Source organism: Eucalyptus grandis, chromosome 8 (genome assembly GCF_016545825.1).
Source record: "Eucalyptus grandis isolate ANBG69807.140 chromosome 8, ASM1654582v1, whole genome shotgun sequence".
Lineage (NCBI taxonomy): Eukaryota > Viridiplantae > Streptophyta > Magnoliopsida > Myrtales > Myrtaceae > Eucalyptus > Eucalyptus grandis.
In genome coordinates, this window is record NC_052619.1 from 22,865,386 (window position 1) to 22,937,474 (window position 72,089).

The 72,089-nt window shown below is 39.7% G+C and overlaps 4 protein-coding genes and 1 pseudogene across 5 annotated transcripts; 3 read left to right on the forward strand and 2 right to left on the reverse strand.

Annotated features, from left to right (window-relative positions):
* The first annotated feature begins 6,265 nt into the window (after nucleotides 1-6,265).
* LOC120287535 lies at nucleotides 6,266-7,833 on the forward strand (annotated as a pseudogene).
* A 21,685-nt stretch (nucleotides 7,834-29,518) lies between these two features.
* LOC104416743 (UPF0496 protein At2g18630) lies at nucleotides 29,519-30,418 on the forward strand. The gene has a single exon (XM_039299742.1). The coding sequence runs from the start codon at nucleotides 29,519-29,521 to the stop codon at nucleotides 30,416-30,418; it is 900 nt and encodes a 299-aa protein (XP_039155676.1).
* Nucleotides 30,419-31,656: 1,238 nt separating this feature from the next.
* LOC104457213 (30S ribosomal protein S6) lies at nucleotides 31,657-34,845 on the reverse strand. Of its 2 annotated transcripts, XM_039298751.1 has the most exons (4): nucleotides 34,574-34,845; nucleotides 34,405-34,479; nucleotides 33,662-33,895; nucleotides 31,657-32,272 (listed from the first exon to the last, which is right to left on the reverse strand). In XM_039298751.1, the coding sequence occupies exons 3-4, from the start codon at nucleotides 33,842-33,844 to the stop codon at nucleotides 31,994-31,996; spliced, it is 462 nt and encodes a 153-aa protein (XP_039154685.1). In that variant the 5' UTR covers nucleotides 33,845-33,895; nucleotides 34,405-34,479; nucleotides 34,574-34,845; the 3' UTR covers nucleotides 31,657-31,993. The 2 variants fall into 2 exon arrangements, with proteins under 2 accessions (XP_039154685.1, XP_010070450.2); XM_010072148.3 differs by lacking the exon at nucleotides 34,405-34,479.
* Nucleotides 34,846-44,497: 9,652 nt separating this feature from the next.
* On the reverse strand, nucleotides 44,498-46,138 carry LOC104457215 (elongation of fatty acids protein 3-like). The gene has a single exon (XM_010072151.3). It carries the CDS (start codon nucleotides 45,917-45,919, stop codon nucleotides 44,909-44,911), a length of 1,011 nt encoding a protein of 336 aa, XP_010070453.2. The 5' UTR covers nucleotides 45,920-46,138; the 3' UTR covers nucleotides 44,498-44,908.
* A 10,858-nt stretch (nucleotides 46,139-56,996) lies between these two features.
* LOC104457216 (probable galacturonosyltransferase-like 1) lies at nucleotides 56,997-58,597 on the forward strand. Its single transcript, XM_010072152.3, has one exon. The coding sequence runs from the start codon at nucleotides 57,115-57,117 to the stop codon at nucleotides 58,174-58,176; it is 1,062 nt and encodes a 353-aa protein (XP_010070454.1). The 5' UTR covers nucleotides 56,997-57,114; the 3' UTR covers nucleotides 58,177-58,597.
* The last annotated feature ends 13,492 nt before the right edge of the window (nucleotides 58,598-72,089 follow it).

A 72,089-nucleotide genomic window follows, 5' to 3' on the forward strand; every position in this document is an offset into this window, starting at 1 on the left:
CATTTGATGAATTTGTGTTTTCATCATTAATGCCTATGAATCTATGTTTGATTTTTATACATCTTAATGCTCAGTGCATTACTTTAAGTTGAGAAAGTATGTCGAACAGATATAAAATTAGTCCACTCACACGGGTAATCGCCTCTATTTACTGTGTGATAAATAGAGATGAGACTGTTTTTAAGCTTATTATCTAGGTGATAATCGAGAGCTCAAGCTTAAAATACGTATGTCGCCTTAACTGAGTGTTAAAATGAGGACATAATACTTACTATGTTTGAAAGTAAAATAACCCACATATTTTACTTTATCTGTCTATGATGCCAGATGTGACTTCTAATGAATTTTGTGAATGAGTAGATACGTAAACTCAAGTTAGACATTGGGTATGTATGAACTATCATATGTACGGTATTAAAGGTGTAGACATACGCTCCATGGGAAATGAGTTAATACCGTAATATGTATTTCATACTACGTATGCATGAAACGATCAATAAGAGTGGCAAAAGTTTTGATATCAACTTTTATGTCGTGTGAGACTCTTGAGGAAAAGAGTTCCTCAATTTTAGTACCCTAATAACTTTTACTTATTCTCAAGATTTCTATTTAGTGTTTGCTATCTTAGGATTTGCCAATAGTCATGAGTTGATTCGATCTAATGGGACATTTATAGAAAAACAAACTGAACTGAAATTGAGAGTTTGAAGGAAAGAGGAAGATCGAATTTAGAGAATCACATTATAGTTTTGTATTCATTGGTTAATCAATTATGACTGTCTTTGGGATAATCATAATTGTGAATACAATATATATATATATGATATATATATAAAAATATATAATTGTTTAAAAGAGATCAATAGAGATATAAATATGATCATACTAAATCTACTAAATCTAAAGTGTGATGCCCATTATGAACTGTTATATATTCCTAACGGATGTATGGCAACGAGCTCTCAAAGTATGCTGGTCGCACGGATTATTCACCGATATAAATGTTGAAGAGAGGTAAAGAGGATCCTGTTCGGCTCACCATGTGCGAGTGGGAGATGATGATTTTATTAATTAATGTGATGAGCCTAAGTTGGCCCGTCCGCCCATGTTGGGCCTAAAAGCCTGGCCCGCAAGATTAGAGCCCATGGATGAAAGAGTGCGTTAAGGGGTTGCGTCTTTTGGATGAGATGTTACGTTGAAGGGTTGCGTCTATTGGAGGAGACGCTTTGAGGGAAAGGAATAAAAGGCACGTACCTTTTGGATGAACGTATGTGAAAGACTCTCTCCCCTTCAGGCAACGTGCGTAAGTCTCTCTCTCCCTCAAAAAGAAAGAAACATAAAAGAAGAATACGCTCTTTTCTCCCCCTAATAGCAATGGCATGCTCCTTGATTGAATGGGATCGGAATTTCTTCCTCGATCTTCAGCATTTGTGTTTAATCTGTGGCTAACAAGGTACGCTCGATTCCGTGGTGTGCTTTAGGATCGGTGATACATGTGAATTTCTCGGGCTCATCTTCCGCATTCGTTTTAGGGGTTCGATTTAGTGTCGAATCCAGTTTTCGAGAATTCGATAAACCCATTAATCTCGAATCAAATGATAGCAAAGCTCGAATCCTCAAAGTCTTCGGTGCCCGACAGGTTGATTTGGTGGAAACCAAATGAACGACAACGGAAGACGATGGAGTTTCAAAGTAAAGCTATTCACTTGTTCAGGAGTGCTAATATGTCCAATCATTGTTTGGCGATTGTCACTCGACCGCTTTCATTACGCGCATGAGAGTGGACCAAAACATTGTAGCATAAGCTGACTTAATGGAGTTTTAGGGGTTAGCGGTACCATCTGAAATTTAAAATCTACTAGTTGGAATCGGTTCCCAAATTTTTAGAATCTAGAGTCTATCTCACATAATTTGAAACCTGAAACCTATATTGTCATAGATTATAGGGCAAAAGAACACTTCAAGTGCCTTAACTTGCGCGAAAGGACACTTAAGTGCCATAACTTACGAAAGGTACACTTAAGGGCCAAAATCGGAGTAAAATGGATCACTTGAGTGCCAATCCGTCCCAAAATCCGGCCAAAATGCGACGTGTCAATTTTCGGCGAAGCAAGTGCGAAACGGCGTCGTTTTAATGATGTGGCCAAAAATTTAATAAAAATTAATTTAAAACTAAATTTATTTAAATATTTATAAAATATTTAAAATATTTAAATTTTAAAATTTTAAAAATTTCAAAAATTTCAAAAAACTAAAAATATTAAAAAATTTAAAAAATTTAAAAAAATTTAGAAAATTTTGTAAAAATTCTATAAAAATTTATAAAATTCTATAAAAATTTATAAAATATTTAAAAATTAAAAAGAAATTAAAAAGAAATTAAAAGTTAAAAAATAAAAAAATTCAAAAAATTTTAGAAAATTTTAGAAAATTTTGAAAATTTTAGAAAAGTAATTAATTTTAATTTAAAAATAAATTTATTTAAAAATTTAAAAATTAAAATTTAAAAATTAAAAACATTTGCAAAATTAAAAAAGTTACAAAAAAATAATTTAAAAAAAAGAAAGAAAAGGGTGCCGGTTGAGGGCTGAAATTTTTGTAAATTTTTAAATTTTTGTTAATTTCGTAAGTTTTTTAAATTTTTGTAACTTTCTAAAATTGTTTGTAAATTTTTTGAATTTTTGTAAATTTTTGAATTTTTTGTAAATTTTTAAATTTTATGTAAATTTTGTAAATTTTATGTAAATTTTGTAAATTTTTGCAAATTTTTAAAATTTTTTAAATTTTATGTAAATTTTGTAAATTTTTGTAATTTTTGTAATTTTTTTGTAACTTTCTAAATTTTTTTGTAAATTTTTTTAAATTTTTAGTAATTTTTAATTTTTTTTTGTAAATTTGTAATTTTTTTTTTAATTTTGTAATTCTTTTTTTTTAATGTTTAAAGTTTCTAAATTTTTAAAAATGTTTTAAATAAATTTATTTTTAAATAAATTTATTTTAAATTTAATTTAAATGATTTTTATATTATTATAAAATTTGAATGATGTCAAAACGACGTCGTTTTGGAAATTTCGACTGACTCAGCTCCGGGCGAGACACATCGAGAAATATTAATATTTTAATGCCACGTATGATTTCCGGCCAACTTCGCCGGAGATGGCACTTATGTGTCCCACTTTTCTTAAAATGTTGCACTTAAGTGTACCTTTCGTAAGTTATGGTATTTAAGTGTCCCTTTGGCCAAAGTTATGGCACTCAGGGGTCCGCACGTCTAGATTATAGGGTCTATCTAGATTTCACTTGTATTCTTAATTAAACGATTATAGTAAATCATCACCTTTAATGACCATTATTTGCTGCTACAATCCATTGATCACAACTAATACTTAGACACACATAGAATATGAAATATTAACAAAATAAAAGTCTCAATTATGAATATCATCAAAAATGAAAAGTTAGACTAGTAATTTTAAATTATATACCCATTATTGGATATCATGGAATACCACGGGATTGCATGGAAACATAGGAAAAAAAGCAAAGATTTGTTTTAAATTTCAAGTCCCAAGTTTCACTGCTCATCATCAAACGCCATAGAGTAGAAGATAGAGGGAAAAAAAAAACACAAAAACTTATCTCAAGTTTTAGTTGGAACATGCCCATCGAAACTAATTTCCCAATTTTGGAATCCAAAACTTACCTTGCACACTTTGAACCAAACCAATCGTCACCAGTCAACTTCTCCATACTGGTTTGGTTCTAAATCCTTGATTCTACCTTGAAAGCATGTTAACCCCTAGTATATTTCTCTCTATCTCATCATATAAAAAACTACAAGCCAAATTTTTCCAAGAGTGAATTTGTCAAATGTTACTTCTTCATGAATTATTTGGATGAAAATGTTTTCAATGCGTATTATCTTATGTTATCAAATGAACATATAAAATGTATGATTTACATTGCTTCTGCGGGCCAATACTAATTTGATCCACTACTTTCATTGATAACACTAAAAATTCTCTTATTATGTGGCAAATTTAATGGTAGAAAACGTGTTTCTCATTTGCTAGCATTTAGATCTTTTAAAAAATGAATTAATGGAAAATATATACTTAAGTTTAGAATAATGATTTCCTTTTTAAACAATGAGAAGTCATTTTTCAAGATACAACAAAATCCTGATGCTCAGAACCGACGCCCCAACATTTAGGCGGGCTCCCTCCAGAGAGACCTCCATGGGCCCGAACGCGGTTCCCATGCTCTCCATGACCTCACGGCTGCATTCAAGAGCCCAGAGCTCAAGCCTGGGCCCTCGGCGTCGGAATTCGAGACTTGGATTGTTGTTGAGATTTTTTTCTTTCAAATGAGTGTCTCATTTTTCCTTTTTCATGTTACGAATGTCGGCAAATGACTTTCACATATTTGTATGAATACTACAAAATATAGAGAAAATGAAATCATCTGTACCGTTTTTTAATAATGAAAATGTATCTCGTGCCCCCCCGCCACCCGTCGTCTTCCTTCAAGTTGAAGCCTATCGAGGTCACATCAATTTGCGAAGAAGAGAGAGGGAAGCCCCATCTCGTCTTCCGCGACAGCCATCACCACGTGACACCATCGGTGCACGAGATGAAAGATGCGTATCATGGACACTTACAGACCAACCCTACTCAAAGCCGCATAGGAAAGCTTCCCAGAAATTACACTACGAGAACGCGGTGGTGATGCACGCTTGCTGTGTGGGGTTACGATACATGTTCTTCAGCCGTGTAGTTTTGTAACTAATACAACAGCGAATTGCGGATGCACAGGCTTTAGTTTCAGACACTTTAAATTAGACTTTTTCGCTGACCTCGCTCATCGCTCGCTGAGTAAATCAGAAGGAAAAAGAAGCCCTAATTAGAAACCCTAACTGCTTTCCAAACGCAACTTGGCTGCTGCGTTCTTCTTCAACCTCGTGTATCCTTGATTTGTTTTGGATTTTTATTTAGTCTGCGCGACACCCCCTTCTGGACGCTCGATCGACGGGGGCGATTGCATCCGATGTGTTTTTCTGGGCTTTTTTCTTTCCCATTTTGGAGATGTGTTTTAGCTTTGATCGGAATCTGGGTGCCAGTAGAACCGAATCGTGCTCATCGACCGTCGCGATTTTTAACTGAAGTGTAGCTTTCGAACTTTCTTGATGTCACGTTTTTTCAATCTGGGGAATGAGTGTCGTGGCACGTTAGAACTGCGAAAGCTCGATGAAGACATCCTTCCAAAAGCTTGCAGTTTATGTTCTCCCTTTGCCATTGTAGTCCTTTTATTATTCACACATAACACTTGCACACACACGCTTCCGCAAAAACACCAACAAGCTGAAACTAGGTGAAAAATGCCAAAATATTTGCTAGGCAAAGAAAGGGAATTTCGGTGATACCCCGCAATTTCAGTTGCTAGCGCATTGAATATGTCCTCTTTTAATTTAAAAATGCAGACTCAAAAACGCAAGAACAGAAGGAGACCGCGGAATTTTTTTACATACCTTTGAGTTGCTTGAAGAAGCATAGTGCAGCTATGGAAGATCCTGATAGTATTTTCCAAACAAAAGAAAAGAAGTGATATGGGGCATTATAATCAATACGCTTCTCTGAGTTGGCCAGGAAGGAGTTCCTTGCCCAATGAGAGAGAAGAAGCTTTTTTATAACACGGAGTAAAAATTCTTCTGGATAGTTATCACGTGTAATGTACAAAAAAGCAAGCACATTAGCGGTCATAATGACATATGAAGGACTTCTTGCAGATTTTTTTGCTGTTCCTTCAAATTTTCCTGTGGATTTTCTGAGAAACTGGCTTCTTTATTGGCTGCAGGCTCCATCACTGTAGTGCTTACGACCTTCCTAGAGAATTGACTTAATTTGGCACAGGAATCAGGCCAAATTCCGTTGACTTGGGAGTTGTATGACAAGGTAAAAAGCACTTGATCATAGATACGCACCGGCAAACTCTCTAAACTTTGTGAACTTGTCATTACTGAGTAACTGTGAATGCTGCATAGCTATAGTTTAATCTGACTAATAATTAAATTTCAGAACAAAGTGCCCACTTCCTCCTTCCTGGCTTTGTGTAACTTTTCCCTTTTGACCTCGATTCACGAATTTGTTGATTACTTCAACTCCTCTTGCTATGTTTAGGCCTTGATAAAAATTATCGGTTGGTCCCGGATTGACCCTGGAACCAGACCGAACCAATAGGTTCGGTCCAGTCCTCGGTGCCACCAACCCGGACCATGCTTACCCCTAGTTCTAAGCCCCCCTTTGCTTGTTTGTCTGCAGTTGACTCTTGGTGTCTGCACCGTGATTGAGCTTTGGTTTGGTCCTTTTGAAGGAGTTGCAGTGGAAACAAGATCATCTGTTCTTTGTGGTATCAGCTGAAACTGAGGTAAAATCACAGAAAGAAGAGCAAAAAAGAGAAGGGGGTTTAGCTGATCTGTAATGAGTCTGTGAGTCCTGCCTTTTTTTCTGGTGAATCTGAGCTCAGGTATTTTGGGCAGTTTTCCACTGTACCCACCTTTCATATATATAATTCAAGCACTGTGCTTGCTTAGCAAAACTTGAAGAAGGGTTTGGCTTTGGAGTTTTTTTGGCAATCCCCATTTTTCACATTTTTGGACCCAAAGAATGGGTGGGAAATTTAGTAAAAACAAGCTAGTAGACTCTTCATCAATGGAAGACAGCTACCTTAGATACCGGTCTGACCTGACCTCTTATGAAGCTGCCGATGGAGTTGACACGAGCTTGCAAGATTTTGAGAAGACCTTACATGACCAAGCTGATAGAGTAATTGGGACACTAGCAGCTGGTGCTAAGGCTCAATCCCTGACAATCAACAATCTAACAGAGGTGATTACTGACCTTCCAGAGATGCACCTTATATCAGCTAAGATCATTCTTACATTGGACAAAGACATAAGGAATGACAAAGAGCTGTCAAATTTAGTGGGTTGTTAGTTTGAGCAAGGCAAACAGATATTAGAATTCTACACTTCCCTCAAGCAATGTGTGAGTGGGGCCCATGAAAACTATTTGAGTATTGAGCATGCACTTAGGCACTTTGAGGAAGAGGGAGGAGAGAATGTGGGAGGGGAGAAGTATGTCAAGACAAGGCAGGAGCTCCAGAAATTCAAAAACGCAAGCGACCTATTCATGAACGAGTTGTCCAAGCCTTTTAACTTGGTGTATAACCAGCAGAAAAAGTTGTGCAAGGAGTTGCAGGCTTTTGCGAAGAAGCTTGACAAAAAACTCAAATCTACGAAAGTTTGGAAAAGGGTGACCAAGGCCATATTTCTGACAGCCTTCGTGGCCACTTTGATCTTCTCAGTCGTTGCGGTCGCGATCAATGTGCCGCCTTTTGTGACTGCTCTAGCTGCTGGTCTGGCAGCTCCAATAGGGACAGTCGGCAAGTCGTGTGATACTCGGTGGAAAAATTGCCATGCGAAACTTGAAAAGAAAAAGGAGTTGATAGACATGATGAATATGAGAACCTTGATCTCGATTGTGGAATTGAAGAGGATTTGGTCGCTTTTGAATCAGCTGAAAACTAATGCCAACTTCACTCTTGGAGAAGAACAGGAAGAAGCGGTGAAGCCTGTAATGTTGGAGATTCAGAAAAAGTTGGAAGAATTCATGGCAACTATTGAGAATCTCAGTACGGAAGCTAATGAGAGTAGGCGCCATATAGAGCTCGCGATGAACATGATATCTCAGAGAGTAGGTGATGTGATACACAGATCGTGAGGAAAGTGATATTTTATATGATAATAATATAATCCAGTCGTTAGTTTTTTTCTAATGCTTAGAGAATTAAGGGTTAATGCAGTTCACTGTCTTACATGATCTTTATGTTGCGAAGATCATCTCGTTTTTTTTTCCTTTTGGTTGAAGTTGATCTGGCTAACGTGGCTTTAACCAATTCATGCAAATATAGAGATTATAGAGACAATGAAGGAGTTCTACATTGGTGTGCTTCAAAATGCAGATGCCTGTCTCCGGGAGAACTTTTACCTGTTTGGCTTCGGCCTGTTAATCTAGCTAATGCGATTGCTCATTTGTTTGCGTGATTCACTGAAAAAGAAAAAATTGATTCAAGCATTACACTAATGAGCTTTTCCAATTCCTTTTAAATATGACATATTAACAAAATTCTGTCATTCGCCAGTAATAATATATGGAGGGAAACCATAAACTTCGGGGTCTCATGCCCCATTCTGCTCATGAAGTGTCAAGTAATTGGGGTCGCTGAGATGCATATCTTGGCAGTTAATTCATTGTGGAAAACCATCTATGTAGCAAAACTAGCATATTCTACAATGGCAGGAGAAGTTGTACGGCCATTATAAAATCTCTTGGCTCTTTTCGGTTTAGTTCTTCAAGTTTAACTATGAAGTCGCACAACCGCTGCACAAAATACGTCATCCTTATTTTGCTCTCACTGGTCATGTCAGTTGCCAGTGTAATTTGATGAAGGAAAATAAAGTGATCTGAGAGTCTGTGAATAGCCTGAAAGCTACTTGTGTGTCATCTCTCAATGAAGAAACGCTACTGTAATCGTTTAGATTCTTCAGTGAAAGTATTAACCACAAAAAGATTTCAGAAATGCATGGACTGATTGTTCCTCTCGTCATCTGCTAAACCATGCATTCCATGAACTACAAAGTTGCGGGGACTGAATAAAATCAGTTGCATCTGCTATATTCATTCAGAATTTCCTACAATTTCATGGATTAAAATGGAAAGAATTCCAGATGCACCATAAAGTTCGGTAACAAAATACTAATGTCATTCTAAGCTCAGCAGCATCACTCACGAAACACTGCTGAAGTGCGATACATTAGTAACACTCGAAAGACCTAGAATTTCTTCCTCTGGGCGTCACATTGAACAAGATCCACACCAGCTGTTAACAATCTATAGCTATCGATACTAGAACCGGAAAAAAATGGAGTAAGTAATCAGACACGCTAGAGAGCAGGTACCAAGAGAGGTCGGAGCTGGGTTGCCGCGCGAGCGAGAGGAGAGAACAGAGACCAAGCATACTAGATAAAACCATGTTCACGATATCTCAGCTCAGACAAACGATGGTGGTTTAATCATCCAACCGAGAACCCAATCACTGCAGCAAGAATGACAAGCACGACGGAAAAATCCAAGAGAAAAGGCAAACGGAGAAGCGCCCCGCTGCCCGTGTGATGGGCAAGGGGGGTAAAGGGTGAAGTGGGCTCGAGGGTGTCAGCGGGGGGCCATCGGCGGAGGCTTAGGCGCGGCCGAGATGCCGGGGAGGCTGGCTGGCTGGCTGGCTCGCACGCTCGCTCGCTCCCTGATTTCACTCTCCGTCCCTCTCTCACTCTCTCGGCCTCCTTTCAGTGGCCTCCGGCAGCCGCGCATGGCCTATGCCACCGCCAGCCTGCCGCGGTCGGCCTGATCTCGACCACCGAACCCCGGTGGATGATCTGCTCTGCTCTGCTCTGCATCCTGCCCTCTGTCTCGGACAAGAGTCGCTGCTCTTGCAGCGAGCGTGGAGGAGAGGGAGGAAGTGGGGAGAGAAAGGAAAAGGGCCGGGCCGGGCCCAAGCGAAAAGAAAGGAGGGGAATAAAGAAAGGCGAGAAGGGGCTGGATTGGCCCGGTCCCGCAATTTTTTTTAAATAATAATAATAATAATAATAATAATAATAATAATAATTTTATTATTAATTAATACATATATTGTTGCACGATATAACTCGTCTATCTTGTCAAACTCATTTATAGCACATAAAGGAAAGGTTACCTCTCGCTGAAGGCGAGCACCTCTCTGCCCGACGGCAGTCTCCCCTCTCGCTGAAGGTGAGCTTCCTTCAATCCCTTTCTGGTGATTTCTCCTCTCTCCTGCATCTCTCCTCGTGAGAAATGGCTGTGCCCAAAGCATCCCCTCCCGATTAGTTCCTCCTTTCCCTTGTTCTGATCCCAAAAATCGCACATCAGCTGAAACCCTAACCTGTCTTTACAGTTTTTTGCTAGTAAATCAATAACCTGCAGAGCTCCCTTCATTTCCAAATCAGTCACAAAAGCCATCCGAACCTACCTTTCTCGCCCATATCCCCTACACTGCATCCTTGTAACTTTAGGGTTACACTTCATTTAGCCATGGAGGGTAACCAGGAAAATCATCTCCAAATGCTGGCTCTTTGCAAACGGATGGGTGATTTATGGGCTGCTGATGATATCACAGAATTGAATGGATGCATCCCCGAGGTTCATAAATAGAATGGTGAGTATCTTTTATATGGAAAATTGTTCTCGAAACCCAATGTCAATTTCCCGCATTCTGGGAGACAACAAAAAGGGCTTGGAAAGTAGAAGAGGTTAGGTGTGAGGTAATTGAACCAGGTTTCTTTGTCTTTATCTTTAACTCGAAGGAAGAACATAAAAGAATTCTGCAGACAAGCCCTTGGTCTTTCTCAAGCCATCTGTTAGTCCTACAGGAAGGTGACTCGACTATTCCCGAGCACTGCTATGAGTTTAAACATTGTTCCTTTTGGGTGCATCTGATTGGGCTTCCAAGAGCTGCTATGACGGAGGATTGTATACGAATGATTGCTGGAAAAATGGGAGAAGTAGAGGAAGTTAGAATTGATGCTCGGAATAACAACTCTAGAAGAATTGGAAAAGCAAGAGTAAGGCTGAATCTGTTTAATCCACTGAAAACTGGAACAATAATTCATGTGGGTGATAGAAAGTGGTGGATTGACTTTAAATATGAAAGACTACCACACTATTGTTACTCCTGTGATTACATTGGCCATTATGCAAACTATTGCCCGACATTTCCCTATGAAGAATCTGGTCTTCCTCAAGACAAACCGGGACGTTATGGATCTTGGATGAAAGCAGAGGTGAAGACATGCAGCCCTTGTTGGACTACCTTTTATGGGGAGATAGATCCTACCTTATCTAAAGAGGAAGTGATTCCTGAGACACCGGTTATTCCCTCCACTAATGACTTGAACAGCAAATCATCAACAGATGGCAGCCAAGCCATTGTTCTTTATCATCCCGCAATACAAAAAACACTGAATTATCACTCTCTGAGTAACTTGCAGCACAGAAAAAGGCAAACGCATCCAGCGGGATGTGGAACAACCGATGGAGCATCTAATGCACGATGCAGAGATGAGGATTACAAGAGCAGCCAAATCGGGAAAAAAAAACAGATATCAAAAAAGTTAAAATGATTCACCCCATATGAGAGAAAGAGCAGCATGACAACCCTTGTGGACATGGACAAATTTCTAGAAACACCAATTCAACTATGGGAAGGCGAAACAGCACGGGCTTTGGTGGCTAGCCCTAATAAGCCACCAAGAAAGCCATGAAGGTGCTAAGCTGGAACTGTCAAGGTTTAGGTTCTCCCTTGACAGTCCAGCACCTACGAGCCCTTGTGGCTCGCGAGAGACCTAACCTGGTTTTCCTTATGGAAACCAAAAATCAATACCATAGGGTGGAACATATCAAAAGAAGTCTAAAATTCTCTTATATGTTTGTTGTTAATCCTATCGGCACAGCGGGAGGCTTGGTGTTACTTTGGGATGACTTGGTACAACTTACTATTGAGCATAGCAGCCAAGAGTTCATTGATCTTTCATGTAAAGTGACTGGAAATGGATATAAAATGCAGATCTCCTTCTTACATGCATCTACTGACTTCCATGAGAGAGTATCTCTTTGGAACCTACTTTATACTAGACATGGAGCGACAACAGCACCTTGGCTTTGTATTGGTGACTTTAATGAGGTGCTATATCATTGGGAGAAGATAGGCCGACGATTAACAGAAAGATTTCGAATGACGGCATTTAGGCACTTTGTTGACTCATGTTCTCTAATAGATATTGAAAGCAAGGGGTGCGCATTCACGTGGACTAACAAGAGAGATGGGGATGATTTAGTCAAAAAAAGGCTTTATCAAGTATTTTGCAACCTCGAATGGAGGCTCCTATTTCCCAGTGCCGAAGCCTTTGCATTTCCAGCAATCAGGTCTGACCATAGTCCCCTCTTATTATGTTTAAATGCAGGGGAACAGAAAAGACATAAATTATTCAGGTTCGAGGCTTTCTGGTTAGATCATCCAGAATGTGTAACTATAGTAAACAATGCTTGGAAGTCAGAGAATTGGCAGCAAGGAGATCTGGTACAGAAAACAAAAAGGGTAACCGAAGATTTGCAAAAATGGAGCAGGGCATCTTTCAAAAATGCTTCTAAACAAATTGACCAGCTAAGCCATCATCTCATTCAGATCACAAACAGGGCAAACCAGATAGTCGGGGCAGAGGAATATAATACTATCACAGAGAAAATCAGCTCTTTGTGGCGCCAAGAAGAAATGTATTGGGGCATTCGATCTAGAATTAACTAGTTAAAGTGGGGCGATCGGAACTCAAAATTTTTTCATGCTACCACAATTCAAAGGAGACAAAGAAATCAAATCAAGATGTTGAAGATTGAAGAGAATAGGTGGAGTTGAGAGCCTCATGTCATTAAACACCACATAACCACCTATTACCAAGAGTTGTATAGAACTGTGGGTCCTCGGCATTATCAACCAATTCTAGAGCATTGTCCAATTGCGGTTTCTGAGGAAATGAATGAGCAGTTAACAGCTCGGTTACTATGGAGGAGGTGGAGCAAGTGGTTTCCAAATGGGGCTGCCAAAGCCCCTAGACAGACGCAGTTAAGTGGTCTATTCTATCGAGTCAGTGGGCTACTATTCAAGAAGATATATTTCATCTAGTGGATTCCTTTTTCAAAGAAGGCAGATTTGATAAAGCCCTTAATGAGACCTTTATCACGCTTATCCCCAAGGTTGCTAATCCTGAAAGCATAACATAATTCAGACCTATAAGCTTGTGCAACTTTAGTTACAAAGTTATTACAAAGGTCATGGCAAATAGACTCAAACCTTGGCTCCCATCTATTATATCCCCGGAACAAAGCGCATTTGTAGGGGGTAGGCAAATACAGGACAACATCTTTATTGTTCAAGAAGTCCTACATCAATTACGGGTTAGAAAGCGACGTCGAAAATTCCAAGCCGTGCTGAAGCTAGACATGCAGAAGGCTTATGATAGAGTTGAGTGGGACTTTTTATGTGACTGTATGAAGAGGATGGGATTTAATGTGCACTGGGTGAATATGGTCAAATTTTGTATATCTTCAGCTCACTTCCGGGTGTTAATTAATGGCCAACTAGGGGATTCTTTCACTCCAACTCAAGGTATTCGACAAGGGGACCCTCTCTCACCTTATTTATTCATTATTATGGCAAATGCTCTCTCCCATATGGTGACTAAGGCTATTACGGATGGGACCTTAAAGGGTATCAAATTAAACCCACACTGCCCTATCTTATCCCACCTATTCTTTGCAGACGATGCTATTTTCTTCTTGGATGGTACTCTTAAGGAAGCTCAGAATCGGCTAATATTATAAATTGTTTGCTTTGCATCCGGGTCGGGATCGATCAACTTTGAACAAATCTGGTGTTTTTCTTGGGGCTAGCTGTCCACAGGTTTTAAAACACAATATTGCAGCTGAACTTAGGGTTCCTATCCTAGAAAAAACTGGGAAATATTTAGGGATACCATCTGATTAGGGCCAAACTAAAAAACAGATGCTAGATTGGATCATTGCACGGGTGGACATAAAATTGGAGGGATGGAAAGAACAATTAATATCGAAGGCGGGGAAAGAGGTGTTAATTAAAATGGTTGTTCAGGCATTACCCCAGTATGCCATGAATATCTTTAAAATTCCTCTATCTATTTGTCGAGCAATCAAAAGGAAAATCTCAGCCTTCTAGTGGAGACAGAATGCACAACAAAAAGGTATTCACTGGAAGAGTTGGGAAGTGTTGAAGAAGAGGAAGGCACAAGGAGGAATGGGGTTTAAAGATTTAGTGGAATTCAACAAAGCCATGTTGGGAAAACAAGCCTGGAGATTAGAGAAAGCCCCTGAAGCCTTGTGGAGCAGAATATTTAAAGGCCTCTATTTCCCTAATGGTAATCTATGGACTACTACAAGAGGAGCCAGACCATTTTGGGGTTGGCAAAGCCTTTTAATACGCCGCGATGCCCTAAAACCTGATCTGAAATGGGAGGTCGGAGATGGAAAATCCATCAACTTGAGAGATGACCGTTGGTTAATGTCAGGAAGTATTGGGGGATCGGCGAACCGTGATGATCCTAAGTTAGTGGCAGAGATCATTGACCCAACTACGCGCACATGGAAACATCAGATGATCACAGAGCTTTTTGACAGCCAAATCTCATAGGAAATTCAAGCAACCACACTCAGCATATTTGCCAGACCTGACCGTCTAATTTGGACAGGGCATAATTCATGGGAGTACAAAACCAAAAGCGGGTATCATAAATTACAAGCAGCCAACACAAGCAAATCAGAATGCCATGCATCCTCTTCATATCAGGTGCCGCAACAACTATGGACAGAAATCTGGCATTTACATACGACACCCAGAATCAGACACTTCATGTGGAGTTTATGCAATGAAGGCCTTCCTACTAGAGCCAATCTATACCGGAGAAAGATTATACCTGAGCCGACATGCCCACTATGTTCCCAATTTCCGGAGTCCTTCGAACACCTTTTTGGACTTTGCCCGTGGACAAGAAAGATTTGGCAGCATCATTATACTGACATGAATGTTTCTCCAACCTCTATAACAAGAACAGACTGATGGGTGAGTGAATACCTCAGATCTGGCATCACAAAGCCAAGTCAAAAAGCGATTTTCGCGACCACCCTTTGGCTCATCCGGAAAGCCCAACGCGCGTTGATCTTCAACGGGAAGCAAAAAACACAAGAACAGATCATTAATGAAGCCCTACTCTCTCACCAGCTCTACGAGAAATGGAACCCACGGACAAAAATAAAGAGATCAGATCCGCGCACCTAGCAGCCTCTAGCTACGAGCTCCTTGAAGATCAACGTCGATTGCTCTTGGCTGGCCGAGAAATTAGAGGGATCCATTGCTGGTATATGCAGAGGAGAAGCGGGTGTGTGTATCGGAGGTTTTGCGTAGAAATTTCGAGCTCAATCGGCTCAAGAGGGAGAAACCCTAGCTGTCCAACAAGCTTTACTTTGGTTAAGAAGACAATGAACAGCTCGATGTGTCTCCCATCGCCGCACGAACTCATCTCATCTTCTCTTCCCCGTGTGTATCTCCAAAGGACTGCACTTACACCGTGGAAGCCATCTTGGGCCAAACAGAAGTGGCATGGGCCTCTCGTCCGACTGTCCTGGACTGCAAAGAATTGCTGGCCCAAATGCCGAATGTTACATTGCGATATGAAGCTCGGGAATCCAACCGCGCGGCAGACTGGCTTGCGAAGTCTCACAATACCGACTCTTTACCAAGTAACTGGGTCTCCCATCCCCCGCTGGAACTTTATTTTATTTTATGTTTGGATTTTCAGTTAAGTTGTACTTCAAGATCCCCGGATTAATCAATGAAATATCTTTCCGACCAAATAAAAAATAAAATTTTATAGCACATAAATAAATCTATGTCTCGCTAGTATCTGGATGAGTTTTTTTATTTTTTATTTTTATTTTAATCATCAAGTTTAAAATTTCCCAATTGTTATAAGCATTTGAGCTCAAAATTTGAGCAAGATCCTTCTACTAGGCTGCTTCAGCACAAAACTATTAATAGAGTTCCTTTGTAAGATCGTAAGCAACATCTCCATTCACCAAATTCACCTAGGAACAATATGGGTGCCGTTTAATTATACATCATTTTGCATGAGAGAGGGTCCTCCTTCCAAAACAGTCTCATTTGTCAGTGGATCCGTCAAGACTGCAGTAGTGAGACCTACTCCACTACTTCCTTTGCTTGTGGTGTATACCCCTCTGGGTGCAACAATTATTATATGGTTCATAAGTTGACTTTTTGCAGCCCCAGGATCACCATCTGACAAATACGTAGATCTCCCGGTATTTATAATGCATGTATATACCCTGAAGTTTTAGAAAAACATAGATGAAAAGTACAAGAACGCTTCTAAAAGTACAAACTGCCCTCGAATGTTCGGTACAAACGTAAGGAATGATAAAAGGAATATGATGTGAATACTAGTCAAAGCAGCAATAAGCAAATCATATAGGTCTAGAGAAATATGCACAAAAAGGAAGAAAAGGCATAGTTAGAAATGACAATTCTCTCCTCATTACAAATTTTGTATAAGCAAAACTCATGTTGCTACACATTAGCACATCTATTGGTTAACTACATCACCTATACTGTCCTAGTATATAAAAGGAGAAACTGGTCGGTCAAGAAGTTGAAAGTCCATCATACAACTATACTACTATTTTTACCTTCATCCATCCTCCGGCGTTTGGTGAGGGGCTCCAACAAGAAGGAGAAGCAAAGCCTTTTTAATGTCCCCATGTCCAAATATTTTAGGTGCTGATGAGCATGCCAACTTGTTATACAAATTATCATCCTCTGCTACACGTGTAATATGTGCTTCATCTCCTCTTTAAGTTTGTAATTGTAGTAAAAATTATATAAATTCTTCTTCAGGCCTAAGATAGATGCAAGTGCAGGAATTTCAATTTAAAAGAAACTATATAAGTTATCTATCCTCAAGCTAGTCTAGACAAGGAATGACTTGACAACCATTTTTTACCAACAATGAATTAGAATGGTTAGTGATTTTAAGCTCCTTAATAATCGCACAAGTTTCCCCTGTGAGCTAGTGGGGGCTTGCAATTGCGTTGGTCAAGACCGAGCAGTCAATCTCTATTTCTATAATGCCGTGCCCATAAGAGAGAAGGTAATTTAAGGCTCTGTCTTCTTCATTCGGAGGAGAGAGGATGCAATCAGGGGCTTTGACCACAAGATTTGATGACGCAGCCATCGATTTCGTGCCTCCATTGAACAATCGACTCGCGGAATTGTGATGTACCCACGCCATTGTCACGGCCCGAAAGTTAGCATGTCCAAGAGGTTTCCATGGCACGGGCGTGACACGTTGATGACCCTCAGCTTATGTCCTCGAGACGTAGAATATTCTCCTAGGGACGGGCGATACTGTATTTGTACGCATACGTTATAAATACGAGTAGCTGGTAGTTGGCAATGAATGCTGGTAGTTGGTAGATAGGGAGGTGCAATCTCTACCGTCAGATTTAAGGGAGATCTACGGTTACGGTTTGCCTTATACTTGTATATAAAAGGGTCTCCTCCCTCATTGTAATTCATTCACAAGTTATATGAAAAAGCAGAGCTTCTCTCTCAAGAAGTTTCTCTCTCTACAAAGTCCCTTGTGAGTCGAGTGTTGAAAGGCTACTTAGGGGTAAAACCTTAAGGCTGCACGGGTAAGCCGAGGAGTGATCGAGAGCGAATCGATCGGCCCGTGACAAGTGGTATTAGAGCTGATTTGTGATCCAAGCGCAAGTGCAATGGTTGATCCACGATCTGATGAGGCGCTCGTTATGGGTGGTGACTGCGTTGATCGTGGACGGAACGCCGAGAAGGGTGGTGCCAAGGGGAAGAAGACTTGTGGTGGTTCGAAGGATCCAACGGGAGATCTTGCACAACGGATGGCGAAGCTAAAGTTGTTCGTCTCCGATGTCCAAGGATCGGTTGATGACCTAACCCAGACCGTGGACGGAGTTGACGCCGGAAGGGAGGAGCTGGTTGTGGAAGTGCAAGAGCTCAAGACCAGCATGAGAGAACTCTGCCACAAGTTGCTAGGGACCCTATAGGAGGAACTCACACAACGGTACGAACCCTTGGAGGCCATGATGGCGGCCATGCGCGAGGAGATAGCGAAGCTTACGGGCAAGTTCGTTGAAGCACAAGCTGCACGCGTGAACAGAGTGATCACGGTGCAAAGTCCACAAGTGGACACGCCGAAGCCGAAGGAATTCCAGAGCTCGCAAGTGGCCAAGGATGTGGACAACTTTCTGTGGTACATGGAGCGGTACTTCCAGGCCATGGGAATCAACGACGACCAAACACGGGTAAACATTGCATCTATGTACTTAGCGGATAGTGCTTTGTTGTGGTGGTGTCGTCGCTCGGATGATAAGTGCGGGAATCCTATCATGACCTGGGTTGGTTTCGTCGAAGAGTTCCGACGGAACTACTTTCCCGCTTATGCAGAGGAGGAAGCTTGTGACGAGCTGAAGCGTCTCGAGCAGAAAAGGGGTGTGCATGACTACATCAAGCGGTTCTCGGAGTTGCTACTCTAAATCCCCTCGATGAATGAAGTTGAAGCGTTTCACCAGTTCATGGGCGATCTCAAGCCATGGACAAAGCAAGAGTTAAAGCGGTACAACGTGGGAGATCTCACTATGGCCATGACTGTAGTCAAGTCGCTCGTGGAGTACTAGGCGTCGCCTTCCACATCCCGACCGGACACTCGTCCAAGGGATAAAGGCACTGGTGGGGGAGATCAGGGGAGAAACAACCGCTCGATCGGAGGTAGACCACCGCCAAATGAACCTCATCCTCACCGGGCTCATGCGGGGCCAAATGGAGGTGGGCAAAGAAAGGTACGCTCGTATAGCTGTTTCTTTTGCGATGGTCCGCACATGGCGCGGGATTGCTTGAATAACGCCAAGCTGGCCGCTCTTTGCAAAGAGGATGAGCCTAGGGAGGAGGCATGGTTGGGATCACTGTGACTCCTTAGCACGATCAAGGCCAAGAAGGCGAAGGAGCCTAAAGGCTTGATGTTCGCGGACGTGAAGATCGGAGTGACCACGATGAGTGCGCTCGTGGACACGAGAGCATTCGACATCTTCATCTCGGAAGAAGCCGCGAAGAAACTTAACCTACAGGTTGAGAAGGGAGTCGGTTGGCTCAAGACCGTAAACTCAAAGGAAGTCCCTGCGATCGGGGTTGCAAGGGATGTAGAGCTACAACTCGGTTCATGGAAAGGCAAGGAAACTCTAAAGGTAATTCCACTTGACGACTACGATATTGTCATTGGAATTAAATTCCTAGATAGGATCCATGTTGTTGTAGTTCCCTTTGCGGAATGTATATGCGTGTTGGACAAGAATAGTTAATGCGTGATTCCGGTCCATCGTGAGTCGGATCGTAATCGAAATATGATCTTGGCCATACGACTCACCAAAGGAGCAAGGAATGGTGAAGTGACCTTCCTAGCAGCCTTGAAGATCGAGGACGACAAAGGTGAAGGAAAGGAAGTCCCGACAGAAGCAACCCAAGTTCTCGACTCGTTAAAGGATGTCATGCCTTCGAAGCTGCCAAAGAAGCTGCCACCCAAGAGAGAGGTGAATCACCGGATCGAGCTAGTGCCTAACGCTCGACCGCCTGCCATGGCGCCTTACCGAATGGCGTCACCCAAATTGGAAGAGTTGAGGAGGCAACTCAAGGAGCTGCTCGATGCAAGCTATATATGGCCATCAAAAGTCCTGTTTGGTGCGTTGGTCCTGTTCCAAAAGAAGCACGATGAGTCACTCCGAATGTGCATCGACTACCAGGCGCTGAATAAGCTGACTATGAAGAACAAGTACCCGATTCCGCTCTTCGCGGATCTCTTTGATCAACTTGGTGGAGCTCAGTGGTTTACCAAGCTGGATCTCCAATCGGGCTACTACCAAGTTCGGATCGCTGAAGGGGACGAGCCGAAGACAGCCTGCGTGACGTGGTACGGATCCTACGAGTTCCTCGTAATGCCGTTCGGCCTGACCAATGCTCCGATTACTTTCTGCATAATGATGAACAAGATACTCCACCCTTTCCTAGATAGGTTTGTAATGGTTTACCTAGATGATATTGTGATTTATAGCCGAACGTTGGAAGAGTATGTCAAATATATAAGGCAGGTCTTCCAAACCTTGCACGAGAACGAGCTGTACATTAAGCGCAAGAAATATGCCTTCGCCCAAGAAGAAGTTCCATTCTTGGGGCACATTGTCTGGGGTGGATGTGTGTGGATGGACAAGGCGAAGATTCAATCGATCGTCGAACGGGAGCCGCCAACGAAGGTACCTGCATTGAGGTCATTCTTGGGCCTCACCAACTACTATCGACGGTTTGTGTGGAGTTACTCGAGCATCACCGTGCCACTCACGGATCTACTAAAGAAGGAGAAAGCATGGGAGTGGACGGATCGATGCCAAAGAGCCTTCGATCAATTGAAGACCGCCATGACTAAGGAGCCGGTGTTGGTGTTGCCCAACCACACCAAACCTTACAAGGTAGAGATAGACGTATTGGATTATGCTATCGGTGGCGTTCTCATGTAGGATGGACATCCGGTGGCGTTCGAGTCCCGAAAGCTGAACGACACCAAGCGTTGATACACCGTCCAGGAGAAGGAGATGACTGCAGTGGTGCACTGCCTTCGGACGTGAAGACATTACATCCTGGGATCGAAGTTCGTCATGAAGACAGACAACGTGGCCACAAGTTACTTCCAGACCCAAAAGAAGTTGAGTCCGAAGCAAGCTCGATGGCAGGATTTCCTGGCGGAGTTCGACTACGCGTTGGAGTACAAGCCGGGGAAGACCAACTCCGTGGCAAACGCGTTGAGTCGAAAGATGGAGCTGATGAGCCACACTGTGAGTCGACCGTGCTGTCCTTGGGTCGACCGCATCAAGGAGGGGTTGACACATGATCCAAAAGCTCAAGCCCTCGTTGGATATGCCAAGGAGGGCAAGACCCAACAATTTTGGTGTGAGGACAAGCTTCTCTACACCGAGGGAAGGCGGCTGTACATGCCTTTCTATGAGAAGCTAAGGAAGGAGATCTTGCGCGAGTGCCACGACTTGAAGTGGGCGGGTCATTCAAGGATCCACCGCACGTTGGCCCTCGTCGAAGATCGGTACTATTGGCCACAAATGCGTGACGACGTGGAGGCATATGTAAAGACTTGTCTGGTATGCCAACAAGACAAGTTGGAGCAACGGTCGTCCTTTGGGTTTCTTTGGAGCCACTTCCTGTTCCAACTCGTCCATGGGAAAGCATTTCCATGGACTTCATCGTCAACTTGCCGAAGTTCAAAGGGTACCGGACTCTAATGGTGGTGGTTGACTGGTTCTCAAAGTATGCAACATTTGTGCCTGCGACAAAGGATTACCCGACCGAGGAGGCGGCCAAGCTGTTCATGAAGCATGTGGTGAAGTATTTGGGAGTACCACAAATGATCGTGAGCGATCGGGATCCCTGCTTCATGAGACACTTCTGGTCCGAAGTGTTCAGACTGCTGGGGTCGGAGCTAAATATGTCGACAAGTTTGTATCCCCAAATCGACAGTCAGACGGAGCGGGTCAATGCTCTCTTGGAGATCTACCTCTGGCACTATGTGAGCGCGACGCAAGTGAATTGGGCGAAGTTGATCGACGTAGCCCAGTTCTCTTACAACTTCCAACGGAGTGAGTCGACCGGCCAGAGTCTGTTCGAGATTGCAACTGGGCAGCAACCGAACACCCCGAGCACAATTGCTTCGGGTTACCGGGGGAGTAGTTTGCCCACGTACAAGTTCGCCAAGAACATGCAAGAAGAGGTGGACTTGGCACGAGCGTGTCTACACAAAGCCTCCAAGCGCACATGGAGTTCCAAGTTGGAGACCAAGTGTTGGCCAAGTTGCACGTGGTTCTTCGGTACAAGGACGTGCACAAGGGGTTGATCCGTTGCTACGAGGGGCCATTTTGAGTGCTACAACGGGTTGGGAATGTCGCATACAAACTGGAGCTACCACCAAAGCGCAAGGTGCATTCGGTGTTCCACGTAAGTATGCTCAAACTTTTTCAAGTTGATGAGGAAGACCCGGATCGAGGGGAGTCACAACGAGCGCCGCTCGGGGCAAAGACCTCGTATGATCGAGAAGTCGAGAGCATCTTGGCGGACCGAGTCATACGGAAGAGGTATTGCACGGCCAAGCGTGAGTATTTGATCCGATGGAAGGGTCTTCTGGAGAGCGAAGCCAGTTGGGAGCCTGAGGAGAGTCTTTGGCGGTTCAAGAAAGAGATCGAAGATTTTCATGCTAAAGACACGACGAGGGCGTTGCCTAGTTAGGTGGGGGGGAATGTCACGGCCCGAAAGTTAGCATGTCCAAGAGGTTTCCATGGCACAGGCGTGACACGTTGATGACCCTCGGCTTATGTCCCCGAGACATAAAGTATTCTCCTAGAGGCGGGCGATACTGTATTTGTATGCATACGTTATAAATGCGAGTAGCTGGTAGTTGGCAATGAATGCCGATAGTTGGTAGATGGGGAGGTGCAATCTCTACCATTAGATCTAAGGGAGATCTACGAATACGGTTTGCCTTATACTTGTATATAAAGGGGTCTCATTCCTCATTGTAATTCATTCACAAGTTATATGAAAAAGCAGAGCTTCTCTCTCAAGAAGTTTCTCTCTCTACAAAGTCCCTTGTGAGTCGAGTGTTGAAAAGCTGCTTAGGGGTAAAACCTTAAGGCTGCACGGGTAAACCGAGGAGTGATCGAGAGCGAATCGATCGGCCCGTGACACCATCAACCACTACGTCGCATAAGATAGGAAAGCCCCATTAATATTCACCTTAAAGTCGTCATCTTTGGTGGCTAATTATACCAGATTCACAAATATTAATACAGGACCTCCCCTTTAAATTTATAAGTATTCCCCCCTTCTGAGAATGATTAGAATCCTTCTTGAATAACGGCATTCTATATAGATGAATAAAGCAAACTCTCGTCCTTTCAACTCAATCAATATCAATAACATGTGATGATGCTTCGGTTAGGCCTACTACTATAGGCTACTTTTAGCTTTTATGGTGGCCCCTCCCCTTCCACTTTGGTGTGGTTTTTGTTTGTATTGTAATAAATTAAGCATAAGCTTTCACTTCAACGATGCTACTTGAAGACGAAAGGCGAACTCGGCGAATAGCCCAATAACAAAGCATATTATTTTCTAGTCACAACCACTTACCCTTATGAATCTATTCAAATTATTATTGAATTCCTAAAATTTTAGGCAAGATGGGAATTGTAATTCCAACAGTTTGATGTTTTACCATTTCCGACTTTAGCTTTGTTTGTCGAAAAATTCCATTTTTTAAGCTATTCAAAGTGATGAGAGCTCTTTCCACAACATCTCGAGGTTTGGTGGCTTTTGCTTGAAGATGGCTACGTTTCTTGCTTTCCAAATATCCCCAAAGCACTAATGCAACCATGGCTAGATTTGGTAAGTTGCTTTTGTACTTTAATATATCACTGATCCATTCCTCAATTCACGAAAATTCCTAGCTTGAAATTTGTTGGTTCAGCGTTGGATTCGATCAAATTTCTTTGGTTCATGTGCTAGATTCGCCCATATTTGCTGGTCCAATGCTAAATTCGCCCAGATTTCTTTGGAGGAACAAGAATCAAGGAATTTGGGGAAATGCAATGAACAATAAATGCGGAAAATTTGGGGAAATTGGGTTATTACGAACAATAAATGCGAAAAGCTAGGGGAAATGTGATTCATTTGGAGGAAGAAGAATCAAACAATTTGGGGAAATGTGACAAACACGAAATGCGGGAAATTTGGGGAGAAATTTCTTGTAAGGGGCAATAACATAAGAAATCTTTTCCTCCTTTAAAACCTTCCACATGCAACAATAAAAATCAAGATGCGATAAATTCATTAGAAAATTATACTTGAACTTACTTTAACTAGACAGTGTATGACTAGGGAGTATTTTTCATACTTTGATTAGCTCATTTCCTATCTAATGCGTGATGTCAACGGCTATTTTATAGTATTGATTAGCTTTGTCAAATACTCTTCGTAAGCACGATCAACGTGTTTCTTCTTGGCACCATGTAAGCAAGGTAGTCATTGTACGATCAACTCTTTATTATTTAGGATTTGCTCAAAACCAATAAGATAAATAGACAAGTGAACACACTAAATTTTTGAAAAAAACAATTGAACATTGTGGGTTTTAGCACAAAGGTAAGTTCTTTATGTTTAACTATCAAGTTGCACAACTGTGGCACAAAATACTTTATTTCTTGGGTCTAGTGACATGCAGGCTATGGATTTATACCATATATACTTTGTTAATGTGATAAATGTTCGTGATAAACTCTCAGGCTAACTCTTAAACAGGATCGGGAACTTATGAATTGTTGTAACAAAAGTACTGTTCGGTTGTATCAGGACAATAGTTCTTCACAAAATTGTCTCTGTAACTTCGCAAGGCGAACCAATAATAAAATATCTATAGTGTCATCATGGTTTGCAGGGAGATTTAATAATGTTAATCAACTAAATCGAAATGAGCCTACAAATGACTGATTTGTCTTTGGTTCGGTTGCAAGTAAATGTGTATGTGGATCCTCCATGTGTACTGAACAGGGAGAATCTTATGTAATTGAGCTTAACAATGATCCTCTGAACAAGATCTATCAATTGGTACAGATGTTCTTGGAGGTGTAGGGGACTTCACTTGGCATTTCAATTTTGTAAATCCATCTTAGCACACATAACATTATTTCAATGCTTTAGGTTTATTTCAGGATCTTTTCTTATAATTTATGTTTTATCAGCATAGATAGTTATTTTCTGCTTAATCTATGCTATGCACAACATGCAACTTTTGTGACAGCATGATCCCTATTTATGCAAACATTTCTCCAGCAAGAATAATGACCAGAGGTGTCCGATCGATGAACAACATCGAATTTATCACAAAGATTTTGAAGCCTTGTTCAAACTCTGCTCAATAACCTTGAGTTTAAGTAACATGAGCACTCAATGTAAGTATTGCTGGTGGGCCCAAAAAGAAGAAAAATAAGAGAAAATTGAAGAGTCGAGAGAAAGAAAGAGAGAATAGTGGAGCTTCGGCCACTTTTGTCACACCCGGTCGATGAACAACATCGAATTTATCACAAAGATTTTGAAGCCTTGTTCAAACTCTACTCAATAACCTTTGAGTTTAAGTAACATGAGCACTCAATGTAAGGTCTGTTGCTGGTGGGCCCAAAAAGAAGAAAAAATAAGAGAAAATTGAAGAGTCAAGAGAAAGAAAGAGAGAACAGTGGAGCTTCGGCCACTTTTGTCTTTTAAGGGGGGAGAGAGAGAGAGAGAGAGAGAGAGAGGAGACTGAGAGCCCACTCAGGGAAAAGAAAGAAAAAAGAGAGAAGAGAAAGGGAAAAATGGGAAAATTTCAGCACGCTCACAACTTGGACGACTCATCAAGCCGACTCAACTTTGTTTTGTAAAATTGGTAAGTGATTGAAGCCTCTAATCGTCTATTGGAACGAATTGTTGCAATTAGGGCCTGAAATTTGGAATTCTTGGAGATTGGTATGGTGAAGTTCGATTTGTGTGTCATTGAGTCGCGTATTTTTGTAGAAATGTTAACTTAGGATGTTGTAAAGCTATAATATTTTACAGATCTTGATTTGAGCTTACGGTTTGCCCGAAATGGAATTTTAAAGTTTGACACGCGTTCTTGAAACAATACCTTAAAATAAATTTGAGCCTGAATTTTAGCCAATTTCTGTGAGGTTTGGGGTGGCTAAGTTGGGTTGTTGTGGTGCATCAAGAGAGCTTTCTAAGGACTGCAAGATGACTCAAAACGGAATTTTGTGAAGGAAGTTATGGTGTGATGAAGTTTAGCCCGTTGGTCATGTCTAGGGACAACAATGGGTTGGTGTTAGAGGCAAGCTTTTTGTTAGTGTGTAGATATCTTTTTATCAACAAATAGGTATAGTATAATCAAGTCATTCATTAGAATATTTTTTTAAGCGGTCTTTTGATGTTGTTTTTCGATTAGTTGTGAAAAATTCGGATGCATGGACTCAAGTAGGTACCGTAGTTGGTTTTTGGCTTTTCCCAGGTGAGTGGCATTATATCTTCTTTGTATTTTAAACTCATGTTTCGAAAAACATTACAGATTATATATGCTATGAGTTAATAAATAGCATCTTTTGTTAGGTTAAACAAGATCGAGTTTTTATTGCCATTTATATGAAAGAGAGAAGTATCCTTGACTTTGATTTGAATGATTGCCTCGAAATGGCTTGTGGAAACCTTTTTATGAAAAAATCTTGAAATGTTTGTGGTTTTTTAAGAAGCTTTGATATTTATATATCAAATGTCTAAGTTATGAGATAATTCTCATTCTGATGGTGGATTACTAGATATTTATGATTGATGGTTGATGCTCGATGTTTCTGTAAACCCTAAGAGGTATATAGGTATGTGCATACAGTCTAGAATATCCTTGTGACTTGAGTGACCGATTAATAATATGTGGAGATCTAACCAAGGGGGAATCTTGGTTGTCTTGTTACGAGCGATATGCGTGATCATGGATAGACATTTAAGCATGAGTTGGTCAACGAAGTGAAACATTGACATGTGATTTGAGTTTAGTCGATCAAATGGACCATCATTGTGTGGTTTGATGAGATTAATCAATGGAATAGACTATTGATACATATTTTATGGAATTGATCAATGAAATGGACTATTGGTGCTTTTGATATTTGTGTTTTGAATATATATTATGTTAAAGTGAGTTATGGTTGTGTTTTAAATGTACATTGTGATTTCTCAATCCGCTTAGAAAAAGTGTAGTGCTCAATGAGTCGTGGTAGCCTACTCCTCTTATTTACTTGTTTTTTAGGTTTTTCAATGGCATCCATCATCAAGGAGGACATCTTGTGGTGGAGAATTTTTGGTATAAGTTGTGGCAATATTCTGGCCCGCCCATTACGAGAGTTGATAAGTTTGTGAGTTAGTTTCTGATAGAGGTAGGTTTGGTGGTTTATAGAAAACTTTGATATTGTAACCAAATGCCCTCTTTGTCTTGTGTGTGTGTGTGTGTGTGGATGTTTACAGGTTGATTTCAAGTTGAATTTTGATTATATTGAGGCTACGTCCTTTTGATGGAAGGACAACCATGTCATACTCTCATTCTTGTGAATCAAGGTGTGATAGTTAAATCAGTTGAGCTTGAAGCTTAGTGTCCAACTGAAGTAGCTAACAAGCATATTCAACTAATTGCACCATGAGCCGAGTCAAGCTTGAGTAACAAATTAGGTTGACCAGATTCTACTACATATGCTTAAACAAAACATGCCCCTTTATGGGAAAAAAAAAACAAGTCAAAAAATAGCTTAATATTAATGCACCTTTAGGGAAAATAATGGATTTGATTTCAATGACCAATAGAAAACAATCCGTATCAGATTAGAATATGAATAGTGGCTGAGATGAGAATAGAACAAAAAAGATGTGCAAATATCAATTATCTCAAATATCAAGGTCTGGGAGGTTCAAAAAAGGCAATGGAACAAAGTAAAAAAAAAAAAAAAGCAAAAAAAAAAAAAAAACTAAGAAAAGGCCAAAAAGTAGGAGCATCCATTGCCAAAGATCTGTCGGGTGACGGGCGGGGATACTCACCACTATACTACGAGTTTACAAGTTTACAACGACCTTGTCGCTTGTAGAGACATTAGATTAGAAAGAATAATGATCTATTCGACAACAAAGTTCTTGCCTTTTCTTATGTTTAATTTAATGGAAGGGGTTTGAAGTCCCTTAACGGTTCCATTTTGAAGGAGGGAAGAGGATGACGACGAGGGAGAACTTCTCTCGGGAAGGATTTTGAGTCCTTGGTTTAGAACTAGGGTTAGCATTGGAGCAATTATGGTTTATTTTCTTTTTGCAGTTTGCATTCATAATTAGACTTGGCGCGTTTCGATTGGATGAGCATCAGTTCGTTTCTTCTTATAATGCGGCAAACTAGGAGCAAAACAGAGAGCATCGGTGAGTCGATTGGATGAGCATTAGTTCGTCTCTCGCTCTTACGAGGCCTAGCGTAGGTCCTCGACGACTAGGGCAAAGTCCCCCTAATCAAGGATCGGGACCCAAACACATGTACCGACGTTCCTGGCAGTTGGGTTTAGACCCCGGTAGATGGACCCGAGTCCCTCAAGGCCACATTTGAGAGCCCAGAGCTCAAGCCTAGGCCCTTGGGATTGTTGTTGAGATTTTTTTTTTTTTTTTTTTCAAATGTGCGTTTCATATTTTTAATGTAACAAAGACGAATGACTTTCACATATTGTTCGTAAGATACGGCCAAATATTAAAAAAAAAAAATGAAATCCTTTTCCTTAGAATTTGACTTTTTTTCAAAAATATTTATTAATGGGTTAATTTTCTTTGATATAATCAAAGCAAATGCACCTTTAGCATTGCCAAGCCAGCATCACCTATTGCCATTGCCAATTTTCTCCTGGATTTTGCTAGCATATAACGGTTTTTGGGCTACTGTGAAAATATCTATTGTGAACTACAAATTTTTGTTTTTAAAGAAGTTGATCCTATAACAATTTATAATCATTTGCAATTTGATTTTTTTATGATTCATAATACATTATTATTATCATAATACATTAAAGATTGTCACGTAATTATTTTCTTTTTTCCCACTAATAGATTGGCGATCATCACTTTCAAGGCCATCGAAAATGATAACCACCTCCATTTTAATTATAAAATAATCATCAGCACCCCCTGAATGATGATGATGAAAAAAAATCGCATTAAAATAAGTAATAAAGATGTAACATATCACTTCATATTTCATAAAATCTAACTCGGAGAAAGGGAAAAAAGAAGAAGAAGGAAGATCTGGTATCCGGAAAGGACCCCAGAATATTAATGAAACTACGGAAAACAAAGACTTACGTTCAAAACAGAGGATAAATTCGACCAAAAAAAAAAAAAAAAAAAAACAGAGGATAAATAAAAATGGGAGAATGAGTCAACGTCCCCGCTTGGAAGACTGTTCCTGAGGTCCTCTACTGGACTTTCCCTTCTTCCCAACTCCCCTACGCAGCCTTCAATCCTCCGATCAGGCCGCCTCGAGATCAGCCTTTTGTAGCACTCCCAACTTCTTGGTTCCTTTTACAATTCCAAGTCCCCCTTCTGGAGTAGATCTCAGCTTCTGCAGTTCACTCTTGGTGCCTACACGGTGATTGAGCTTGGTTTGGTCCTTCTGGAGGAGTTAAAGTGAAAATAAGATCGTCTTTCCTATGCGGTATCAGCTGAAACTGAGGTAAGCTCACAAAAAGAAGAGCCGAAAAGAGAAGGGGGTTTGGCTGATCTGTGAGTAGTCTGTGAGTCCTGCTACATTTTTTCTGGCAAATCCATTTATAGTTATAATTCAGGCACTGTGCTTGACGAGCAAAATTTGAAAAAGGGTTTGGTTTTGGATTTTTAATGGCAAACTGTGGGTGGGAAATTTAGTAAGAATAAGGAATTAGACTCTTCATCAATGGAAGACAGCGATCCTAGATAACAGTCTGACCTGACCTCTTATGAAGCTGCCTGTAGAGTCGACCCAAGCTTGCAAGATTTGGACAAGACCTTACGAGCTGATAGAGTAATTAGGACACTAGCACTTCGTGCTGAAGATCAGTCCCTAACATTTTACTCTCTAGGAGAGATGGCCACTGACCGTCTTGAGATGGACCATGAAGTAGCTAAGATCATTCTTGAATCCACATGGAATGACAAAGAGCTGATCCATTTAGTGGATTATTACTTCAATCATTGCCTACGGATATTAGGTTTCTACACTTCCCTCGGGACATGCCTTGGGCTGGCCCGTGATAACCAGTCGCGGATTCAGCTTGCAATTATGCACTATGAGGAAGAGAGAGGAGAGAATGTGGGAGGGGAGAAGTATGTCAAGACATTGCAGGATCTCCAGAGACTCAGAGAAGCAGGCGGCCCATTCACGTACGAGTTCTCCATGCTCTTTAACTCAGTGTGGGAGCAGCAGGCAGAGATGTTGCATAAGTTGCAGGCTCGTGAGAAGCTGGACAAAGAACTTAAATCTGCACAAACTTGGAGAAGGGTGACCATTGCCATATTTGTGACCGTCTTCATGTCCGCTTTGATCTTGTCGGTTGTTGCGGTTGCGAAAGCTTGGAAACCTGTTGTGATTGCTCTAGCTGCTGGTCTGCCAGCTCCAATAGCGACAGCTGGCAAGTGGTGCGATTCTTGGTGGAAAAAATACCGCAGGGAACGAAAAGGGAAAAAGGAGTTGATAGACCTAATGAATGCAGGAACTAGGATCTCAATCAACGACTTGGTAACAATTCGGTTGCTTGTGAGTAAGCTGGGAACTGAGATTGAGTCAATCTTGCAAAATGCCGGCTTCATTCTTGGAGAAGAACAGGAAGAAGCCATGAAGCTTGGAATGCGGGAGATCAAGAAAAGGGCGGAAGTTTTCATGAAAACTATGGAGGATCTCAGTACACAAGCTGGTAAGAGTAGCCACGAGATACACAGGGCGAGGACAGTGATATTGCAGAGGATAATTGGACAACCCAGTCGTTAGTTCTTTTCTTATGCTTAGAAAGTTAACGGTTAATGCAGTTCACTGTCTTAGATTAACATTATGTTGCAAAGATCATCTCGCTTTTCTCCTTTTGGTTGAAGTTGATCTGGCTAATGTGGCTTCAACCAATTCATGCAAATGTGGCGATTATAGAGATTATGAAGCAGTTCTACATTGGTGTGCTTCAAAATGAGGATGCCTGTCTCCGGGAGAACTTTTACCTGTTTGGCTTCGTTCTGTTAATCTAGCTGATGCGATTGCTGATTTGTTTGTTTAAGTCACTGAAAGAGAAAATTGATTCAAGCGTTACAGTAATGTGGTTTTCCAATTCTTTCTAAATATGACATTAACAAAATTCTATCATTCGCCAGTAAATATATATATGGAGGGAAACCATTCACTGCGGAGTCTCACACCACATTCTAGTCATGTAGTGTCGAGTAATCTGAGGATGCCGAAGAATTGGGGTTGCTAAGATGCATATCTTGGCAGTTAGTTCATTGTGGAAAACCATCTATGTAGCAAAACTAGCATATTCTACAACGACAGGATAAGCTGTACGGCTGTTGTAAAATCTCTTGGCTCTTTCCGGTTTAGTTCTTCAAGTTTAACTATGAAGTCGCACAACCGCTGCACAAAATACCTTATCCTTATTTTACTCTCATTGATCATGTTATTTATCAGTGTATTTGGATGAAGGAAAATTAAGTGATTTGAGAGCCGAAAGGTACTTGAGTGTCATCTCTCAATGAAGAAACGCTAGCGTAATTGTTTAGATTCTTCAGTGAAAGTATTAACTACAAAAAGATGTCAGAAATGCATGGACCGATTGTTCCTCTTGTTATCCGCTTAACCATGCATTCCTCTCGTTATCGTGTGGGGACCGAAGGAAGTCAGTTGCATCTGCTATTTTTATTCAGAATTTCCTACAATTTCATGGATTAAAATGGAAAGAATTCCAGAGGCACCATAACGTTCAGTAACCAAATGCCATGTCATTCTAAGCTCAGCAGCATCACTCACCCAACACTGCTGGAGTGCACTGCGTTAGTAACACTTGAAAGATATAGAATTTCTTCCTCCGGGCGTCATATTGAACAAAACCCACACCAGCTGTTAACTATCATCTACCACATAGGTCATGCTATTGAAACAGCTCTCTGATTGGATTATCTTTACATACTAAACGAGAACTAAAGAAAAGATAAATCAAAACAAGAAATGCCAAACTTCAGAAGTTACTGATAATCAGATGAAGATCTTGAGATTGACCTCCTCGTGAGACACAAATCCAACATGCAGTCATGCAATAGTCTCCCTCATTTCTGTATATGGTACTAATTAAAGTATGGTACTTCAAACCACTCACTGACAAAAGAAACCTGCAAAAATGAACTAAAACCTTCATTCTCACAGCTACTTTCAACAGGTAGATGGCAGAATCACATAAAATGAATCACATTTTGCATTTGAGAGATACTAAACACGAGCATGAGCATCTGCTAACACTGAAGCAAGACCTGAATACGCATCAAATCAACAAAATTCATGACCCCAGAAATGACGATTTGCTCTTTATTGTTCTTTCCTTTCCTCTCCATCCACCTCATATTCATCGTCATCGTCCTCATCATCATCTACATCCTTATCTGCATCCTCATCATCAAATATAGAACTACGAGGAAATCTGCTCAGTTCACGCTTCTCATCTTCTTCAGTAAGAAATTCCAGCCCATATTTTGTGTCTCGGTGCTTCACAAGAAGCCAGCGCAATAATCTATCTTCCCTATTCAAGTAATGCAGCTCTTTGTTCATCATTGGTGAAGCCATCATGGTCAACTGCATCATCTGACCCTGCATGATGTGCAACAGAAACATAAAAGTGATATCAGTGTCTAGATCAAAGAAATCAACATGAGAGAAATAGCAAGAGACCTAGAATCCTCTTTCCTCCACAAGGTAAAAGTGCAACCAACTAAATATCATCTTTTACTGCTTCATCAGGAAGAGTAGCAGATAGAGAGCCCATCCAAACAGTACATATTACTGCCCGGACAAGGGTAAATTACACTATACATCACTCAACTTTTAACTTTCAAATAAATCACTCAACTTTCAAGTTCAGCATATAGATCTCTCAACTTTGGTTTTGTTCTCCATAAGGTCACTCTGTTGACTAGCTGTTCAAAATCCCATTAGAAGTTTGACCTGGCATCATTGTAATATTGACACGGAAGGCACATGTGTCTTTATTAGACTTCCATTGTAGGTCAGTCAACTGTAGATAATTTTGCATTGCAACTCACTCAACTTTAGATAAATTTCATTTTGGTCACTAGACTTTAATATTGAACTCATACTGCCACGTCAAATTGATATTAAAATCAGATTAAAATTATCAAAACCAGCTGTCAAATCAGGTTTCCAATGAGTTTTTCGCAGGTCAATCGCCAAAGTTATTCGATTGAAAGCAAAACCAATGTGAATGAAAGTTTGAAAATGAATAGCCACTTTGAAAGTGAGTGAATAGTAGAGTGAACTCTGGTGCGATTTTCCTGCCAGACCAACATTGCAAAATTAAATCTTCCATCAACTGCTACAGTAGCCATTGATTAACTTAGATGAAAAAATGACCATGGTAAGTATTAAAAGCAAGAAGCTAGGATGGTAACAGCATCAGTGCAAAACCGAATATACAACTCCAATCCAGTATGGGATTTCCTCATAAGCTAGTTAATATTTGTTCCAACATGTCTGCCTGTATAATTACCATCTCCTATGGCTTCCACTCCTAACATAAGGCAAGGAGCCAGCCGAAGACATTATCACATTATGAGATTTTCTCATAAGCTAGGATAATTTTGCTCAACATATGTGCCAACATAATCAATTTCTCCTGCAGCTTGCTACTTTGAACATGAGGGAAAGAGGCAGCCAAATACATGGTCGCATTAAGCATTCCAGTTGTGAAACCTAATAGAGTCAGCATTTCTGCATCATCTTCTGTCATATTCTGTTACGTCATCTTGTTCTAGAGAATACTCTCCGTCATTCTGTCAAACCAGATAGCTCATTTGTAGCTTCCAAGTTACATAAACCAGGAATTTAAACAAAGAAGATGAATCAAATCTAATTGCATATCACAAGCACAACATGAATTGACAAGCCAACAAGAGAATTATCTGTAGATGGAAAGCTCAGAACAAGCAAGCAGAAGGGCGCAAATTTCAACAGAAGAATCACCTGAAAGAATCGCCCATCAAGCTTCTTGATACCATAACCCAACTGGACCGTCCCGAATGATTTTACCTCAGTGACAACCCCATTTTTCTTAAAGACGTCTCTTCCTATCCGAGCCACCATATCCATCAAAGCTTCCTTCTTGACATGGGGTTTCAGCAAAAGCACACAGTCATACAGAGGCATCTTGTTCTCTGCCCCCCGAAAACCCCTCTTCAGCTGAACTTATCTTCTAGACTGTCAAGAAGAGTTATTCCATCAAATCAAACGAGTGGATGACCTGCACATCGCCATGGAACTGCAAGTACTACTAAATCTATAGCTATCACTACTAGAACATGAAAAAGACAAGTAATCAGACACACTAGAGACCAGGTACTCTCAGATCAAGCCTGAAAAAAAAAGGGTCCCTGAAAATATAATAATGTAATCGCATGAGGTAAAATAATGAATGAAATGCCTAGATCTAGGCATTTCATCGAACAGGTAGAATGGATTTTAACCGAATGAACCCGTATGCAAGAATACGATAACGATTCACTTCATATCATAATTTTCGAACAAATCCCAAGCAGTCGAAGATCTCGTACAAGAAATCGTAAACCCGAGTTGAACCTTTAAGAATTTTGACACAAACACTTCCAAGAAGTGGGAAATCGATCCGAAATGCGAAAAAAAAAAAAATACCCAAATCAAATCAATGGAAAAATCGGGCAAAGTCCATTGGCTACGAATTATGAAGATACCGTTCGGAACGGCAACAGCTTCTTCATCTTTCAGATTATTAAGGCGTGGCATTCAATATCCCGAGCTCAACCCACCTAAACCGCAGAAATCGAAATGCCCACATCACAAATTCTCGAGAGAAGGACGCTCGAGAAAGTTAAGGAATCGCAAGCGAAGGAACCAACTTACAAAGAGAGAGGGAGGGCCGAGTGCAAGCTTTGCGAATCAACCACCGAATCGAACGAAAATACTCGGCCTCGGCCAGTCGACGGAGCTCGACGCTACCAACCAATGAGGGAGCAAGAAGGCGGCGGGGGAGACGGAGAAGCTCTGGAGGCGGCGGAGAGGCGGAGGAGGAGGACGACGACGAACTATGGAGGCGGAGAGGCGGCGGCGGCGGAGGAAGGGGAACCCTGGTGGAGGCGGAGAGATGAGGAGCAAGTGAGGCCCAACGATTGAGTCATTTTCTAACCCTATATTTTGGTAATAATTATATTGAGTAAGACTAAAAGAAAAATAAAGAAAAAGATATTTACGTAAGTTTAATGTTCAATCATAATGTGATAAAAAGTATCAAGACCATTTAGGTTTAAAAGATGAAAACTCTTCCCTCCTGAACAAACCGACTCCTCCTCACATGCCCAGAATTTCTTAATCTCGATAAAAGGCATTTAGGTTTTGTATTAGTTAAGGAGTAGGATCAATTTTAACTATTAAATGAGATAAAAGATATAAAGAGAATCATAAAAATGTATTTTCAGCTTATATAATTTTCTTGACTTATTATATGATATGTCGCATTGGGTTGTGATAAAATCTTGAAGTTATGAAAGATTCAATGTATTGTGTTTATCCATAAAATTAAAAATATATATATCACAAGAAAAATTAATTTGAAAAATTTTGATTAGCTTGAACTCAACGTAGAAGTATTTGCTACAACATGTCCGCTCTATTTCCCTTTTCTATTGAGGGCGTGGGGTGATATCCCCTACTCGCCTCTTCATGCTCCATGGATGTTCTAGTGTGATAAGAAAAGTCACAAAATCAAATTTACTGACTATATTACGATCCTCTTATACGAGAGTATTTTCGAGATCCGACAAATTTAGGAATGATGCCAAAAGCAAACTAATAATTCTAAAATCACTTGAGTTGTTTTGAATCCTTATTTCGATTGACATTGGGAAACTACAATTGAATAAATAATTTAAAGAAGTCCAACTTAAATAGAGTTGCGCACTAACCTATTAAGACTAATTAGGAGCCAAACGAGGCATGGGATGACACCTCACTCCTCAATAACATATTAACATGTATCAAGACAGTAACCTCCATAAGCTAAGTTCGAGTTAAGTCCAATTTCTTGTTCAAGAGATCAATCTACCTAAACCTAAGCTAAATCAAAGGTACTCAATAAAATCTCTAAACTAAAGATTTTGTTATTCAACCAAAACTAAGCCATATTTATTACTAAGATTTACCAACCTAATCAAGACCTGCTTCTAAGGTACTTTCTAATTTCTTCAATTTTTTCAATAATTACGAAAATGGGGACTCAGGCTGGGCCCTTGGCCCAAGTACAAATGGAGGTATCACCTGGCTGGGGCCTTTATGTCCGGCCCCCCTTCAAAACAAGACCAGACGAAGCCCAATCCACCACATCAGATTAAACCCTAAACTCATCTAAATCGAATTATGACCCCAATTCAGCCCCATTGTTTTCATTCTTTTTCCCCTTTTTTCTTTCTTTTCTCCTATTTTTTTACTATCGTAGTCCATCGTCTTCTTCATAATATGGAGAACGCCCAAAACACCATCAAGTATCCACCTTCCAAATCATCAGCACTAATCCACCTATACCCATTATCAAACCCTTCACCATCGAGCAGACCAAATGCTTTCAGATTCAAGTTTAATGACAATGAAATATAGCCAGAATTGAACCATTGCGCTAAGAAAATGATTAGCATACATCCATGCATTTTTAGATTGAACAAAAATATGATCTATTTCGTGTGTGTCTAAGAGGCATATTATTGAACAGTTTACATGCATGGAATGCATGACAGACCTAAGTGTTATTGAACCAAGCTTGAGGGCAAAATCTACACGAAATCAATCAAGAACAAGTGCAATCAGTGACACAAATTTGAATATAATTGATTATGTATTAATGTAAAATATGCCATCACGGGTTTCTTCCCTAGCAAAATCGGGTATTATAGAGAGGGATAAATTTTACCTAGTCACTTGAGTGTGAAGAGGTTGTAATCACAGGTAACTAGGTCGAGGCTAGAAGCTTCAAGGATCGTCGAATGCCGAGATCTGGTCTAACAAGATAATGGTGCTTGCAATTCGAGCTCTTTTCCTTTTTCCGACCGTAAAACATGGAATGTGAAAGAAGTAATTATTTTCTCAATAATCAGTAATGAATTGATCGGGTTACAAAAATATATATGCTCATATGTGCTTAATCTTATTCATATATTTAGGAAATTATTCTACCCTTATTACTCAAAATATTTTCTAATTCTCGCCCTCAAGTTGGGATTAGATATCAAATAATCTCAATTTGTCACATAAGAAGCTCACTCTATTTGCCTGTAGAGATTTAGTAAAGATGTCTGCGAGTTGATCCTCAGTCTTTATGTGTTGAAGAATAATCTCCCCCTTTTGAATTTTCTCTTGTACAAAATGACAATCAACCTCAATGTGCTTAGTTTGCTCATGGAAGACAGGATTAGATGTAATGTGAATAACAGATTGATTATCATTATAAAGCACTAATGGACTCGACGGTGACATTCCGATCTCTATAGGTAACATCCTTAACCATAGTAATTCACTTGTTACATATGCCATAGCACGATATTCAACTACGGCGCTTAATCGAGAACCTACATACTATTTCTTGTTCTTCCACGTAACTAAATTACTTCCAAGAAACACACAATAGCCTGAAGTAGATCTCCTATCCATAGGACATCCATCCTAGTCGGCATCAGAAAAGCCTGTAGTGTTTAGATACCCATAATTCTTAAACTATAGTCCTTTACTTGATGCTCCCTTCAAATATTTGATGATTTGAAGCATAGCATCCCAATGAGTGGTACGAGGAGAACTCATGAATTGAGATACTACACTAATAGCGAAGGATATATCAAGTCTTGTGACGATAAGAGATTAACTTACCAACCAATCTCCTATACCTCGCTGGATCATTTAATAGTTCTCTATGTTCCACATCAAGTTTTAGATTTTGCTCCAAGAAGTCCAACCTTATTGAGAATATCAAGAACATACTTTTGTTGCGATAAATTGATACCAACATTTGAGTAAATTACTTCAACACTAAGAAAATATCGAAGATGTCCCAAATCTTTAGTACTAAATTTCTTATGCGAAAATTGCTCAAGTTTTTTAATGCCACTTGAATCACTACTTGTAATTATAATATCATACACATATACAACTAGAAGGATACAACCGGCTAAAGAAATAGAGCTGAAAATCGAACGATCTACTTGACATTGTTTTAATCCAAATTTGATGACCACATCACTAAATCTATCAAACCAAACACGAGGAGATTGTTTGAGTTCATACAAAGTCTTTCGTAAAAAACAGAGTGCATTCTCCCCCGAGCATCAAACTTAGGTGGTTGCTCTATGTAAACCTTCTCAACCATATCACCATGTAAAAAGGCATTATTCATATCTAATTGATGAAGTAGCCATCCAAATTGTGCAACCAATGAAATAAATATAAAACGGATGGAATTTGGCCACTAGAGAAAATGTGTCATCATAGTTGACACCATAAGTCTAAGTATACCCTTTTGCAACCAACTATGCTTTTAGTCAATCAAAAGTGCCATCCAAGTAAACCTTAATAGTGAAAACCCAATGACAAACAACAAGTTTCTTATCGGTAGGTAATGAAGTAAGCTGCTAAGTTCGATTCTCAATTAATGGCCGCATTTAATCTTCCATGGCATGATGCCAACCCGGATGAGCAAGAGCTTCAACAAAACTATTAGGCACAGAAACATAAGACAATGACGAGACAAAGGTAGAGAACGAAGGATAGAAAATTAAAAATATGATAACGCTTTAGAACACAATCGGAAAGACCAACGTAAGGAGCATAGCGATCTACAAGACAACCGACATAGGAACGTGTACCTTTTTAATAAGTAATAGGTGGATCAAAATCAGAGGTTGGTACTGTAATTGATGGGGGAATAGATGAATCAGGCACTAATGAAGATTGTATGAGCACAATTGGAACAGTACTACATCGATGATAGGTGTGTTCAGCAAATGGAAATTTTGTAGATATAGTTAGGGATGGGGAAAGCAGCGAAAGTGTCGGTAGAACACCACCATCTTGTTGGAATTGCTAGTGAAGAAAAATATGATTGATCTTCAAAGAATGTCACATCTGCAGGCACAAACATACAATGGCAAGTAGGACTGCAACATTTGTATCCCTTCTAAGTCCGAAAGCATCCAACGAAGACACACTTTTCAATACGAGGATTCAACTTATCAAGACATGGAGTAAAATAATGCACAATACAGACACATCCAAAGACACAAAGAGGTAAAGAAAAGAGAAGGCGATTTAAATGCAACATAGAGAACGGTGACTTCCCCTGAAGAATGGAGGTTCGAAGCCTATTAATCAAATAACATGTTGTAAGAATAGCATGACCCCAAATATTTTTAGGTAGATGCATATGAAACATGAGGAAACAAGCAACATCAAGAAGATGTTGATTCTTACGTTATGCTACACCATTTTACTATGGAGTGTATGAGTAGAAAGTTTGATGGATACTACCATGAGACTCAAGGAATGGTTGGAAACCAGAAGTTGCACTCAAATATTCTCTAGCATTATTTGACTGTAACATTTGATAGAGATATTATATTGATTCAACATTTCAAAATAGAATAACTGAAAGTAATGAAAAATCTCCATGATCTTTTATTAAGAATAACCAAGTCATTTGGGAAAAATCATCCACGAATGTAATAAAATATCTGAATCTAGAGACATCAAACACATGACACGAATTTCATACATCTAAGTGAGCTAGCTCAAATGGATTAGAAACACAACTCTAAATACGGGAAGGAAAAGAGGCTCTATGATGTTTATCAATCTAACAACTTCACACTGAAAAGAACTCTCATACGCTGACTCAGGAAATAGACGCCCAACTATGTTTGGTGGTGGATGGCCAGTACGGCAATGCATCTAATATAAATAGACGAATTTCATACATCTAAGTGAGCTAGCTCAAATGGATTAGAAACACAACTCTAAATACGGGAAGGAAAAGAGGCTCTATGATGTTTATCAATCTAACAAGCTTCACATTGAAAAGAACTCTCATACGCTGACTCAGGAAATAGACACCCAACTATGTTTGGTGGTGGATGGCTAGTACGACAATGCATCTAATATAAATCACTAGATGTATGCTTCACAGTTGTGGTAGCTAGCACCTTCTTGTCAAGATAGTACATGCTATTTGATTCATGTCCCCTACTAATCATCTATCTAGTTCTTGAATCCTAAAAGACGCAATGAGAAGAGGAAAATATTATAGAACAATTGAGTTCTTTAGTTAACGAGCTAACATAAATCAAATTACAAAGAGATCTTGACAAGTGAAGAACATAGGACAAAGAAAGAGAGGGACTCAAATGAGTAACTCCCATACCAGTAACCTAAGATCAAGAGCCATTTGCTATTGTAATTGAGTTTCATAATAAAGCAAATGTGGAGTGAAAGTAAGACAGTAGTTTAGAGTTACCAATCATGTGATTGGTAGCTCCATAATCTATAACCCATGAATCAGACGTTACAAACAACAAACAAGATGAATTACCTTTGAAGATTTGTGTCAAAGTTGCAAGTTGGAACTAAAGATCCTATCACTTGTTGAGAGCGAAGCAATGCATCATATTTAGTATGTGTCAATGTAATTGAATCACTTGAATTCAATAAAGGATTGAGCTTAATGGAGCTGTTAAGGGAGGAATAGGAGAATTCTCAATTTCTACATATGCATCAAAAGGTGGTCTAAACTTTGGGTGAAGTGTATAACATTGAGCTTCTATATGTCCAACTTTTTAACAATAATGGCAATAGCACGAGCCACAACTATTCTTAGAACTAATGATACCACGACTACCAACTCTTCCATTACGACCACCACAACCTCCACTATGAACAAAATTGTGTCCACGATTGCAACCTCCACATCCACTACGATCATAGGAAAGCATAGCACTCATCTCTACAGTTAGTGAGGTGGAAGTCTTCTCAGTACTTGTAGAATAGAGAGCTTGTGAGAAGACTTCATCCAGTGTAGAAAGAGAAGTCTAAGATGTAATATGTTGATAAAGAGATGAATACTCAAGCCCCAATGACTTGAGATATAATATCACTCTTAGATCCTCTTGAACTCCATAGTAACCAATACTTATACCCACGAATCGAATCAATGACACAATACTAGCCAAAAAAAGAAAACTTGATCCAATCACAAGCAATTGTAGCAGTTTACCAACACTTCATGAAATTATTTCATCAATATCAGAGTAAGCGCACAATCACCAAATCGCTAGTAAGCTTATTCTCACTATTTCCTTCTATTCAATGTCACAAAAAGTGACAAATATTTAGGTCAGTAGCAAAAATTCAGTGGAAAAGGGAAATATGTCCTTTTCTGGATAAGGAACAACAACTCTTCTCTTCTCTAGAGCCACAAAATCTGAGTGACGATGATGGTTTTGTGATCTGTTGTAGATAACAACAACTAGTAGAGGACAACTGTAGCAATGAAAGGTCGTGGAGGTCGCCAAAAATCTTATGGACAACTGCTGGGTCAAAGAACTTCAAGCAACCAACTGGAGTTCATCGACAAACATGGTTGAAGGTCAACTACAAAATCGAGCTACAGATCCGAACGATGTTGGGCGATAGCAATGCAGGGGCTGGAGAACCCAGCCACAGATTCAAACAACGTTGGGTGACAACAACGTAAGGGCTGGACAATACCGACTCACTCGAATGTCGCCAGATCTAAGCTAGGCGACACCAGGTGACTTGAATGTCATCGGATTTGACCTGGGACTAGGTCCGGCGATGCCAAAACAAGCTATATGGTCGCTAGATCTAGCCACCGAGGCTTGGTGATGATTGCATCGAGAGTTGCCAAGGCCGACACTCGTATATGTAGTGTCATGGGTTTTAACGGTGTCGAGAAATCACCAAGATAGGGCAGCCTGGTGAGTTAGTCTCTCTCTCTCTCTCTCTCTCTCATCGTGTGTTGCTCTGATACCATGTGAAAGAAGTAATTCTCTTTTCAAATAATCAACAATGACTTGATCAGGGTTATGTACGTATGTACGTATGTATATACACCTACTTATAAATTAGGAAACTATTCTACCTTTATTACTCGCAATATTTTCTAATAAGGAAAAAATATTTTTCCTTGCTAGAAGAGAAAGTTGTTTTCCCTTAATATATAATTGTTATTTTTAATTTATGGAAAGTATTTGTATAATTAATTAATCTTCCGTCATCCAAATATCATAATGTCGAAAAACGATTTCCCAATTTTCTTTTTAAAAAAAATGAACCCTAAAGTTAAAAACAACTTTTTTTTTTTGGTCGAAAAGTTAAGAAAAAAATTAAAAAGCTAAAAAAAATCTATCTATTTAGGAAAATGAAGCTTAATTATCCAAGATAAAAACATTCAACTTTAAATTGAGAAGGTGTAAGAGACTTAAAGAATCAATTTGATGCAACTTACTATTTTGTCCCTTGCTTATTCGGGCGGAATTCTAGTTCATCTTGAGATAAATTTGAGCTTCCATAGAATTGTTCCAACAAGGATTTTATTTATTGGGGCATGTTTGGTAACTATTCTATTCCTAGAAACAATTCTTGCTTATAAATGATTTTTTTTTAATTCTATTCCCTAGATGAGTTTTTGAGTATTTGAAGCGTTTGGTAATTATCCAAAATTTCTATTATTGAGATATAAATGTGTTTGTTAAGACTTCAAATTCTTTTGTAATTTATAAATTTTTTTAATTTTTTAAATATTATTTTATTATTTTATTATTTTCTTTTTCCCCTTCTTCTTTTGGCCGGCGATCTCATCGAAATATCATTAGATAAGCCTTCCCAACGACTTGGTAAGGCCAAGCCTCGTTTAGCCACCGACGAGGCTAACGACGCTCCAACAAGGTTGTCGCCCGACTTGATTCTAGAGTTGTTATCGATAATAAAATATCAACTTTTTTTTTACTTTTGATTTAAAACAAAATAGCTATCAATTGGATTTTTTTATTTCGAAAAATAAACAAAAAATCACCCAAAGGAAGAAGGAGAACTAGAAAAGAAAAAAGGAAAATAGACGTTTGGTAATTTTTTTTTTGATTTTTTAATATTTTGATTTTATTTTCCATTTTCCTTTCTTTTTATTGTTATTGGGAATAAATTATTAACTTTTTTCTACTTTTTGATTTAGAACAAAATAGCTATCAATTGGATTTATTTATTTATTTATTTCGGAAAACAAACAAAAAAATAGATTTAGGTATTATTTGTCCGATTACCGAATAGGCTCTTAGCCACTTTTTGGAATGTTACCATGCAGGCCTATGTTTCCCTTTCGATGACACAATTCTGAATAAATCTTTTTTGATTGTCAAAAATGTCATTATCCGTACTCAAGTGATAGCATCGTCACGCAAAGAACGAGGAGGATTGGACTGCATCGGGCAGCGGGCATTAGTGTACTTTTGAAAAGATGCGATGGCACGAATTTAAAAACAACCAACATGTCCAAGTGATGTGAAATAAAGATGAGCCAAGTGTCGTAATGATGTGCAAGCAGTAAAGTTGATGACATGGAATAGTGCCCTAGACATGATTAAACGATGTGAATTAAAGCACAAAATGACAAAGCATGCATTTGACAAGATAATAAATTAAGTAAAACAATATGATAAGGAAACTCGGCGTGACAGATCAAACAAATATCAATACACAGCATGATTAATAAGTAAACACAACATGACCTGCGGATGCTTAGCCCGACATGTCATGAGAAAGCATTGCATGATAAATAACGCACGACACAACATAAAATAATTGCGGGCGGCCATAGCTAAACCATTCCCTAGTTGACACACAGATCCCCTGGTGCGCAGCCCCTGACTATAAACAACGATCTCAAAGATTCATCCTCGCATTGATCAGGACGACTGGACGGTAGCATATAGATGCGATTATCAGACAACCTCGTCTAGGTTAGAATGGCGAGCTCTTCCGACAGCAAACAAGCGCTGCTCATCTGTTTCGGACGTGCGTAAAAGAGACGTCAAAAGCCGGACGTGAAAAAAGGTTCTTTTGACTTTGCATAACTGAGGACAACGAGGTCGAATCTCTCCCAATATACTAAGCAGGATCGGAACTTGAACTCTTATCTCAGAAATCGAAGCTCATCACTTGCGCGCAGTTCTCGACAGAAAGACAGTCGGTGCGAGGGGTTTTGACCTTTCTTGGACGTCTGTCAATCATCACCGTCGTACGCCTCGCAGCCGTATGCAAGGGGGAACGCTAAAAATATCTGATGCCATGCTAGTTTGAGCTTGGTTTCTGGCGGGGAGGATATTCTTTCATCCCGTTTTGGGAGATCCCTAGTGGAAGGCTGATAAAGCTCTCTTCCTAGACAAGACAGACGGAGAAGAAAAGTTGACTGATGGTAACAAAGACCTACCGACTGTTCTTGTCTCCATGCATGTTTTCTATCAAGCGATGTTGTGGTGGATTGGAATGATCCCGCTTTTCCTGGTATTAGGAGGGACCATTTGATTCGAGCCGGGTCAATTTTGATCGGCAGTCGACTCCGCTTTAATTTAACCGAGGCTTCTTTCTCAATGAATAACAATAAAGAGTAGCTTTCAACCACCTCTTTATGCTGGTGCAAATTGACCACGACGGGCACTACATATCCCTTTAATATTTCGCAATCGGTCGAGAATGATTCGTCTAAATATGCCACTGAAGTCTCTGTGAAGATATAATCGAGAAATTTATTTGTAATCTGTATGATACTCTTACCAACATGAACTTTCAGAATCGCTCTCAACTCTAAGGAGCAGAAAGGTCAAATAATGACCCTACAAAACTCTGCTAAATCCTCTTCTAAACAATATCAGCAGAATCGCCTGACTACCCTAATTACTACACTAGCATTCTGCAACATCGGTAAAACTTTTGAACCATTTTATTGTAGTACATACAAATATATCAATTTCTACAAAAATGAAAAGAAAGAAAGAGAGAAACCCAAAGAAGGTGAGATGGAGAGAGAGGGCTCCGCGGCAAACGTTTTGCTTCCCAAAATTTGAGGGCTACAAGAAAAGTCACCACCACCAGCACCACCAGGTCCACCACCACCAGCAACCACCCACCATTCAATCCCTATAATTCCTTCTCTTTGACGATGCTCTCCTCCTCTGCCTCTTTAATTACATCAGACCCACCGCATAAGGAAGAAGACGGTTCACGATCTCGATCGCAGGCCTCGCCGGCACCCCCTGCGCCGATGCTGTCGGCGCAGCCGCAGCCGCCGCCGCCGACGACGACAACCGCCCCCCTCTTCTTGCCCAGATGCATCTTTACGTAGAATTTCAGGAACAGCATCAAGACCGCGCCGTTCAGCACCGAATTGAACACCCACGCGCCGATCCCGTTGCACCCGCCCTTGACCAGGTGCAGCGTCAGCACGCCGACGTGGCACACGAGGTTGCATCCGAGGAGCGCGACCTGGCAGTGCGCGACGAACGGGAAGCACGCGACGGGTAGCCCGATGGCTGTCCAGAAGCGGTACCCGTACACGGCTGCGTAGACGAGCGTGGCGGAGAGGATGGCGAGGACCTGGAACGACTGCGAGAACTCGAGCCAGAGGAAGGCGACGCAGGTGAGGGCGGCGTTGTTGAAGAGCTGCGCGAAGGAGAGGCGGCGGCGGCGGAGGATGGTGAGGAAGGTGCGGAGCATGTGGAGGAAGCGGGAGAGGTAGAAGACGTAGGACCAAAAGAAGACGCGGCCGGAGGGGCGGGTCCCGAGCGGGAAGCAGAGGAACCACTGGAACGGCGTCGTCCGGGACCGGCGCCAGAGCCACCGGGTGTCGCGGATCTCGGCGGCCGAGGAGAGGAGGGCCCCGGCGAAGATGGTGGCGGAGAGGAGGGCCATGAGGAGGCTGTGGAGGGCCGGGGCGGGGCCGACCGGGACGGGTCGGCGGCGGCGCGGGAGGAGGAGGAGGAGGTGGAGGAGGAGGGCGAGGGCGAGGTAGAGGGAGACGGAGGAGGCGAGGAAGGACCAGGTGGAGCCCCACGAGTGGGTGTGGCTCCACCGGAAGTTGACGATCGCCGGGTGCTCGGCCAGGTAGTACGTCACCCAGTTCACCGCCATCGCCGCCGCCGCCACCGACATCGCCGCCGTCGCGCGTCGCCTATCGCCGACGTCTCATCAATGCCTTCGATCCCGACGAAAACGGCCCGAAAAGAAAGGAAGATGAATTCTCAAATTCTCGTGGAGAGATGTTCCAAATTTAGGTTCTTGATTTTTAGAGAGAGAAGGCGAAAGGGAGCCGTGGAGAAGAAGGGGGTTTTGGGGGCTTAAATTTAGAGATGCCTTGCGTCCGATGGGGGAGGTGCTGGGGACGTGAACGACTGGTCGGCATGAAGCGTTGGTAAAAGTGGCTGGTAAACGACACGTGTGGCGGTTCCAGTGGACGCACGTTCGCAGCGTGCGTACGCGCATTTACTGTCCCCGTCGCACGAGCGGCCGGCTGAGGTTGGTCTTAATGATGGGATTTTTTTTTCCTGGGTGGGGGAAGCATTCAATCAAGGGAAATTGGTGGGAGTTCGCCGGACAACGGGGAATGATGGATCTTTTTGAGTAAATTTGAATGCCATGCGGTATTCCATTTCCAAGAGAGTGTTTCCACCTTATGAGGGCCCACCCAGTAATCCTTTCAGTAGGGCACCCACAAATGTTTCCCTCGGCTAGTGGTCAGCGGTGACGGTTGGTGGACTGTGGGCGACAATCTTATAGCGACGGTCAGCAACGACGGTCGGCGATCGGCTGTCATGCGGCGGCAAGTGGCGATCGTGCAGCAATGGGTGGCAGTTGGCAATCTGTGAACAAGAAGAAAAAACGAATAAATACAAAAATTTATAAATCATATCAAACGCATTTTTATTCTTTTTCTAATAATATAAATTTTATATAGTTATTAAATGTCTTATTTTACTCAAAAATTATTTCTCGAAATAGAAGTAGAAAAGACCTATTTCTAAAAAGAAATTGTTTCTCAGAATAGAAGTTTTACCATGCGTACCATAAGATTACATTCTATGTTTTTACTTATAGGTACCCACAAACCTCATCCCTTATTGTTAGAAGGGAATTTTTTTTTTAATTATTATTATTTTTCTTTTTTTCAGTATCAACGTTTTTACACTAAAAAAATCAAACATTGGCAACTCTTCACTTTAAGTCATCCCCATACTAGGCTCTCTTGAGGGTCACTGAATATGTGATGGGTCTTTTTGAGTAAATTGGATGCCATACGGTAGAGTTTCAATGGCAGAATTATACTTTCTTTTCCCTAATCGAGTCCCGAAACTTTTGGTTTGCATAATCAAATTCTTAAACCCTAATAACTTTTTCTAATCAGGTCTCTCGGATGTTGAATGTGGCTAATTGGGGACGACAACAATTTTTAATGTGGAAAACTTCAATGCGACAATCCCGTAAGAGAAATCTCCCCACTCAAGGTCCAGTTGTGATCTTCCTCACTGAAGTTCTTAGGGGCTTTCACACGTCAAATTTTTGTTCGTACCAACTGATATCTTAGGTCCAATTATTGGAATCTACAGTCCAAGGTGCTTGATTGAGAATGTTATGCAAGTCCATGTTAATTTAAGTTCAAATAAAAAGGATGCATGTATATAATGGTGGAGCAACCACTCTAAATCAAGGATACAGATATATGGACATGAAACTAATGAAAAAAAAAAGCGCAAACGGGACCCGATTTCGAAACTAACCTTAGTACGTAGGCTATGCTTTATGCTTAAAATCTTCTTTAAAGTCACATTTTAAACACAATTGGTAACTTGACACAACTTTTTTTGTGTACCCTACTTATGTTTAGGTAAGAAAAATGAGGAACATGTCCTCCACGCAATAATATGCACCCATGCTAGTATTTTCATGAAATCCAAATGATTTCAGCATCAAAACATGTGTAAGATATCTGGATTTATCTGAATAGTCGAATAATTTCGAAAATTCGAGCCATTAGTAGTAGCTCGTTACTAATCGTTATAATTGCCTTAATTTATGTTTCTTAAACTTAGTAGGGAAAAGACAAGAACACCGAGACCGACCGTCATAGACCGACCACTTGCCATTAGTAGTAGCTCGTCACTAATCGTTATAATTGCCTTAATTTATGTTTCTTAAACTTGGGAGAGAAAAGACAAGAACACCGAGACCGACCGTCCTGGACCGACCACTTGCCGCCCTCGTCGTTCGTAAGATGCACGTTTTCTGGGTGGCTCGCGTTGCGTTCTTGAAATATCCCCCATGGGAAATGTGTGGAGGCAAATCCATGGTCTGCTTTAGAGTAATGTACAGTGCGTAATCAATAATTGGCAGTCAATTGAGTGGACTCCAGGATGAAGAAGGAGCTATTAGACAATTAAGTAAAGCTGACAGCCTCCACTTGAATCCAATCTAGAAAAAAATCTAGTGGTGATGCATACGGGTATTTAAAAACAACCGGACCCGAAAATCTGAGATTTTTCTAGTAGAATCTCTTATCAGTTCGGATAATAGGTAAACAAATGGGCATCATGACAGGTTCAGTTAGGTTCGGGTACTTGATCGAACCAAACAAGAACACATCAAACCACACACTTGCGCTCCCTCGCTCCTAGAGATCGTCAATCCCTCCGAGAACATCTCCTTTAGCGTTGTCATTTACACCTCCATCGTCGAGAACATGGCTCTCAACTTTGTCCTCCTCAAAAGCCCGATCACAATGGGAGCGACGGACGACCACGGCCACGTCTCGACTGAAGCATGGCAAGAGGACAAGGCTTGTTGTTGTTTGTGAAGAAAAAGCAAATGAAGAAGGTCAGTGTGAAAAGTTCCTTTGGTTTCAAAGAGTGCATACCGTAAAGATGGGAGGAGAGGATAAAGGAGTTATAGATAGTGAACTTCATGTGATTCGGGTGGCAATAAACATACAACAATCACGTTCGGGTCGGGCTGGGAATAAAAAATCCCGAACCGTCAACACCCCTTGTGATGATGATAAAACACAACTCCACTTAAAGCCCCGTGAAAAATTATTGGTCTTTATTATTTCCTTAGCATGATAGGAAAATGTAGCCCATGTATCTATCTATTTGGTAGTGATATTGAAATATAAAATCATGTTTTGACCTAGTAATAATCTCAAGTAATCTCTTAAGATCTTTCGCAGTATCAAAATAAGAGGCTTTGAATTTGCATCATTCACAATTTAATAAGACAAAACCTAATTGAGAGGTAGTGTTATAGCATTTAATTGGGTCTAGTTCACGAGTGCTCTCGAATCATTTGTTAAAGGTAAGGGGACATTTCATTTTAAAAAAATAATTTTTATATCACAAGAACAATCAATATATTGAAAAAAAACAATAATTCTTATTTGATTGCTTAACAAGTCCTTGGAGCACTTTCTAGAAAAAATAAAAAAAATCATACTTAAGTAGTAAACTATCTACTTATCTAATTATTTAGTATTTTAGAACATTTATCAATAGTTCCACAAAATCTCATACGATCTATCTTAGCAAAGTTAAAACAACTTTCAACTTTAGAATTTTGTGGGCAAAAAAACTCATGAAGTCCCATATAACCTCCATTAGTGCGCAGCAAAAATCATAATTTGATAAACGCCCGACAGTGATCCCATGTTTCTCTTTTGCATTGAGAATTTAAATCGATTCATCTTCAATGTGCAATAATAACCTCAACTCTTCTTAAAATAACCAAATCTTATTTATACTTTCTTCATTAATTGTTTCCTCTTCTAACATCATTCGTAATTTCGCATAATATTTGCCTTTTTCAGTGATCTACACTTTTGTATAAAATAAAAAGAAGTTCCTATTATTAAGGGATCACTGTCATCACTGTCATTTTTCTCTTTTTCTTTTTCCCTAAACAAGGAGCTGTTGAAGGTTCCTTTTAAAACCCTCTGGATTAGTTTTAAGGACTTTTACTACACAATTAGTTGAAAAATGAATGGTAGCATGAAATTTAGAAAATCCCCACAATCCAAAACGTCAATCTAGCATGAAGAAGTAAGAATATACAGCAGCATGAAATTTAGGAAAAAAAAAAACAATTTTTTTCCAGCATCATTTGGTGGACCGACGACTTTGAAAGCATCAATTACATCAATTCATGTCTCTTTTGAACGATTGCAATCAATGCAGGGTACTCCCTAATGTGCACGGCCTCTGTTAATTCTTTTTGCGGACGCGCATGGAGAGGAATGGTCTACTATGGAATTGACTACAAGTTGACCCTACGTAGGTCTCCGCTTGTAGTCTCCAAATTTGACTTGAAATTGCCGATAAAAGATAATTCTTTTCTCTGAAAAACGCGTCACAATCCTTCGTATAGTTCATTGTGCATTCGTAAAGGGAATATAAATATGGTTTCTTCCAATAATAAGCAATATCGATCCTCATAGCAAACACAGCTATTTATAGCATCTTGAGATTTTCGGCTCGTCAATTAGAAGTCGTTCATTTAAACCTTATTAACTATGTGCAAACTGCTCTGAATCAAAATCATCTGTATAGATCAGAGGCCTGGACTTAACTAGTTATCTAGAATTTGTAGCGTATTCTATGGACCTCCAGATAGTACAAGACAACATGCATGGATCGCTTATCTTGATTTATGAGAGGAGAATTGAATCAATTTATCCCCATTGATCATCAAGATTTTGAGGGATGACCGTATTAAAGAGCTAAAGCGGTTCAATCAATCAGGAGAATCCCACTCCTGTTTAAGAAAAAAGCAACAAAAGTGTGAAAAAAAAGAGCCTGGATTCATCTTAGGAGCATCTCCAGCACCACTCCTTCAATTATTATCCGTATTCCTTCTCATCACTATCTCGCCCGGTCTTATGACCACCTTTATGTCTGCTAGATGTTGGATCTGTAGTGGCCTTTTATCTCGCCTACTTCATTTGGCACGAAATCACATTCTTCAGATGCCACAGCATATTCTCAAATTTTGATGTGACACCTTCATTAATTGAAGACGGGACATGATTTTCCTCCTTTTGTTTTGTTTTGTTTTTCTTTTTGGGAAGTGGAGGGACATGCACATTAGCAAGGTGAGACATTCAACATTAATTAAGGCAAAAGGAACCCTAGGAACTTCTATTCTCTCTTATCTTTTTTCAGTAAGTATGACACAAAGACTATCACTTAAATACGTCGAAAAGCACATTATAACTTACACAGATCGAGAAAGTGTAGACTTTGCACTTGTGCATACAATTGGTGGGTCATGGCCCGAAGGTCTCCCGAGTCAAAATCCCTTAACACTCCAATCAATCATATCACCCTCACAATTGATGTTGTCCATGAAGTAAACATCTAAACCTGCTCCTTTCACGTGATATCTTGTACATGATGACTAATGAAATTGGTTAATACCTTAAAAAACTCCAAACTGTGACACTTGTGACAAATTTACCCAAAACTATTTTTTTATCATGAAAAACCCCAAACCGATACACCCGTGACAAATTTACCTTAATTAACTATAAAAAATCCTAAACTTGTACATTTATGACAAATTTACCCAAAACTAATTTATTCAACCACAAAAAATCCCAAACTGATAAATCTTTGACTAATATACCATCCGCTAAATTAGATTAATACCACAAAAAAATCACAAAAATTGTAAACTGTGATAAATATAGTGTAAAATCCCAAATTGGTATACCTCTAAATTGTCACGTGTTATTTAACTTTATAATTTAACAAGAAAATTAAACTAAAACTAACATAAGGTAAATTTGTCACAAATGTACTAGTTTAGGGTAAATTTGTCAAAGGTATACCAGTTTGGGGTTTTTGGTGGTCAAAAAAATAGTTTGGGGTAGATTTATCACAAGTGTACCAGTTTTGGGTTTTTCAGGGTATTAACCCTAATGAAATCCACCATTACACGAATAAGATTTCTATTTTGATCAAAGATGATTGTTGAGAATCTATCCTTGCAAAGAAAAAGAAGCCCCGACTGAAAAAAAGAAAAAAAGAAGAAAAAAGAAGGCCAGTTTTATTCTTGAAAATATTGTCATCTTTTTCTAGTGAAAGTGAAAAGATTGCTCTGTTATTCCTGGAAATGTGTTGGGCTCATGAATAGAAGAAATCTTCTACGTAAATAAAAGTTAAGACATGAGTTTAGTCATGTTTCAGGGTCAAGAAACACTTTCGTCTAATATCTGCTTGTAATTCTTGTTGTCATGGAAAGTAAAGGAACTCTTGTTTTTAATTGAAAACATATTTTAGCATGTGACTCTAGGTTTAATTTTAAACCAATGTTCTTACGCTAAAGAAATTCCTTTTGAAGCAACTTGAGCCTTCAATCCAGCCCATGGGCCACATCTACAGCCCATGGTGAACCTACTCATCAGGTCATCCTGCATATTGGGTGGAGCCCAAGACGAAGAACTAATCTCCATTCTCAAACCACAAGCGTTGAACAGGGAGAATACAAAGCTGAAAAAAAAATAAAAAATTCAGTGTCATTTTCTTGTTTCCATTTCATTGCCCATTGAATAAGAGAAGCATTTTCATAAGATACAGTGGATTATCAATCTTCCTCTCCACTCTTAAGTCCAAGTTGATTAGTTTAAAGGAAATGTTATTCTCAATTGAATTTTTGTGCCAAGAAATTATGAGATTATCGTATTAATATTGGAGTTTTGAGCTTGCTTACGTTTCATACAAAAGGTTGAAAAAAATTTCTGATGTATCATAGTTCATGAGAGTAGATGTGTCCTGTAATACCTAGAAGGTGCAATCCTAAGCGACAATCTGTACTAGATGGCACCTTCAACATATTAGACTTTGTTTGGTTTGCCGCGAAGTTGGATTACTTACTGAATGAGATTCAAATTTTATGGACTTTTCATGTTTGGAAAGAAACAAAAATTTGGATTTGGATTAATCATAGAACAGTATAGCTTCGAGAACATGGAATTGGGGTACCTAACCTAAGTCCACATATCATTAGGGTTTCAAAAGAACCTAATACAAGGTCGACCTATTTACGAAGTACGCATCTCTCTGTCAAATTTGCGCCAATCGATGGGGTCAATGAGGCGAACTGCAGCGGCCATGGAGGTTAACAGCCTAGCGTTACCATAGATCTAGGTTGTGCAAGGTGAGAGACCTCCATCGAAGCCTATTTATGGTCATAAGTCACAACCTTCACTCTGAGAGAGAGAGAGAGAGAGAGAGAGAGAGAGAGAGAGAGAGAGAGATGCCAGATTAGTCAAGCAGATGAGAAGGTCGGCATTTCATCGGCAAATTGGAGGCGCTCGTCACGGCAATGGTTGGGCAGCGCCAGTGATATGAGCAAAAGCTTTTCTTCCTTCGCATTTTCTTGAAATTAGAATCTACTCATAAGTTCTTTTTCAGCGGAAGCAAAGGAGGCTTTATGGTTTTCTATATTCTAGGTTTGAGTCATTTGCCGTAAGGATCAAGTTCCTCAATTCTAAAAATGAAGTCACTTCGAATCTATTAGCTAAATGCAAACCTCAAATCACGTATGTTATGTGGTGCCTCTAATTGAAGATGTTTGTGGATACGATTAAGTCTAGGAAAAGATTAATACCCCCAAATATTCTTGCTACGCAACATTGTTAACTTAAGTGTTTATAAACGTATCCATAAAACCATTTTCTAATCTTAGCATTACTCAATACTATATCCTGAGAATCGCGAGATGAATGTATCGATGCATGATGAAGACGAGTCGGGCTCCGTTGCGGGTCCTGAAACTGCGTATGGCGCGTGAAAATTCAAGTATATTTGGCAACGTCCTGCGTAAACATTGAATGATGAATGCATGCAGGTATGCTGCCCAGGACCTGACATGGGATAGTAGCGATCGCATGGAAGACAAGCTGGACATGAGATGTCTGATGAACGACGTAGCAGCAATTCATCAGTTGCATCGGCCAATGACTTCCACCGACTTCTTGGTAAACGGACAAAACGATTTCCATCTGGTCCATCTTCAGGATTAGCTGCGAAGTTTGCTGATCACACCTTGCATGTGCACAAAAAGCAAGTGTCGTGGCAAAACGACAAGGTTTTAGCCAATCATTTCGTTAACAAGATTCGACTTTCTCGACCTCCCTCGACCCCACTTCATCTGTCGGCAACATACAAGATTTGAGATATCATAATTCTATACTCTATAGCAATTCAATGGTAATAATCCATTCAATTCTGTGATTGATCCGAGAATATTCTTGGCTATTATACTTGATCCGTGCTAACAAGTGTACATATCACTAATAACATATAGTATTTTCTCCATGAGGTCACACGGCATCATTAATGGAGTTATCACGGAACTCAAACGCGCTTATTAAATTAGTGAAATTTCTGTAAAATTTACCATCATCGTGTGCCCTAATCATTTGTTAAAACTTTGGTCAACGAAAAGCTATTAGATTTAGCCAAAGCTAATGAGTTGTCTGCTTAGCACATGAATGGCCCACAGAGAACCCGAGGAACATGTGAAAAGAGAGGCCGTCTTCTCCGTTGCCGACACAATTCATTGGCCTCTTTACCAATCTCTCCCTTCCTCTCAATGAAGTGAGAAAGGACAGATTGAAATTCTCTCGATTTGGCAGAGGGCCGAATCTAATTATTGTTGCAATTGAATCCTTGCACATGCAGCACATGGCGTTGCGCGATGCTCTAGCATGGAAATTGCATTGAAAGTGATAAGGTCGAGATTAGAAAAACAGAAATTTATGATCCATTGTATTTGAGGGTTGGACATGCCATCTAATTATACTGTTGAGGCATTTAATTTTGAGTCCTTTGCTTTGTACCTTTATGTGGTCCTGAAGTAATTTATGATAAGAAACAAGTACAGCTATTAACAAGAAAAAGCATATATCGTATACCATTTACAAGATATTGCCAAAAACTACCAACGAAAGTACCGGAGACCATCCCTGTCATTAAAACGATGAATCATGCAATTATTAATTGTTTGATTTGACAATCAGAAACTTTTCAGCGGACCATCAATATAAGAAGACACTAAATGTAACATCTCATCACACGTTAAAATAATAGAATATCATACTTTCTAAAAAAATAATTAATTCGAAAATCATTTCATTGACAAGTCTTATAAAAGCTTGCACATGATTTGAGCGAACACCATAGAACTCGAGCCTTGACATTTTGCCGTATAATGCGAGATTGTACGATACGATCAGATCACGCGCCACCGTTTCTTTTCGAGATATTTGTTGCCTCCAAATATTACATTAAACACCCATATGCCTAGAGAATAAAGTCAATCAAATCCTGCCGTGATTGCCGTGGGAGCGGGGGGCAAAGTCGAGGCTAATCATGGCCTTGAGCGACGGGACTTTAACGTGTACGATCACAGGGTCGAAAGGGATTAAACGTCCTCGCGAAGCAGCCTTCTACTAGCTTCCGATTTCTGCCGTCTCTTTCGGCATTCAAAATCCACCTAATTTTTGTGGCCTTCAATGAACAGAGATCGGCCCCAATGCATGTGTTCCTTCACGCTTTTCGTAAAGGGTATGCGTGGCAACCATCTCCTCGTTCAATTTCGTCCCCGCCAACTCAATTCATGGGCGGTACTTTACTTTTTCTATTACAGTATAGAGTATGTATAATTGTTTCTATTCATACAATTTGTCGTGATTTGTGTCTCTTGAAGGTTAATTTTTTTTTTCTAAGTATAGTCAATTTTCGGGAAAAGTACGGATGCGTACTAGACACGCATTCATAGGATCACCCACACGAATTGGATTTTTCCGGAGTTTGGATCGACATTGAGAGATTCTAAGGAATTGCGAAGAGTGGCTGGGCGAATCCGAGCGAAGTGCGTGTGCTGTTGTGACAAGTGAAGTTTCCCCCCATCCCCACCAAGACTGCAATGACATTTGAAATTTCAATGACACCCTTTAGAAAAGTAAGCCTTTTCATGTCTTTTTTTCCCATTCAAAGTTGAGGACATGTTAATATTGTGTGATCTCAATCTAGGGTAGCGGTTCTATTGTACCAAGTACATCGAATATTTTAGATATCCATTTTTCGATCTAAAATTGCGAAGACGGAGCTAAATTTCTTCATTGGAAAGAGGCACAAAATATCTTGTTGACAAGTAAAATAAAATTCATGGGATGAACTTTTTCTTTCCATAATTATTTGAGTTGCTTGATACATATTCACATCATGTTGCGAGGTATGTATCTCCAACCCCATCTTGACCATAAGGAATACAAGAGTTCTTATAATAGGAATTTCGCAAGTTGAGAGACTGAAAATTTGTGATGATTTAAAATAAGAATGAGAGTTTATTTTAATATTAGAATGTCAATTTAAGAAAGATTAAGGAAATAAAATATGTGTGTGTCTATATATATATTGCCTGAAATGCACAAATCGTATAGAGAAATAAGGTAAATTTCTATATTAAACTTGAGCAACTTTTTGTATTGACTGTAGTCACTCAACGCACCAAATTCTTTAACTTTTTGCTATCAATTCTATAGTTTGACTAGAACTAGACCAATCTTTTCTTGGAAAAATGATGACCCGGGAATCATGGGAAATGACTTAGTATTCAGAAATTGGGCTACGTACTCGTCATGTCAATGACTACTCTGAAAATTGATAGGATTCTAATTAAAATGTACTGATTATATAAAAATTTCAAACTTTAACATATCACGCAATCGAAATCACGATTTGACCGCTCTAAGAAAATGACTCACCATGCTCAAGAGCGCCTACAATTGCAAATTAGCCAAAACAAACTGGGAATCTAGGTGCAAAATTAGCCTTTTATACCGTGCCCACACTAATGAATCTCAAGAGATCCTTTTCCAAAATCAAAATTGGTAAAACAATAATCAGAAATCATCTAGCAGCTAGCAGCACAGACTTTCTACAACGAGCATCAAGCATTTATGGCCAACAACTGTAGATCGTGGATGTCCCCAAGACTAGGCACCCGTCATGGGGATCTAAACGACAGTCATGTCCCCTTGTGGAAACCCTAGTAATGTCATGGCCTTTACTTTAATTCGCCCGTCCCCACCAGATCTCCTCTTCCAATTTTGCCTACCATTGTCCTTACAAACTACATAAATAATCAAAATCAAATCCAAGATTACCATATTACCAAATTAGCACTAATCTGTCTGCCTGTCTCTCTCTCTCTCTCTCTCTCTTATATCACTTGCTCAAAATTTGCTCCTCAGGGTATGAACAATCCATCGTACGAAGGAGAGATGTGAAGACGCGATGCCTAAGCTCACTGCTCCGCCCCTCCTCCTCCTGCTCCCCCTCCTCCTATTCCACCTCCTCTACATAGCACCGACCACCAATGCCGCCTCCGCCGCCGCCCATCGGCGGTTCAAAGAAGCCCCCAAGTTCTACAACTCCCGCGATTGCCCCTCCCTCACTTCTGCCGACATCTGCTCCCCCGGTGCCGTCCATGTAGCCATGACCCTTGATGCCGCCTACCTCCGCGGTTCCATGGCCGCTATCCTCTCCGCCCTCCAGCACTCCTCGTGCCCCGAGAACCTGTGCTTCCACTTCGCCGTCGCCGCCTCCGCCGCCGCGGCCGACCTCGACTACCTCCGCCGTGCAGTCACTGCCACCTTCCCGTACCTCTGCTTCGGTGTCTACACATTCGACGATGCCGCTGTCGCCGGCCTGATATCCACCTCCATACGCTCCGCCCTCGACCGCCCGCTCAACTATGCCCGCAACTACCTTGCGGAGCTCCTCCCGCCGTGCGTTCGCAAGGTGGTCTACCTGGACTCCGACCTAATCCTCGTCGACGACGTTGCGAAGCTCGCTGCCACCCCACTCGATGGTGACGCCGTCCTCGCCGCGCCGGAGTACTGCAACGCCAACTTCACCTCCTACTTCACTCCCACCTTCTGGGCAAACCCTAGCCTGTCCCTCACGTTCGAAGGAAGGAGAGCCTGCTACTTCAATACCGGGGTCATGGTGATTGACCGAGAGAAATGGCGCGAAGGTGACTACACAACCAAGATCGTGGAGTGGATGGAGCTTCAAAAGAGGATGAGAATTTACGAGCTGGGGTCGTTGCCGCCCTTCTTGCTCGTCTTCGCTGGTCGCATCGCACCGGTCGATCACCGGTGGAACCAACATGGGCTCGGGGGGGACAACTTCAGAGGGCTGTGTCGGGACCTGCACCCCGGTCCGGTGAGCCTCCTCCATTGGAGCGGGAAGGGCAAGCCGTGGGTCCGCCTCGATGCAAACCGGCCGTGCCCGTTGGACGCGTTGTGGGCTCCCTACGATCTGCTCGAGTCACGGTTCGCGATCGAGTCTTAAAAGAAAAGAACGGTACGCGATAGAGGGGGAGTCCTCTTGTTTACTCTTTCACTCCAATGGACTAACTAGTTTTTTCTCTAATCTCCTCTTTAGTGTCTGAAATTTGATACTTCTTTTTTATTACTTCTGATATTTCTCTCGTTTTGGCTCACAATTTGGAGAATCGAAGACCTGAAAGAGTGAGGCAGATCTTTCGCTTCTCTTAATTTGATGAGATACGTTTGTATTGTACGTCCTTAAACTCGATGACGACCCAATACAACATGTCACATGGTACTTAGGTTAAAACTCCTGAAGAAGATCGTCTGTCCTTTTGCTTTGATAGCTGCCCATGATCTCAATTCCATAGGTATGTTAGTATCAAGTGCCCGATCTGATATGATATTCCACCTATACATAAGTGCATCTTTCAAAGAGTTTTATTCCCTTCTTTTGCTATTCCACAAATTGGTAACCCCGAAATCTATTCAATTTTCGGAGGTCGGATGTGGATACTTTAGACTTTACCTTATGTTGGTCAAATGCAGTGCCGTTTCTAGAATCGGCGATTGCTATATTCGACGACTTACTTACTTCCACTTTCCAGTGAGATCTCGCCGTAATTTATGGCTCCCTGTCGAACCCGTGTGAAGGTCCGGTATTTCCTCAGTCATGACGGAAGATTGCCCCAAATAGTGGTGCTTTTTTTCAAAGAAAAGGTACCGACAACGAATTCGATGATTATGTGCAATAAAGGTTAATTATATGTCGAGATCATTGAGTTTGTATCAAAACATAGGCATCCATAATATCTAGCAATTCTAAAATTGCACCTAGTACAATGAAATGACCGACGAACTTCTTTAAAATTCTTAGTAAAAGCTCATGATGCATATAAAATTGCTTTTTTTTTTTTTTTGTTTCTATAGAGGGAAAACTTTGTCATAAATTTAACAAAGGTGTGCAAATACACTACACGTTGTGTTGTGCCTTTGAAACTTGAAACTTGAAATACTGAGTTAGGAAAAGAATGCCCAGAAGAAAGGATAGACTATAGGTCAAAGATTACTGACTTGTTAGACCAATTTGAAATCTTTAGTCCCACTCTCGAGTAGCGAAAGTTCAGGACGTTTTGTCTTGTCAAATTGGCAGTTGATACCCAATAAGTCAAGACGCACGTTCCCTAACTAACGAGCAAAATTCACCATCAATAATACTATAATAGTGTCTCGTCTAAGGATGTTGGGGCCACATAACAGGTTGCGTTTGATGTGACTTAAATGTTGTCTCGGCAAGATTGATCAATTTCCTCTGCTTAATTTACGGGATATGACTTGACATGTGAATTCTAAAAGAGCAAGAAAGAAAAGCCGAAAATGGAAAGGGAAAATAAAAATGTAACCAAAGTTCGATGGTCCTAGTGCGTCAAAAATTGAAATTTGGAATGCCATGATCCCTCTTGTTGATTGCCCCTACGGTCAAGGAAAGCGGCGTGGCAGGATTAAAGGCACGACAACATGATTCTGCGTTCAAACTAAAGTGATTAATCTACATTTGGCACCTTCTCGCCAAAGCATAAAGAAGAAAAGATTGTATATCGATTTACGTGTAGATCAATCTTGGGTTTTCACATTTAGTTGACGAACGATTCGCAAACTTCGGCGAGATTAAGGTAATGAAGTCCATCCTTCTTGCTTAAAAAATATAAGAAAATAATGAATTTTTTTATGATAGATTAACTTGATTCGTCATCTTAATATGACACAGAGCCATATATGGAGCTCACTTACTCAAGCTAGTGGTGATTCTAGAGTGGAGAACGCAACAATTTGCGTCGGGTCATTGTATTTGCACTAAGCATATGAGCTATAATTTCTTTTGATGAAAATAGGTCAACCCATCATAAGATGTAGTAGATTTTATTTCATCATTTTCTCGTGATGAGGTTGCGGTCACGGCAACTGGTGTCGATATGACTATTTATTTACCAAAATCTAGAATTGCAATTGTTTGTTTTTTTTCCTCTTCGGATGCTGCCTTAAGCCGAAATTAGCTGGTTTAATTTGATTAGTACTCACGTTCACAATCATAATAAACATTTCCTTGCTTCCCAAGAACTGTTCTACGGTATTGACGAGGATCTAGTTCCATGTAGACGAAACACCAAAAGTAACACTTGAAACAACCATCATTTAGGTAAGTTTTAAACTTAGTTAATGCTAAATTACAAGCTCCTTTTATATTATATGTAATTCAACTTGTCAAAATGGATTAAACTCATTTTTCAACCCATTTTTACAATTATTTCTATTGCATTTATTCAATTTCGTGTTTATTCATTCCGTGCTCTAACTTTAATTTGGGTATAAATTTTCTTAAATTTGATTAAATATGAAAGTATTTTAGCAATATAAGTCAAAATCATATATGGATTATTAATTTTACATACATGAATATAGATCAACATGAATTAAATTGATCAATTCAGATTAGATCACTGCACCCGTTTAAAGGTCTATACGTCATTAGGAATACAGCTCACGAGAGTTTTTTCTTTCTTCTTTTGTTTTTCTGATGCATCAGAGTCAGAGATTTGCAGGGATCCGAAGCTTCTGTTGTCTTGGAAATGGCAATTAATCTCAGATAAGTTAATGTCGCGCGTGATAACTCAATCTTGGAGAAATCCAAGGCTTTTAAGATTAAGTCAACCTCCCTCATTAATTACTGTCTGCAGGGTGTCTCGTGCATCGTCAACTTCAGGTCGAAGCTGTTGATGGAAGTCAACTTATTAAGAATATCTTATCTAAAAAAATAAAAAAAAATTACTAGGATATTAATGTCCCTTTTGCACATTTGTTATCTAGATTTTGTGGTACTTAATTTGATATTCTGAAATAATTTCACATATATAACTAGTTTGATAAGATAGAAAAATCAGTAATCATACTACATCAATTTTTAATCGTACAGTCAAACCTTTTTCTCCAAATTATTGATTGCAAAAAATTTGCTTAAATTTCAACTATGAAATCCTCTTACTGTAGCTAGTGAAATCCCAAGCCTATACCAAAATTACAAGAGTTAGATGAGAAAAATCAGTTGATAAATTATCACATGATTTGAGTGTTATGGTTAAAATTATCACCTAGAGGGGGTGAATAAATGATTGTGTAGAATTAAAAGTGTTTTAAGAAATTTTCGACAAAACACCACTAGAGATGAAAAGAATTGGTAAGATCTTATCGGTATGCAATTCTATCACAAAAATTAAAGAAAGTAAGAGATAGAGCAACTTTTACTAAGAAGAACCAATAAGAGGTTACAAGATCTAAGCTATCTAATCTCAAGCTTGTATGTATTACTCCTCACACACTCTCGACCCCTAAATAATTACAATATTGTGCTCCAAAGATGAATAAGTTTGATCATAGAACACTCTTCGACTTTGAAACTGCAAGCTTCGATTCTCTTGAAATCAATGGCTCTCAGCTTTGAGACCTCCTCTTATACTCTTCCTATTTCAAGCTAATCGTTGGACATATCTTCAGGAGGATAATCCATCCAATTTACCCATTGGCTTGGATCTTATCAAGAAGGTTTGATGACGTCAAGATCAAGAATAAGGCTTTCCATAGATTCTGCTGTCCATATAGTAGTTTAGATTTCCATAAGTCGAGTGCCTTCATTTTATAAAGAGTAAAACGCCTCAAGAAGATCATTCTAGGAAGGTCATAAATAATTTGAAGACTTTCCTTTGGAACAATTTATAAATATGACAGGAAATTCAACCAATCGCTACTAGCCATTACACGAGAATATTGTCTCTTTCTTAGCCGTTTGATAGAACACATAAGGAAGGAAATAATTTAGTCATGACTCTAGTTCTAATTAATATCGTTTAATCATATTTTATTAGACTTTCCACATAAAGATATTTATTATTAAAATCAAAATCTTTACTCTAGATAAGTTTTGCTAATCTTCAAAATCTCTTAGGGAATGTATTCTCAACGGATCTCCCTTTTTTTTTTTTTTTTATGATGACAAGACTTATCCAAGCAGAACTTTTAAGAAGATAAAATATTGAGATTAAAAAGCTTTTTGATTAAAGCTAAATTTGGAATGAAGCGCAATCAAACTATTAAAGTAAATGCATTGAAAGAATTTTAGTGAAACTTTTATACCTAATGCTTTGAATTTTTTTTCAAAAGTTAAGGAACAAGAAAAATTTTAACCAATCCAATAAGCTTTTGCAGTGCTTAGAGACTTAGAAAACCTGTAGAAATAATATTAGTGCAATGAAAAATTTTCACACTCTAAATTTTGCAATCCATACCTTCTCTCCCTTTTTGTCAATAGTAAAAAAGATACTAGATAATTCATAATATTATAACGCAAACCAAAGTACGAAGTTTAGTCCAAAGTTCAAACACAAAAGCAATTCGCAAACATTACAGACCAAATAAAAAACAATCCAAACATTAAGAAATAATGCAATCACAAAAAGTTATTTAAAGGAGGATGATTGATTTGGGTCAGGGTCTAAAATGAAAGCTGGAGATGGAAGTTTGTGTTATGGAGGCAATTGAACAATAATATAATATTGCATATTGTCGAGATTGCGATCCATGTTTCTCATTCTGGTGTCCAACTTTTCAACCTTAGTTATGAGAAAAATGTTTAGGTCATTCAATTCTTTCTCCATGCAATCTTTGCGCTCTTTCATGTTGACTAGAGTCCGCAAAAACAATTTATCTTGATCTTTTGTAAAAAACAGGAATGTTGGCGGGGGATTTACTTATACTCCCGTTTCATAATCATGTTGATATCTTTTTTATTGTTGTTTATCAACTTAAAACTCCCTCAATGCTTGCAATGCCTTCTTCCTTATCCTACATAACTTGATCAGTAGAAGAAACAACTGCAAGCTGGATTTGCTCACCACCGATCAAGTCAACAGTTTCAATGGGAATTGAAGAAAATCCAATAGCAATGACTTTAACAAGTTCAACAGCTATGGGAATGTCTTCATGAACTTCTAATATGGCTGGAATGTCAATAGTAACTCCTGTCGCCATAACAAGAATTTCTGGACCCTTTAGAACATCATCAGTACCATCAATTCCTCCTTAAGGGATATCTGCAAACACAAGAGTCTTGTCAATATCATATGTGGAGTCTAATGTAGAGGTTCCTCGGGATCAACAGTGATTCGCTTGATCAAGCTCCCTAGAATTGGTGTTCCACCATGAGAAGGATCAACTTCAGCAATGTCCTTTTCCTTGCAGCTCCTTGATCCTCAATAATGTGCTAGCCCTAATGCTTAAAGATGCTTTGAATCTCAACAGTTGTCTAATCTTTAGCAGGTTCACAATTTGGAGGAGTGTCTCAATCCTCTGTCAGGTCAATATCAACTTCATGAACTAGAACTAGTTGTCTCATAGGAACATTTGTGGAATTGGCAAGTTCACAAACATCAGCATTTTCTTGTTCTTTGTCAACATTGGTCTATTCTACTTAATCAACAATTGCTCATATCCCTTGTCACGACTTCTCCTTTTCCGTTCGGGGGAAAAGGAAGAGGGGTTTAGGAGTATTTGCTTAAAGAGGCGGACCAATGGCCATAAATTAGGCGTGGGCTCTCCCAAGCACATATCTCGCACGACATTGGATTTTGAATTTTAATTCTTAACAATCTATGTATTTCTAGGAGTCGTCACTAGTCTATTGGGATTGGCTAGAAATCAATCAAGACGTGGAAGTATTGTCTTGATTCCTATGCAACTAGAGATTTCTAGGACCCGAGACTCGTTTATGCTAATGTTTCTATTAGCGCCCTTGCGGTACCACTAAGTTGGAAGGTTGTTTATCTAAATGGCCACACAATCTTAATTACCAATTATAATCTTTTAAAAACCGCTAAGCGTCCATGTAAATGTTTTTGTAGGTTTGTTTTCCTTAATGTCTAGACTAATCCTAACATAATTTAGAAGCGAAATTTACACTCAAATTAATGAAAAGCGGTGCATAAGTAAACATCTAAGAAATTGAAATGACTTGAAAATAAATGCAGAGAAGGAAATCCTAATACAATTTAGGCAAATAATATTATATGATCTTGTTATCACGCCCCAGGACATGACCCCCGTGAGCGAAGTGGGAATTCAAATATACATGAAATTACTCTAAATAATTTTAATCTACGCAAAATGGATTATTTACAAAAATGGTTATAAAATACCAAAATAACATTAAATTAGGAAAATGATCTTTTAAAATTAGGAAAATTTCATAGATGTCATTTCTATCATAACTTGATACCATCCATCATTTTTACAATTTTTTTGGAATTTTCATTTTTCTTCATTTTAAAAAAAAATTTATTTAAAAATAATTCCCTAAATCAGTATATGCTGATTTATACTAATATAGAACTACCCAGTACATGAATATAGCAAGAACTGAGCTCAAATCGACCATTTCAAGATCGAAGTTTGGTTTGCACATTTTGACGAACACTTGACATGCATCAAATCACCCTAAACCAGCTTTCTCGGGCCATGTTTGCAGCCTTCAATCTCAACCCATAAGCAATCTCACATGGAACTAAAGTATCAATATTATACTATCACATGTAAGGAGCAAGAGATAGAAATTACAGCTTAAAACACAAAATAACTAAGTCGAAATCGATCTCAAATATGTGGGTTGAGTTGATTTTGAAATCTGGTTTAAACCCAAGTCAAGCAAACGGGTTGCATGCCCATATTCAAGCCCCGACACTCATCACATACGAGATATAAGGGAAACATTACTTGATCCGAGTGAAAGTAGGTAACATGAGCTTTCAAATGCAAGAAATATCATAGAGAATGACCAACCGAACATATCAAAACGACCTCTCCAAGAAGCATACATGCAAAGTCCACATTGACCAGCCCTGAATCAATGTGGATAGGTTTGGTTTTTAGCCAAAGTTTTAAACGATCTCATAGTTCACACGGGGATTTAGAGACCAAACCAATCTGACCTTAGCATCATTTGTACTCCCATACAACATTCATCAAGCTCATGAAGATAGAAAACACATGCAAAGGGGAGTAGTAAGTCAAACATGTTAGAAAAAACATGCAAAGGGAGTAGCAAGTCAAACATGTATGGCTCTTGAAGAGACTTCAAATACCTAGAAAAATTTCAGCCTCGAAATCAGTTTTCCGAGCTGATTTTTCTCTTGAGTTTTCACTATTAAAACACGTTCAAACTCTAACAAAAATACATCTAGAATACTTACCTTGCTTTCTAGTTTCTTTTGCAGGTGGTTCTTGGCTGAGGAAACTAAGAAATTATCCTCAGGAGCATGTGGAAGTTGGCTTCTTCAAACTAGAAATAAGATCTGCAGAAACAAGAACTGACAACGAAGGGTTTCGTTGACCTTTAAAATTAGATTTAAGGACTTCTTTTTGTTGGAAACCTTAACACCAAACCAAACTATATGTATTATAGTTTGGGGTGAAAGTCAATATTTTCCTCATTTGTCTCTAAAGACATTAAAAGGAAAGAAACTTGAGAGATGGGCAGCACTTTGATCTTCTCTCGCAAGATGATCTCTTCTTGTCATTATTGTTTGATGTTCCTCAAGTATCGGATTCTAAATATGCTGAAGAATTGCAGTTTCCAGGTTTTGGAAGTCTCTGCGTGATGAATATGAATCCTTGAAAAGAGATAGTGGGTCTTCCTCGTCTTTGGTGGTTGTGGCTGTCACGCCCGAACCCTAGGCATGCGAACATCCCTCGTGGTCGACTAAATTGTAACGTTCTAGGATGCGTCGCCGACCCATTCATTTTATACACATACAAAGCGAACTAATAAACCCCAAACAACAATCAAACATAGGATAGAAAAGTAGGACGACCGATTTTCACAAAACAGCTTTATATACATATCAAGTTGGTCTACCAGTCTATACACAGAATCTTGTTTCAAAAAAAACTACTAGGCCACCTACACACCAGACCCTTCTACCTTGGGCTCAGGGTTATCCACACTAGGGACTTGAAAATATTAAACCATGATGAGGTGAGAAAATCTCAGCAAGTCAACACCTAAACTACGATTAGGACGAGAATTCACTCGGAGGCAGTCCTAAACATGCACCATTCAGATCTTACCTTGCCTCAACGTCCGTCCATATTAGTTCAACATATATGCATCAAGCATAATCAATAATTGAAACAAATCATTTTCATATTTCAACCCATCACATGGGTCTCGATTATAAGGTAAAATCGTTATGACATGTCACATTCCATGCCACACAATTTTGCCCATAATCAGGTGTGGCTATCTCAATCACTAAGGCATGTCCCGGTTATACCACGGCCAACTCAATAGTCAGCGGTCATCCGGCATAATGGGCATCATCTCGCTTTGTAGCATGGCAACGTCTATATAGGCGGCATTCCCAGTAGGAGCATTGGGACTTCCATTGCGACTAGCATTCGTTGTTAGGGCATCCAAGCTTAATCGGGCATCGCCTCCCGACTTTCATCGGGTGACGGGTTCCAATAGCAATCACATGTACATCCAAACTTGGCCAGAACATCGACTTTGCACTCAAATACTTCCATTTCAAATAATGGACTTGGCCAATTTTCTTCGTATTAAAAATTCCGGTAAAATAATTGTGTGTGGTCACACAGTCAAATCGAATCATAAAATGTGATACTCTCCATTTCAAAATTTCACGATTTTATAGTACATAAAATATTTTGGTATCAAAAACCGACACCCGGTATTTTCTAATTAAATGCCATAAAATCATATTTTATAATAATAATAATAAAAATTACCATCAAGCACTCAATTGCATAATTTAGCAATCAATTTCACAAATGAACACATCCCACGGCGATTAGGCGTAAAATTCTGCAAAGCGGCTATTCCGTCACAATTTCACGCCAATTATAATTAATTAAATAAATTACATTAAAAAATAAATTGCGATTAATTAAACTGAAGTACTTAATTAACCTAACCATGTAGGTGCCCCATCAAGCAAGCCAACTCTTAGCTTCAACATGTAGCCAAGAACCCCCAAAACCCTTTTTTAAAATTCACTTGGCACCTTTTTTGTTCAAACTCTCGAAATAAATTCTGGTATGGGGTCCCGTATTTAAAATTAACCCGCCAAATTTTTCACACATCTAGCATAAAACCTCCTCGTTTTATTGAGCACATAAAACTTGACGTCCAAACGACACCATATTTCTTTTCTAATTTTTTTCCAACCACCTATTTTGAAAACAAACCTTAGTAACCTCTCTCTTTTTTTAGCTCAAAACATTTGAAAATAATTCATAGGCCATGTACTCAAAATTAATCCGTCAAACTTTGCATGCACCTAGTTTAAAATCCCATTGTTTAATTGAGCAAATAAGTTTTGGTGTCGGACCCGACACCTCATTTATTTTCTATTTAATAGTTCATAAGGTCACCTTTTTGCAATAATGATAAACACCCAACAAAGAGCAATCAACATCATGATATCACACATAAGTTCTAAGCATGCCAAAAGTCAACCATATCACCAAATATACAATATCCAACAGCACGACACAGAACAACTACAAAACCATAACCGATCCTAATTGGTAGAAACCGGGCCACTCGTGCGCCTCCAAGTTTAATTCTAGAAACATAACAAAAAAATTCAGAAAATTATCAAATTTGAATATGTTATAAAGAAACTTAAAAAGAAAATTTTTGTGAAGATATCTTGACCCAGATATTTTTATATTAAGAGAATTGAATCGCTCAAACCGTTACAAAGTGACCGTGTCTAGAATTTCTGCTTTCCAAAATCAGTTTTGTTTGAAGTCCAAAACTTATCCATTTGATATTAAATTTGACTATATTAAACTAAAAGATGTGATGAACAACTTTGTGAAGGAACTCTTTCGAAATTTGAACCCTAAGAGTTGATAAAATCCATTGAACACCGAAGGTCACTGGTTCCAATATAATCCGAGATTCTATTTTGCAAATAACGAAGCTGAAATCTCATTCTTTTAAATCTAAAATCTTGAGTAAAATATATGTCATAGCTAAAGATGTCTAAAACATTTGTCAAGAAGGAAGCAACCTCAAAATTGTAGCATATTTTTCCCCACAAAAATGGCAAACAGCGATGGTCAATAAGCGGATCGAATTTAAGCTAATCAAACTTAATTAACACTAATCCTTCTTAGCACTAATCTTTCTTAGCACTACTATAACCATGCTAATTAACACTAATATAATCTCTTAAGCACAATTAACAACCTAATCAAGGATTAGGGGTTGCTCACTGGAATTCAATGGCGGCGGCTCACGGCGGCGGCAACACGAGCGGCAGCGAGAACTCGAGACTACCGTGTCTCCCAATGGAGGCTCGACGGGAGGCTATGATGGCCTCTCAAGCTCGTCCAAGGCTGGTGCTTGCTAGGCAGGAGAAGGTGGGCGGTTCGGCTTGGCTGAGCTTGCCGAGCTGAGCCAGGCAGTGCGGTTTGTGAGGTTGGGACGGTGTTTGTGGTGCGGTGGAGTGGGCTAAGCTATTGATCGAGGAGCGGACATGGCTCGGCTGTGGTGTTGGGGTGCTCTGGTGGTAAAGAAAAAGGGAAATGGAGGGCTGGTTTGTTGGCGTGAGGAGGAGGAGACGAGTGGATGAAAATGGTGTGAAGGATGCTACTAGGATGGGCGAATGGTGGGTGAGTCTTGGCATGAGTGGGTGGCAGAACAAAAGAAAGGGGATCCGTTGAAGGGAAGGGGATCAATGAAAGCAAAGAAAGGAGAGAGATGAGGGAGGAAGGGGTTGCTTCGGCAGGGAGGGAGGGAAGGAGGGGAAGAAAGGATTTAAGCGTGTGAGAGAGAGAGTGAGGGAGGAGGAGAAAGTCAAGCCAGCAAAGACTTTAGCGTAAATATCTCTATTTTCATCATCACTATGCCACACAGTCTTCATGCTTCATCTTCTTTGTCCCCCAAGTCAAAAACCCACCCAATGGGTATTTTTCTCCCATTTCTTCACAAAGTCTTTTGGTGGCCAAAAGTCCCTTAGAGAGCAGCATACGATTTCTTCTATTTCTTTTGTCCAAAATTGATTTTTCATAAAATTTGAGCTTGATGAAATGTCTTTGAAAGATGAGACAACGTCCTTAAAATAAATCGTGACACGCTCGAACGTTTGATTCCTAAAACCGAGTTCAATTTCGTGGTTAAAATCGACCGAATGTGATTTTAGCGCATTAACCTACCGAGTAGCTCTTAGGGATTTTATCGCGTTTGACTGTGATCGATAATTTTCGATCCACGTTTATAGATCTCAACTCGTCGGTGATTCTCGATTGTTATAAAAATCTCAAGGTTTCAATTATAGGTACAGTACGAATCAACGAAAATTGGGTTAGTGCCATTCCCACGAATTTTGCGATCGGGTGGAATCATCCACCATTCATTGCGTGTTTCCATCAAATCGACCTATATCCGATCATTAATTGATTATAACGGTGTCGTATTGACCATTAGTCGATTATCACGGTTAGTGATCGATTCCCAATAATTCTCAAGTATGCTGCGTTTATATCCTTAACGGCTTCACATAATAGGTTAGTTAACTGAGTGATCAGCTTTGAAAAAATGGCCATAGACGTGTCGACAAAATCCCATTCCATATCGAAACGGGGTCGAAATTCGGGATGTCATAGTGATTGAGGCAAACCCAAACATAAGTCAAATGAAAATCATAGATCTAGTCGAGATCGGCGTTCAAAAAGATGGTGGTGAGTCATGAGAGAGCTTATGCGAGATTTGCACGAACAGAAATAAAAGAGGCCAAAGAGATGTTCGGGATGCGGTAAGTGTATTCTCACACCCTTCTCTCTCTCTTGCCTAAGTAGGCATGTGGAAACGAGTCTGTCGAGTGTCACTTTATTATTTGTATGACTTAAAGCAACCATGTAATAGTTACATATCAATGATTATTCTTGGCAAATAAGATTTTCATTCATTGTCCAATTTATATGAATGAAGTCTATAAGATCAACTATGCTCGAACCTATTCTTAAGTGTTAAGAATATGTGTAACAAGTTATAGTTATGTGAATCTTTAAACAGTTCTCGGTTGATGGATCATTGAGAGGTTATTACGATCATGTTGAGACCGATGTGTTCTCAAGCTTCACCATTTAGTATAGAATACTTGAGGGGATGATGAGTCACATGTCATTAGGTATTATGATATCAGTTAGAACACAGGTGCTTGTCTTGGGCAAGTTCACTAAACGTGACATACATAGAACGATTGGCGACATAAAAGCTTTTAGTGGGGTCAATGTCGATGGTTCATGCTTTGGTTAGGTGTAAGATCCTTAAACTGAGGCACAATGTTGACTTGTATGTTGGATGGCTATGGTTCACAAATGTGCATATTGACACTTTGTCGAACCATCTCTGTACTTTGTGGGTCATATTTTGTTCACATACGAAGGCACATGTGTCCGCAATATTGAATCTATCTTCTTGTTATATATGGATATATAAGATTGATGTCCTATGCGATCTAATGTGTGATTGTATTGAAATCTTCGGCTAGGGTTATAATCAGGAAATGTCGTTCATATCTCGAAGAATACATGTCAATAGATTTGGGCATATGATCAAATTGGTGGCTTGACCAATAGTTCCATGGCCTTTATTTGATCGGGACATGGTGAGATAGAATGATTGAATTACGTTAGCCCAAAGCCGATAGGTTCATTATGTTTTGAACATTTCTCACTATCAGGTAGCCATGATATATTGCTAGATGTCACTCATGGTTTGCAGGAATAGGAGATTAATTTGGACAATTGGTTCTCTTGGTTGTGCTAGTGTGTTAATTCAAGTTCTGCTGCTAGCTCAGTGATATAAACCTAGAGATGTCACACACCAACCAATTAGAATGACATTTGAATGAGAGAGTATTCCAAATGTGTTTGCAATTGAGCCAATTTGATTGAGTTGGGTTAGAAATAAAAGTTCGATGAAGGGGCTTTAAGGTTCTAGAAGTACGAGTGGGTTTTAAACTCTGGCTGAATCAAAGATCTTAAGTGTGTTGAGTTAGTGACCGAATTAATAATCTAAACTGAGTTTAGAATTAATATTGCATTAATGATCTGAAGTGAGTTTAGAATTAATCGCATAATTAATGATCTAAAGTGATTTTAGAATCAATAGCTAAATTAAAGATCTGAAATGGTTATAAATTTAACATCACATTAAGTTCTGAAGCGGTTTCAGAACTTAAAGGTCACATTAATGATTTGAAACAGTTTCAAAATAAATGAACAATTTAATGATCGGCAGTTTAGTTTTAAATGACCAATTAATGTTCTAAATAGTTTCAGTAGTAACAGTCAAAGTAAATATTTGTAGGTTACAAAGTTAATACCAAATAAAGCTTGTAATAGTCACAAATAAACGTCTAGAATAATGCTCTATAACATTCTGACAGCGTTAATGTCCAAATTAGTGTTTGTAACGGTATTAGAACTTACGTCTATCGGGAGTGGGCGAATTAATTTTAAATGGTTTAGAGTTAATGCGCGATTTAAATGTGATCCACATGGCTATAAGGTATCTGAGAGAGCAAATTGCTAAATGGGATGATTGATAATTGACAATCGATAATTGAGAGTGTTGATGTTGATCAACAAAATCACTCACGATAGCAATTGCTAGCACAATTGTGGTTGTGAGATCTTTCAAAAATCTCTCTTCTATTCAACATGAAAATTGGTGATGTGTCAGAACTACAGGCTTGGCACTTGTGGGGCTGGATCTGAAGAAAGAGCGTTAGAGCTTGCAAAGAGATTAGGCGTTTGAAGAGCGTTAGAACTAGTATTATCGGAAGGCATCAGACA

Bases quoted from the DNA above. Each gene is read 5' to 3' on its own strand.
- LOC104457215 (XM_010072151.3), bottom strand. From the start codon at position 45,919: ATGTCGGTGGCGGCGGCGGCGATGGCGGTGAACTGGGTGACGTACTAC.
- LOC104416743 (XM_039299742.1), top strand. From the start codon at position 29,519: ATGGCCACTGACCGTCTTGAGATGGACCATGAAGTAGCTAAGATCATT.
- LOC104457213 (XM_010072148.3), bottom strand. From the start codon at position 33,844: ATGCCTCTGTATGACTGTGTGCTTTTGCTGAAACCCCATGTCAAGAAG. The intron at 32,273-33,661 runs GTGATTCTTCTG...CACATCATGCAG, and splicing joins TTGATGGGCGATTCTTTCAG to GGTCAGATGATGCAGTTGAC.
- LOC104457216 (XM_010072152.3), top strand. From the start codon at position 57,115: ATGCCTAAGCTCACTGCTCCGCCCCTCCTCCTCCTGCTCCCCCTCCTC.